At 34.9% G+C, this 72,089-nt stretch overlaps 6 protein-coding genes and 1 pseudogene across 10 annotated transcripts; 4 read left to right on the top strand and 3 right to left on the bottom strand.

The window, feature by feature from the left end:
* Positions 1-5,743: 5,743 nt before the first annotated feature.
* Positions 5,744-14,757, top strand: LOC130961069 (protein CHUP1, chloroplastic-like). 5 transcript variants are annotated; one of them, XM_057886720.1, is made up of 11 exons: positions 5,744-5,808; positions 6,445-6,541; positions 7,155-7,508; positions 11,646-11,756; positions 11,875-12,204; positions 12,301-12,337; positions 12,486-12,600; positions 12,870-13,025; positions 13,261-13,445; positions 13,519-13,629; positions 14,528-14,757. In XM_057886720.1, exons 5-10 carry the CDS (start codon positions 12,180-12,182, stop codon positions 13,619-13,621), a joined length of 621 nt encoding a protein of 206 aa, XP_057742703.1. In that variant the 5' UTR covers positions 5,744-5,808; positions 6,445-6,541; positions 7,155-7,508; positions 11,646-11,756; positions 11,875-12,179; the 3' UTR covers positions 13,622-13,629; positions 14,528-14,757. The 5 variants fall into 5 exon arrangements, 3 of the variants coding, with proteins under 3 accessions (XP_057742703.1, XP_057742705.1, XP_057742704.1); XM_057886722.1 differs by lacking the exon at positions 12,870-13,025; XM_057886721.1 differs by lacking the exons at positions 5,744-5,808; positions 6,445-6,541 and having other exon boundaries at positions 7,057-7,508.
* A 47-nt stretch (positions 14,758-14,804) lies between these two features.
* On the top strand, positions 14,805-16,697 carry LOC130961068 (diacylglycerol O-acyltransferase 3-1-like). Its single transcript, XM_057886719.1, has 2 exons — positions 14,805-15,096; positions 15,642-16,697. The coding sequence occupies exons 1-2, from the start codon at positions 14,806-14,808 to the stop codon at positions 16,374-16,376; spliced, it is 1,026 nt and encodes a 341-aa protein (XP_057742702.1). The 5' UTR covers position 14,805; the 3' UTR covers positions 16,377-16,697.
* A 4,535-nt stretch (positions 16,698-21,232) lies between these two features.
* LOC130962589 (uncharacterized) lies at positions 21,233-22,645 on the bottom strand. The gene has a single exon (XM_057888783.1). It carries the CDS (start codon positions 22,643-22,645, stop codon positions 21,233-21,235), a length of 1,413 nt encoding a protein of 470 aa, XP_057744766.1.
* Positions 22,646-22,828: 183 nt separating this feature from the next.
* On the bottom strand, positions 22,829-23,761 carry LOC130962590 (uncharacterized). Its single transcript, XM_057888784.1, has one exon. It carries the CDS (start codon positions 23,759-23,761, stop codon positions 22,829-22,831), a length of 933 nt encoding a protein of 310 aa, XP_057744767.1.
* A 10,609-nt stretch (positions 23,762-34,370) lies between these two features.
* On the bottom strand, positions 34,371-37,012 carry LOC130962591 (uncharacterized). Its single transcript, XM_057888786.1, has 2 exons — positions 34,765-37,012; positions 34,371-34,558 (listed from the first exon to the last, which is right to left on the bottom strand). The coding sequence occupies exons 1-2, from the start codon at positions 37,010-37,012 to the stop codon at positions 34,371-34,373; spliced, it is 2,436 nt and encodes an 811-aa protein (XP_057744769.1).
* Positions 37,013-54,433: 17,421 nt separating this feature from the next.
* LOC130962592 (uncharacterized) lies at positions 54,434-55,045 on the top strand (annotated as a pseudogene).
* Positions 55,046-56,622: 1,577 nt separating this feature from the next.
* LOC130962593 (replication protein A 70 kDa DNA-binding subunit B-like) lies at positions 56,623-59,088 on the top strand. The gene is made up of 10 exons (XM_057888787.1): positions 56,623-56,799; positions 56,896-57,166; positions 57,264-57,363; positions 57,460-57,669; positions 57,755-57,890; positions 57,974-58,110; positions 58,234-58,348; positions 58,450-58,638; positions 58,729-58,824; positions 58,918-59,088. The coding sequence occupies exons 1-10, from the start codon at positions 56,623-56,625 to the stop codon at positions 59,086-59,088; spliced, it is 1,602 nt and encodes a 533-aa protein (XP_057744770.1).
* The last annotated feature ends 13,001 nt before the right edge of the window (positions 59,089-72,089 follow it).

The raw sequence follows: 72,089 nt of genomic DNA on the forward strand, positions 1-72,089 counted from the left end.
CGGCCAGGTTCTGGTTCGGTCCGACCAACCGATTATTGTCTGGTTCTACGGTTTAAATGGGGTTTTTAATTTGAACGGTTTTTATCGTTAATTGAACCGTATTAGCTTTTGGTTCGCGGTTAAACCGGTCTGACCAACCAGTCCGGTCCGATTTTTAGAACATTGCTTATTACTATTACACATTCGGATAACTCAACAATGCATGTGACTGGTTCAGCAGACCATCCCTGCAACGCCCTGCAGAACCCTGCAAAAAATACCTCACTCCATCAACACTTGTTGTACTGAAGCGTTGCCAACACTTGTCAAAATCTCTCTGTCCACACAAGAGAATTTGCCTTATTTTTATTCATTTCTTACTTGCTTTATTTTTCAGGTAGTGCTACGATGATGAAAGGAATAATTTTCTTTATTTACTAAAGAAACATGGAAAAATAGGCTGGTGAACACGTGTTAAGTGGTTTCCCAAAGAACGACAGTCTTGACTAGAAGCAGAAGCTACAGAGTGTGACAGATAAAGGAGAATTAATCAGATAAGTAATTTTGTGTTAGTAATTATGATTAAATTTTTGGGATTTTTTATTTTGGGCCCAGTAATATTTTTTGCAGTTAAATTATTTTTGCAAAATAAATAGATTGGGATAGTGTTGTAACTCTTCTCCCTCTCTGGGCTTAGTCCCCGTTTAATAATAATAACAACAACAACAACAACAACAACAACTGCTACGTGAAAAGAAGTATTGAAAGAATTAGGATAACCCAGACTCTCTGTCAGTGTTAGGAGGGCGAAGCCTGATGGCAAGAGATGCTGAAAGGCCTGAGAAATCGAAGGGTACGAAGGGAAAGCAACAGAAGCAGGGCTAATTAGTGTTGGTACTATTTACCCAGGTAAGCTTTTCCAACAGAACACATGTATTGAGTTCGGGTATTTTCTATAGGAATACATATAATTGATGAAACAGTATATCTAATAGACTTGGTGTATTTGTGTCATCTTTAGAGACATTGAACAATAATAATAATAATAATAACAGCGTTGGGCTAAGTAACCTCCATACCACGTTTTGCATTACTTTTTTTGTTTTCAAACGATTACAACATCTCTCATGAGTCGTGACCACCTCCATTTGGCTTGAGGCAGTAGAATCCAACTCATGTAACATATTTGGTGGTCCTTTGAATTTGGCTTCGTGACCATGATCATCATTAACACTGTGATGTTTTAACTGACCCTGTTATCTTTGTCTTGTTATTTTAACGGTCCTAAATTTAAGTGGTTCAATGTTTACGAAGCAAACAAAGTGTTTAGGTTGTTAACTGAAATTGGGCAATGGGTTTTATTAATGATAAAAATGGTTGGATCAAATTAAAAATCTAAAATATCATGGATCAATTTTTTTTGTCTCAACGCATTAAATTTTTTTTTGGTCTTGTGTCTCGACGTATTATATCCAATATTAAACTTGTTCATTCATGTGGACCTAAGATGGCCCATAGTGAGTCATATATTTGGCATGACCAAGTGTAGTGAAGAAAAGATAGTGTACCATTTTATTTAGAACATCAGTCTATTGAGAAACATTCATAGTTTGTCATATAATAATATTCTTGTGTGCATACAATAGAGACCACTATTAATAGAGCAAAAAATTTATCACCAGCAACTATGGACACAAAAAATTTTTGCAATCCAAAATTCAGTTGATGCGTTTAACATAAAAAAATGTTAAACCGGCAACTATGGACACAAGACATATCTTCAACTTAGATTGTATGTCATGCATCTCATATAAAAAAAGGAGCACCGAATCTATAAACGCGGGAAATTTCATCATCTCATACTTCAGTTGATGCATTTGAAGAGTGTTCCAACACCAAAAAAATGTTGTTAGTGCACAAGGTTTAAGGACTAAGTGGTCCTGCAGGGCTACGGTTCCTCTTTCTTGGTTTAACTCCTTTCATATATGAACAAATCATGTTCCTGTCCCAAAATTAGACGCCTTCTGTTGAACTTCTTCCGAAATTGGGTTATGGTTACCCATAACCATATCAACAGCAATTGTCATTCTAGTGGTATCGTTGATCTCCTGAAACGGGAACGCACAAGAGTAACAATTATAGGATCCTTGTGATGAAATAAACTTGAACCTAAATCAAGTAGAAGACACAACCTAACCATGAACCATTTTTAAATTGCTAACTTGTAGGTCGTACGATGTCCACAAATCATATTGGATCATCCACTCTACAACTCGAACCCTGTAGTCCATGCTGCAAACACGAACCAATTATAACGATTAAAGTAAGAATGGCAGAATGGTACAAGTCAAGGAAGTAACAACATATGAGTCCTCAGCCTATTGAAAAATGTGTGACTCATGGATCCTGAATTTTGAAATACACTTGGAACACTAGTTTTAGATTCGTACACTGCCATGTCAGATAACAATAAGTCAAGTAAACGAGCCTACATTGTCAAGTGAGATATAATGGTTAGAAACATTTTGTCAGACACAGTGACATAACTTAATGTTACATGATTTAGGGTGATGTCGCAAAAGTTGCAATAGATGTCCAATATCACGTCAAAAATTAGATGAAGAATTACATATTAATGAAACTCATTATGATTTTGGGCTTTTTAGGCTGAAAGTTTCATATTTTTGGTAATGGAGAAATTTGTTTGTTTTTAGTTGGCTGAAAGTGTAAAAAAAATGTAGTAATGGTCTTAGTGAGAATCATGGCACTGGGCTGTGACCGTGTATAAGAAAAATTTGAAGAATTCATAGGTGAAAATTATATGCTAAAAAATCCATCATTGCCATAATGATGATGCATTGGAGAATATGTTTCAACCGGATCATTATCGGAGATTGAGGCATATCCTCAACCAAAACCGCCGAATTATCACCAGGCTTTAAATATTTTATTTTGAGTGTAGAATTTAGTCCAACTCCAAACTCAATTGTTGCCGGTGTGAACGATTTTGATGAAATAGGAATGAAGCTAGGGCCAGACTTCTTCCCAGCTGCAAAAGGAGGGGCAATGACGGTGTCCAACGAGAACTTACGAGGCTTGTCTCTGTCGATGTATTCTCGAAGAGCAGCTGAGACTCTTTTAAGGGATTGGATGTAGGCAATGTGTCCGGTGACAAATGCTTATTGTTTAGGGATTTTCGATTATATTTTTTTAAATTGTTTTTGTTATTTTATTTTATACTTTTATATATATGCTTAAATTATGTGATATATTTTTTAAAATAAAAATGATTTTGTTGGCAGATATTATTTTAAAGAATTCCATTAAATTAAAAATAAAAAAAATATATTATAATTTGACTATTTTTTATTTGATTTTTAATTATATATTTTTATTAATTTTAATTATTTTTTAAGAAAACATTAAGCGGGCTAGCCCGCCAAACTATCAAAAAGCTAAACAAATTAGTATTTAAAATTGACTTTGCTTGGCGTACTGGCGTGCTAGGACAGTCTACGTGCTTTGTCATGCCTAATAATGACTAAAGTAGTAATTAATGAGTTTTTTTTTATTTATGATAAATGACAAATTATATTTTGTTTAGGGGTGTGAACAATAGAATGTTTGTAGTATTGTAAGAATATAAAATTATATGATAAGAATGACAAAATACGATTGTAATTACTTAAATGTTGGTGGTATTATTTGTGTTCAGGATGAAGAGATAATATGTAATACGAATAATCTATTTTTAAATAGTAAATCTGTAATAAAGGATAAAATAATAAAATCAAAAAATTATTCTGTGACACTTTAAAAGTATGTTTGGAGTTTAAAATGATTTACCCGCCACCCAAATTATAGTAATTGACTAGGATTGCCTTAAGAAGAAGGTGATATTGAAGAGAAAATTGTGAACTGAAGAATAAATCAAATAATTGTTCATTATTAAAATAATAAAAACAATTAAATGATGAAAACATTGGTGTAAGAATTTATTTTTGTTATAAAATAAAAAATATTTTATTTCTAAAAAGAAAATAAAAGGATATTGTTTACTGAGATTCATTTTTTTTGTTTTATAACTGCAACTTTTTTCTACACCTCACTTAGTAATTAAACTAATTGTGTGTCTCGTATTCCAATTAGATATATTTTTATACTATTTGAATTCTATTGATATATTTTTATTTTTTGAATTAATTTAATTTTATTCAAGTAATTTAAAATTTTAATTTAGATAGATATACATTAAGTTAATAATTTAATACGAATACATTTACTTAAAATTTTTAATTTAAAAATAATAATAATATGCCTACTTTTTAATTTAAAAAACTTAGTTTATCAAAATTAAATAAAATTGTTAATTTAAATTACAACCATTTAAATTTTAAATCAAATTTTCTATAAATGTAAATTATTTAAATAAAGTTATTAGCTTCATAATTCAATTATTATATTACGACTACCATGCCTTGTTCCTTTTTGTCTTATGCCTTAATTATGCCTTATTCCTTGTGCTTATCTCTCTATTACATTGCAAAAGACAAATATCTCATCCATCTTCCTCTATCATCAGTCCGTCACCCTACTCTTTCTCGTTTATATGATTTTTTTTTTCTGTTAATATGAGAAAATAAAACTTAAAAGATAGATTTGAGTATACATAAGAAAATAATAAAAATTAGTAAAAAAAAAAATTTGTGTACATCTAAAACTTGAAAATTTGTATATATACAGAGTCTAAAAATTGCATATCTAAAATTTATGCTAACTAAATTTTGCATGTTTTTGTACTACATTTTACAGATTTATCCTATTTAAACTATGTCAACTTATTGTATAATTTGTTTTTGTCTTAAAAAAAACGGTAAAAGTGTGAAATAGAAATTTGAAGAAAGTACAAGACATAAAATCACGTGTTATTACTTAAAAAAACTTTTAGCTAAATAAGCCAAATTGAAGATATTTTTCTTTATTTGATCTAATTGATTGATAACGTTAAAATAAATAAAATCGTTTTCACTAATTATTTATCTTATTATTTTTAGAACCTAAATTTAAGGATTCAAGTCTACACATCCAAACTATGTTAAGTTGTAAATAACCAACTTACAAGCCAAAACAGCTAGCCCATTAAGACCTATATTGTTTGTCCATTCAAGCAATTTATTTTGCTCCTTCATGTTGCTTTTTTCTTTCCTTTTATACTAGAAATTCTCCATCTTTATATCTAAATTTTATACCTTTACTAAGCCATACAAATTACAAAGACATAAAGTGTAAGATGCTATGATTCTGAGACCCTTTTGTGTGTATAAGCTTTAATTAATTAATTGAGTATCCGACTTGACACTCTCACTCACTATAAAGCCACAGAAGAACCAATATACTCTTCTCCAAAACTCTTCACTCTTCATTCACACTTTACTCTCTCTATCTCTTTTGCTTCTCAAAATAAATTTTAACAAAAAAATGGAGAAAGAAAAACCAGAAACACAAGCATGGAGCATGTTGCTGAGGCAACCTGAGACACCACAAGACCCTATGGAGTTCTTGTCTCGTTCATGGAGTGCCTCTGCTCTTGAAGTGTGTAAGGTTCTTTCCCCAGCTCAACTTCCAGCACTACCTTCTTCTTATAAGGCCAACTACAACAATGGTGGTTGTTCTAATAATAATAGTAATAATAATCATAATTCTATGCCTATACTTGAGGACATTGCTGGTGAAGCTGCTGAAGAATCTGCCATTGTTTCTGGCAATCCTTTTTCTTTTGCTTCCTCTGAGACCTCTCAGATGATCATGGACCGAATCATGTCACAGTCGGTATGTTCTTTCTTTTGCTTTATTAAGGATGTTAATTCAGTTTCAATTCATTCATGTTTATAACATGTTTTGCTGAAAATAGTAGAATCGCCTCTCAACTTGATTCGTAGGACACAAACCATAATTTGAAAAGAAGTACTAAAAAGATGAAATTATTTTAGAAATTTATAAGCCAAACACAGCCTTAATCTACGCTCATCTTCTACAACAACTCACTTTCCTTGTTTCATGCGACTTTACTTTTGTTTTCACTTTTTACTTTTGTCTCTTTTTGATATTTTCTGTTCTGTTTTCTCTAGTGGTCCAGAAGCTTATTTGCGTTCTGCAGGGTCAGTCTTGTTGTTCAGTTTCTTTCCAAGCTTTCATTTTTCTGCTAATTTTGAATGCAAATCCTCCTCAGTAAGCTTAAAGTTCCATTTTTTCTTATCTGGGTCATCTTGGCAAAAACAGAACCATTCCAATTTTCATTTAGCTTCCATTTTTCTTGTCTTAAACAGCTTATGTTGAGTTATTCTTTAGTGTGTAGACTACGGAGTGTTTAACGTTTCACAATAGTTAGCGAGCACTTTATATGTTGAATTTTAATTTAGAAAAAGAAACTGAAGCAATTGGTGATTGTTGTTTGAGTTTGGTCAGCAGGAGGTGTCTCCAAGAACCTCAGGGAGGCTATCTCACAGCAGTGGCCCTCACAGATAGCCCTCCAGTTTCCCCAACTGAAATTGATGATTTCAAGGTAAGCATCCTTCTCTTCATTTTCATCTTTCTCTTTCTTTTTTAGCCATAGCAATAGCATGAATCCCATATGGCCATATCAACCTAAACAAGACACAGCCATGTTGATTTGTTTTGGCTTTCTTAAGGAAAGAAAAAAAATAAAAGAAATATTTTTTGGGTACAAAGCACGAGCACTGACCAAACTGTACCATGTTAGTTCCAGCTTTCTCTGTAACCACAAACAAACTTTATGACACTCGGAGGACAGTACCCACAGGTTCTCTCTGCATTCTTCACTACTATACTAACACTAACAGACAAACAAAAAGTAGAAATTGAAAATGTTCTAGTTTTGGTTGCTAGTTAAAAAGGCTAACCTGATTCTGGTCCCCTCATAAAGAAAACAAAATAATAAAAATTCCTCACAATTAAACAAGAGCAGAGTGAAACAAAAACACATCTAGTGTAAAGGTTTGTTTATTATTATTTTGAATGGGACATCTAAGCTTAAGTTATCATAATAGAAATCAATCTCTCAATAATTCATAGTAGAAAAAGAAAAGAAGAAAAGTACATTGTGACTCGCGGAAGGAAGACATAAAACCTAATCTTTATTAACATCATATATGCAGTGTAGCCGCTCCAACAACAACATCACCAGCCTGAGTAGTCAATACAGGGCTTCCGCCACCGGTGGCGCCGCCGTGGCAGCAGATGGTGGTGGTGGCAAGACGGTAGGAAGGAGAAGAAGAAGGAGGAAACAAGGGCCCACAACGCTCAGCTGCATGCAGCGGTTTCGGTTGCTGGTGTTGCCGCCGCTGTTGCATCCATTTCCGCCGCCACAGCTGCCTCATCTGGGTCCGGCAAGGACGAGCAGATGGCCAAGACAGACATGGCAGTGGCGTCCGTCGTCCTGCTTGTCACCTGGTCTCGGTCTCCGTCTCCGTAGTGGTTCTGCCTCTCTGCTCCGACTGCTCAGAACAAAGGTAATGGTTTCATTTTTTTTTAATTTTCGTTCTCTGTTCTTCTATCTTTACTCAGAACATTGAATCTTTTTGGGATTCTGTTAATGCCACTCAGATTGAAATTTGAATCTAGCTGTATTATATTCTGTATTCTTGTTTTGGATTGAATCATTGAATGATTAGTTGATTTATTTCGCAGGCAATCTTTGTAAAAATTGTGCTGATTCAGTTGATTTAGTTCACTGATTAACCTTGTTAATCTTCATTAAAATTGTGCTGCTGTCTTTTGTTTTGTGTTTTGTGACTCAATGTGCTTAGATTGTGACGGTGTTGATGACTTAATTGTGTTTAGATTGATTGACTAATTGATTATTGATTAGCTATGGCTGTTTTGCTGTGTTTCTGTTTGTGTTTTGTGATTTTTATATATAGTGATGTGCTGTTGTTTTGTTAGTTAATTTCTGTTAGTAATTTTAATGTGTTGAGTTTGATTTTAGTTAGTTAGTAGAACTTAGATTTAGTTTTCTGTTTGAATGGATTAGGATTATTAGTTGTGGTATGCTGCTGTTAGGTTTAGGGTTATTAGTTGTGTAAGACTGCTGGAAGTGTTTGTGAAATTCTGTTGCTTGGTGGATATTGCTGTTGAACATGGTTGAATGTGGTTAACTATTTGGTTAGTTATGAACTGATTACTGATTGTACTGAAATTGATAGTATGCTGCTGGTTTTTTGTATCATTCTTAGTAAATTTGTATGAATTGAGGTTCAAAGCGTGCTTGTTTTGTGAGAAGTTGTTGAAATTTTGGTTGAATGGCATTCTTTCGAATTAGGTTCTAAATTGATACTTGGTGCATTGATTTTACATGTTTAATACGTATGCATGCCTAGTGTTTGCCAAATTACTTCGAGTTTTTGATTAAAAATTTTGGTCAATTCCCTGAGCTCAATGCTTGTTTTTTACTTGTTATGACTATTTGCATTGATGTGAATGTACTATGCTTATTGACCAAAATTTTTGACACTTTTTTGAATGTTTAAGGTTTTTTGCCCAATAACACAGGATTAAGGAATTGATCCTATGTAACCCCATTATATTAACTTTGTTTGTTTAATTGGGTTTGGGTTATATTAGGCGCGAAATTTTATTTTTTGACACTAACCTTGTGGTATTGGTTGTGAAAGCTTTTTGGTGTTTGAACATGCTATGTGCACTTTAATTGAACATTGCTCTTATTTGTTTCATTTCGTACACCAATTGCTTATGAATGTGCCTCTATGTATATCTTGGATTCCAATTAGCATATTGTAGTTATTATGTAATTGGAACGACGGAATCTTGTTAGGCATGTGATTAAGAATGATATTTAGTTAAATTCTTTTGTTGCTAAAAATCATCAAAGTTGAATTGTTATTGATTATCATAAGTTCATAACTAAACTTTGAATTTATTGATGTCTTGTTCATTTAAATTGAGAAATTATTTTGTAATAGTGACTAATTTACAATCTCTTTTTTGCATCATTATCATTAGTTATGTTTAAAAATTAATACTTGATTTTTATTAATATGTTTATAAAGACATGTATATTAACTTTTAATTTTATTTTTATTTTTATAATTTTATATTTTTATTTAATTATGCTAGGATCAATATCAATGGATCAAATATCAATTGATTAGTAATAAAATTGAACAAAAAAAATAGCTAAGGACACAATCACCATTTGAAATGCGACATTGACTAATGGAAGAGAGTTAAATTATGTGAAGTTTCAAAGGCTGAGACTGAACAAGTTTAAAGATAGATAAAATATTTCAAAAATTTTGACATTGCCGTCAGAATTTTTTTACGAGAATTGATTTATTTTGACGGAAACGATGGAGACAAGGAAATAACGGTCTTTATGTACGAGAATTACAACATGAACTTAGAAAGCATTTAGGCTGAGGATTGGAACAAATTCAAAATGTATATAAAATAATTTTAAAAAGGACGGTCAATATTACAGGAACAGAAAGACATGTGTCATGGCGAAATAGACTTAGACTAAAGATATAATTTTGTGATATCTGAAAACAGGGCTCTTATTATAGGAATAGAGGGAGGATACTTTTCTAACACAGTGCACAAAGATAAAATTATTAAATGTGTATATATTTTATAGATAATATTATAAAGTTTTTACCAGAGTAAGTTAATCTGTTCTTTTAATTGATATATTATTTTATTTGAATGTGTATATATTTTATAGATAATATTTATTACTATTATTTTAGGATTGAATCATGAAAAATGATATTTTGTTATTCTTATCTTTTAAGTTATCAACAGAAATCATATTATTTTATTTAGTTCCACAAATACGGAATGATCATTTGAGTCGAATTAACAAAAATAATAAGATTCTTGATGTCAATAGAAATTAGAAAAGAACTTTTTCGCCATCATATATATCTGACAAATTGGTCAGCTAGAATGATAGATCTGTAAATGATACAAAATTTGAGCGGTGGAACTTATTCTGATTTTTCACTGATCAAAATTTTGATCATTTCTAGATTTATCACTCTAGCTGAACAATTTGACAGATATATATATATATATATATATATATATATATATATATATATATATATATGATGGCGGAAAAGTTCTTTTTAATGTCTATTGACATCAAGCAATTGTATTTTTGTTAATTTGCCTCAAGTGATCATTCAAATATCTGTGAAACTAAACACATAAAATAATACGATTTCTGTTGATAACTTAAAAGATAGGGATGACAAAATATCATTCTCCATAATTCAATTCTGAGATGATAGCAATAAATATTATCTATAAAATATATACAAAATTCAAATAAAATAATATACTAATTAAAAGAACGAATTAATTTATTCCAGTAAAAACTTTAAAAACATGTCAATTTCTGTTGGAGGTGGACCGTGATTCCATGAAGATAATAGAACTTCACGTACACTATTCATCTCATCAATAATAATTTTATCTTTGTACATTGCATTAGAAAAGTATCCTCTTTTTACTCTTGTAATAAGAGCTCTGTTATTAGATATCACAAAATTTTATCTTTAGTCCAAGTTTATTTTCTCATGATGCATATTTTTTTGGTTATATAATGTTGATTGCCCTTTTAAAAATGGTTTTACATGCATCTTGAATTTTATCCAATTTTCAACTCAAATGTCTTCCAAGTCCTTGTTGTAATTCTCATATACGAAGACCGTTGTTTCCTTATCCCATTATTCCTGTCAAAATAAATCAATCCTCTTACAAAAAATTCTGACTGTAATGCCAAAGAATTTTTGAAAGATCTCATCTGTCTTTGAATTTGTTTAGTCTCAGCCTTTGAAACCTCCCATAATTTAACTTCTCTTCCGTTGGTCAATGTCGCATTCCAAATGGTGATTGTGTCATTCGCTATCTTTTTTGTTCAGTTTTGTTACTGATCAATTGATATTGATCCATTGATATTGATTCTAGTTGACTGATCATAATTGAATAAAAATATAAAATTAATTACAAAGTTAAAATACATGTCTTCACAAACATATTAATAAAAATCAAGTATCAATTCTTAAACATAACTAATGATGAAAGAAGAGATAGTAAATTAGTCACTAATACAAAATACTTTTTCAATTTAAATAAACAAGACAACAACAAATTCAAAGTTTAGTGATGATAATCAGTAACAAATTCAACTCTGATGATTTTTAACAACAAAAAAATTTAACTAAATATAATTTTTAATCACATGCCTAACAAGAATGGGTCATTCCAATTACATGGTAGCTACAACGTGCAAATTAGAATCCAAGATATGCATAGAGGCACATTCATAAGCAATTGGTGAATGAAATTATAGTTTTTGATTGCGGATGGCCGCTCATGGCGGTGAGCCAAAAATATGGTGTTGCAAAAAATGGCGAATTATCTAAAAAAAATACACATATGTACAAAAAAAATGCAGAAAAATTGCAAATATAATAAATTATAAAATCTATCTATATAAGCAACTTTTTAGTCATGAAGTATCCGATTAATGGAGCAATTAAACATAACATCGAGCTCAAATCATTTACTCAAGAGTAATAAGGAAGCCATAAAACAAAAACTATAAACCATCTAATTTCTAGCTCTCATCAAATTCATCCAAATTAACACGGATTGATGGAGGTACACCTGCTGCATCAAGGGAACAATTGGTTACAGATTTCCAGGAAAAGGATTCTATCAAGGCAGCTGTGGTATGGTATTCTCTGTTGTGCATTTCTTCCTTGTGTTTCCATTATAAGAATTTTTTCTGTTGTATTGATTAATATTTTTGCTTGAGATAATGATTTGATGTGACATGTTATCATTCAGTTATCCATTAAAAGCTGGAGGAGTTGGATTAACTTTAACTGCTGCAAGCAAAGTTATCTTTGCATAACTATCCTGGACTCCAGGTGACCTAATTCTGGCCGAAGATCGTGCTTCTCACTCTCATGAAGTAGAAAGGAGAGAGCTGTTACTAGTTGCATGGCAACATTAAGAAAACAGATAATATCAAATGAAAAGAACTCACGTCTTACTTTTTTTAGCAAAGGCAACATGCACTGTTATGGTTCTTTGACTAGTTATTTCTTGTTTACAGGTGTCTTCAGTAAATATATACTACTTGCTGGCAAATGATACGGTTGATGACATCATATGGTAGGTGCTGTCATTTCTGCAGTCTGTTGTTGCTTGGTATAGTGTTGACTTAACATTTATTTTGCATTGACGATCTTCTATATTTTTACATCTTAGGGATGTGGTGCAATTCAAACTGGTTAATTTGGGGCAGGTACATCTCTACATCATCTTGGAACTATCATATGTAATGCAAAATGAACATAATGCTTAGTTTCATATGGTAAAATAAACTGGTGGTTCTATTCTGGTTTATATTTATATTTTGTCAAGATTTGAAGTCTGAGGTGGTGGTCTTCAAGGTCGAGTTGGATAAAGGGTTTGAATGTGGAGCTTGAATCCAAGAACAAGAAGCTCAGTGAGGATCTTGCTGCTGCTGAAGCTAAGATGGTAGTAGCTGTTGGTGCCAGTGGCAAGGTATGAGAAGCTTTGATTGGTTTGTTTTCTTTTGATGTGTTTTACCTCAAAGCATGGAATGTGTCATAATTCATTGTTACTTATCTTGTTTTTCTCTTTATGATATAAAGGGTGGTTAATCCATGTCTTAAGAGTCATCAATCACTATCTGAAATAGTTTCTTTATTTCAATGGTTTTAACTTTCAATTCATATGGGGGAACAAAAATGAGATCATATATATATATATATATATATATGTTTTTATAAACTTGTTTTTGCTGAATGAAGGAGGCAATTGGGGAAAGCCAGAGCCCCAAATTCAAAGACATACAGAAACTCATTGCTGACAAATTGGAAAGTTCTAAAGTGAAAAAAGAAGCTACTCCTGAAGCGCTTTTTCATAAAGCTTCTTCAATACCGTCTCCTACGACAATTATTGATCTGGTTGGCCAATGGCTCTTTATATGTTATTTCATTAATCATTTTGAAGTTATTATAATTACTATATGTAAAACCATTGTTTTAATAGATTTTCTGAGAATTTCTGAGAGGGTGAGCCTTGGTGCAAGAGGTTAGCGTCTTGTGATTTCTGACTTGGAAATCAAGGATTGTAATATTTGAAAATGGATAGAATTTTTCTACTTTGCTTCTTACTGGCTTTGTCTTATGTATTCTACAGGTGGATGAGCGTGCTGTCTTGAAACATTTCAAGTGGCCTGAGAAGAAAGCCAATGCGATGCGAGAGGCTGCGGTTGAGTATCAGGAGCTTAAGCTATTAGAACAGGAGATTTCCTCCTACACGGATGACCCCGACATTCCTTGTGGGGCTGCCTTGAAAAAAAAAATGGCCAGCCTCTTAGACAAGTAAGATTTATGTCAAGATAATAGTATTCCTATTTAATAATCTTCTTATGCATTATTTCATCTCTTGTGATAGGTCTGAACTGAGCATACAGAGGCTAATCAAGCTGCAAAATTCTGTCATGCGTTCGTACCAAGCGTACACATTCCAACCACTTGGATGCTCGATTCGGGGATAATGAGCAAGGTAAATTTCTTTTTAACATATTTTTCCTTTGAAGTGAGAACAAAGATTGAAACATGGTAAATGGTTTGCTTTACGGTTATCATTACTCTGGTAGTAGTGGAATAATTATAGTTAGTGATTATCCGAAATTTATCAACATAGAACTTGATCTAGTAGTTGATTCACTGATCTGTTTGTTTTTACACATTATATGCACACGTTTCAATTCTCAAATAACATGTATTTTCCTTTATCTAGAGATATATCATTTCGTCTCTTGGAAGATATTGTTCCTTCAATTATTCCTTCATTTCATCGAGGAAAAATGTTTACTTAGTTTATAGCAGTGATGTTCAATATGTAGTGCTTGTAAAGAACATTTTGAAGCTTTTACTAAGCATGCTCTGGATGAAGTGAAAAACAAAAGAAAAAGGATAATAATAATTCATAATTTCTTTTTATGAAAAATACTAAATATAATATACTGAATATTTGCCACTAAATTAATTTTTATTTATTTTTATATATATTAATTTACATATTTTCCTAATTTAATAATTTGTTATTAAAATAATTAAATATATTATAATAAAATAATTAGATTAATAATTAAAACTAGTTGCAATAATAATTTTTTGAATGAAAAGTTAGATAGTTTTTTTATATATTAGTAATTAAATTTTTTTTGGGTATATGTAATATATTTAATTTTTTTATATAAGAATAATATCATATCTTATCACCTGAATGTTATCCATTTTAGGGATTACTTATCCTAAAAGTCTTGTAAATTTAAAATTTAAAATAGTACTAATAACAAATTAAAAGTAAAATCTAAAAGAGTCAAATATTTTCCTCTTGAAACGTACCGTTTCCAATTGATGCCTTTAGATCCACGTGTACTTTTAAACCGTTACAGGTCATTAAATTTGAACACGTGGATCCACGTGTCGCAACTTGTCATCCATAGTTAGTTCACGATGCATAGGCTCCGTAACCAGCACATGCCAGCACGCGCAATACAAAAATCCATGCCAGGTCACCAAAAGCGAATAATGAATCGCCACGACATTACAAATAGAGAAATCAATTTCTTCATAGCAGGATCAAACAAAGGGAACGAACCCAGTCAAAAGTTCAAAACCACAGAAGAGAGAAAAGGAGAATTCGATTCCTAATTAATTCTCACCGTCAACGATGGAGGTTTCCGGCACCGTTCTAAGGAATATCACGTGCCCTTCCTTTTCCATGCACGTGAGTTCCCGTCGTGGTGGTGGTGGTGGTTGCGTTTCGGTGCCGGTGAGGCTGAGGAAAAAGGCAGTCGTGCGTTGTTGCTGCGGGTTCAGTGATTCGGGGCATGTGCGGTATTACGGGGACGAGAAGAAGAAGAAGGAGGAGAAGGGAACCGCTGTGTTGAGCACCAAGAAGAAGCTCAAGATGCTGAAGAAACGTGTCCTTTTCGATGATCTTCAAGGAAACCTAACTTCGGTAACTTAATTATTTTTACATCTTGTTGCTTTATGTTTGGACTGAAATTTAGCTGCATAGGGTTGAAATCAAATTTAACAGGTTTAGAATAATGCATTTGAACATGCAATACCATTGATTATTTGGTGAATTTGGGTGTGTTTGGTAAACATGTTGGAAGCACAAGAAGCACCTTCAATCTTCTTGAGCGCTGCAATTTTTGTTTGGCTAACTTTTCCCCTCTAAACGTGAAGATGATTCTGGATTTGAACTCCCGTAATAAATGGTAGCTTTTTGCTTTCACTCTATAAATTAAAAAATTAATTAACATTTTATCAATTTTGCCATTCAATCTCATTTACAATAAAAGATAAAAAAAAATAATCATCAAGAGTTCTTGATTTTTTTTTTCCATGGTTATGGTTTACAAACAAATATTTTTTTAATATTATTATTAGTATTCTTTGTTAACTGCATGTTATTGTTGTTGGCCTTTGCGTGATTAACAGAGTCTCAGGTTTTTATTCAATGGCAAATTTAATTATTGTTGTTTTGTTTTTACACAGGATGCTGCTGAGGTTTTGATGAAGCAGCTAGAGCAAGTAAGGGCAGAGGAAAAGGAATTGAAGAGAAAAAGGAAGCAAGAGAAGGAGGCAAAACTCAAAGCCTCTAAGATGAACACCAACCCTGATTGGGAATCATCATCGTCATCATCTGAATCTGAATCAAGTGAGAGTGAATGTGACAATGAGGTGGTTGACATGAAGAAGAACATGAAGGTTGGTGTTGCGGTTGCCGATTCCCCACCAAAGGCAGAAACCATGATATATACACCTCCCTTGTTGCCTGAGGATGTTAGTGCTAATGACCATCATCATAAGGCCATGGAATTATTCTCTAGAAACAATGACATATCAGTTGGAAGCATTAATGGTAGCCTTAAGAATGAGAATACTACGGTTATTACCACTGAATCTATTCCTCAGAAGAGGATTGAGGTATGCATGGGAAACAAGTGCAAGAAATCAGGATCTATTGCATTGTTGCAAGAATTTGAGAGAGTGGTTAGTGCTGAAGGAGGTGCTGATGCTGCTGCTGTTGTTGGATGCAAGTGCATGGGGAAGTGCAAGAGTGCACCTAATGTGAGGATTCAGAACTCTACTGCGGATAAAATAGCTGAGGGGTTCAATGATTCAGTTAAGGTTCCAGCTAACCCTCTTTTCGTTGGGGTTGCATTGGAGGATGTTGAAACCATTGTGGCTAGATTCTTGGGCGAGAATCATGAAAGTACTAATGAATAGTTTGCTGGTATGCTGTTTGGAAAATTGTACATATGTATTGCCAGTACCCTATCAGATTGTTGTTTTATTGTATATAAATATTTTTGTGAGATTCGATTTCCTAATTTATTGGAACTTCCAGAGCCTGATTTGTGTCCATTCGAGCTCGACTCAAACATTTACATGGCCTGCCTCGCAGTCACAGCTAGCCTGAATTCAAATTTGACGGCCCTGTTTGGCATTAATATTAATATATTAATATTTCTTGTTATTCTTTGTTGGTTGTTATCATTTTAGCATTCTGTATTTATTTATTTATCTTCAATTAATTTTTTTTTGGCACATGTATTTTATCCCAAAAGAAAATATTGGCATTGTCCTCTCTTAGGGGTAATAGTAAGTTAGTAACTCACTCAGTGAGATCCCATAAATACAAAATTTGTTCAGACCAATGTGTCAAAATATTCACCTCCCTGATTTTATTTACCATATAGTGTTAAATACATTTTTTTGGTAATGGAGGCCATTGATGTGTTGTGCAGCGTTATGGAATGGTGGGTGTATTTTCTATCAATATAATTTTTTTAAAAAATTAAAACAAGTAGATCGGAGGCTCCCATTTTTTTTATTATTATTTCCAGAGGAATTTGAGTGTCAAAATTTGTTAAGGAGAGAGAAAAATAATAAAATTTGACGGTTAAATTTGGGTGAAGTATTTAGGTCAAATTTGTACATTAAATTTTTTTAAAAAATTAAAATATACAAATATGAGAATTGAGTTTTAAGTATAAATTTGACGGTTTAATTTGTGTTTTTCACACTTTAATTAAACACATTATTTGTGTTTTTCACGAGTTAAAACACATTATTTTTCAACAACGTTACAAACATTATATTCTCTTCAATATTAAAAATAAAAAATTGACAAAAGATTGAGTTTTTTATCAGATTTTAAATTCATACCATATTTTTCAAAGTTTAAGTGATGATATAACCGGTTGAAGTCATTTTTCTTTGGGTAAAAAATCCTAATAAGCCAAGGCAAGAATCGTGTAACGTAAATACGCCAATTTGAAAATCGTTTCAACAATAAGCTAAACGCTATCTTTATGTAATTCGAACCAGGGTGGTTCGAACTAGAGTGGTTCGAACTACATACGTTAGTAAATCGAACCAGGGTGGTTCGAATTGGTGGCAGAGAAAAATTGAACGTAATTCGAACCAAGGTGGTTCGAACTCGAGATGAATATAATTCGAATTGGACAAGTTCGAATTATGCATTGGAAATCAAAGCAAGTAATTCGAACCACCCTGGTTCGAATTACCCTTGGCGTGCTCCTTCATAATTCGAACCAACCTGGTTCGAATTAGTAAGGAGTTCGAAGCACCCTCATTCGAACTATTCTTCCTTCCCCCTACCCCACCAAATCTCAGAGAAAACGACCCAGATCCTCTCCGAGGAAGACCTGAACGGAATACTCTGCAGATGGGAGACGATCCAGTACGTTTGTATCGCTTGGACGGAGTTGCTCATATAGCCGGGGTCATCAACGACGAGGTTAGTACGGAAATATTTCTGATTGTAGCGGTATTTGCGAGTTAGTGGTTTTGCATGTAGGTTAGATCGTGGTTTATGTTGTTGGTTTATGTTAGTGGTTTATGTTAGTGGTTTATGTTAGCGGTTTATGTTAGTGGTTTTAGGGTGTGGTTTAGTGGTTTGTGTTAGTGGTTTATGTTTGTGGTTTATGTTAGCGGTTTTTGTGAGTGGTTTTTACAAGCGGTTTATGTTAGTGGTATATGTTAGTGGTTTTTGTTAGTGGTTTTATGTTGATGGTTTGTGTTAGTTGTTTTATGCTAGCTGTTTTATGTTAACCGTTTTAGGTAAGGTGTTTTATGTTAATGGTTCTGCTGAAGTTGTTTTATCTTAGCGGTTTAGTTGTGCGGTCTATGGATTTGTTTTACATGCGGTTATCTTTCATGTAATTTTATGCGGTTGTCTTTCATGTTATCGTGCTGGTTACGCTTGTTGTTGGTTATTAAGCTGGTTCTAACTGTGCGATGCATTTCATGGACAGCCCCAGCGATGCATTAGGAGCATGCGGCGACAGCAGGGCATGCGACTAGATGACAGATACGTTCCGTACTTGCAGATGGCAAGACTATACCATCTTGCAAGGCTGAACGATAGATGGTTCCGGTTAGACGAGGCCCTTGTCAGTGCATTTGTCGAGCGATGGCGTCCGGAGACGCACACGTTTCACATGCCGTTCGGAGAGTGCACCATCACTCTTCAGGACGTGGCATACCAGTTGGGTTTGCCAGTGGACGGGCGTTACGTGAGCGGCTGCCTGTCAGAGTTCCATTTATACATCCAGGGTGGCCGTCCAGCCTGGGTGTGGTTCCAGGAGCTGCTTGGAGTGGTTCCTCCTCCCAGCCAGGTTCAGAAGTACGCACTGAACTGCAGGTGGTTTCAGGAGACTTTTGGTGAGTGTCCCGATGGAGCAGATGACGAGACTGTGCGGCGATATGCCCGTGCGTATATTATGATGTTGTTGGGCACGCAGCTGTTTGGGGACAAGTCTGGCAACCGCATTCACATTAGATGGCTTCCGTACGTAGCTAGGCTGGAGGAGATGGGTACCTACAGCTGGGCCTCTGCAGCACTGGCATGGTTGTACCGGTGCATGTGCCAAGTGGCGAACAGACATGTCGTCAAGTTAGCAGACCCACTTCAGCTACTTCAGTCTTGGATCTTCTGGCGATTTCCTCGGTTTAGGCCTTCTGGGTTTGACACGATCAGCTGGCCATTGGCCTCGAGGTACTCTACTAAGCCTTCCCTATTACATTTTAGTATAAATATATCCAAGTTCATTATTAATGTATTAGAAACCCTTTAGGCACATTTAACTAGCCATACGACACATGTATTATGCAGGTGGTCAGGATACAACCCTTCTGCTAGTGAAAAGGGTCCTAGAGTGGAGATGTGGAGGCTTAGGATAGACCGGTTACAGGACAGGGAGGTGAGTAAGCTACTTAATGAGTTTCTTTATTTTAGCAGACTTTATGATATGCCCTGAATATGGAGATTTTTCTGTGCAGTTTATCTGGATGCCGTACAGCACTCCCGAGGTACTTCAGGTTGTGCATCCAGAGGTTCTGGAGCCTAGGCATATGGCGTTGTGGCGGGCTGTGACATCGCTGATCTACTTTGCCGTCATAGAGTGGCATCAGATTGATAGGGTTCTTCCGCAGTTCGGAGGGGTGCAGCCCCCGCCGAATCCCGCACTGAACATCGACTTTCTGATGTCGAAGGACGACAGAGGCGGCGATCGTTGGTTCCCGTACGATCTTCGGAGGTGGCATATGCATTGGGAGTCCCGTGCGGATATGGTGCTGAGGTTTGATGTTGTTGCCGATCCTGGACCCTCACAGTTGTTTCTCGAGTGGTGGAGTCAGCATGGTAAGAGGTTCCTGTCTCCGGATATGCAGTTGGGGGATCTGAGAGCCGTTCTTATTCCAGTTGAGGCCTCACAGCGGGGTGCCGGGCGAGTTCCTGACATGGATCGTCCTGAGGACGTGCCTGACAGGCGGAGGGTTGAGAGGAGAGCTCGTGTTGGCACACGACGGAGCCAGCATGAGTGGAGGTGGCTAGATGCGGCTATTGATGATGATGACGATGCTGGTCCTGCTAGAGGCGGACGAGGAGGTCGGCGAGGGAGACAGAGAGGGCGTGGTGCGGCAGACGTCCGTCGTCGTGACCCACATGACGATGACGACGATCATCATGGTCCTGTGGGCGGGGATGGTGCCGAGGGTGTTGCAGTTGCTGGTGTTAGTACCCACGATGGAGGACATGGAGGTGAGTGGTATGGGTCAGGCATGGGTGATGGGGGTGAGCCTGGTGACATTGGACTTGGGTCTGGGCCTATTGGGGATTATTTCGTCGGTGTACCCGCCGATGACCAGCCGCAGCAGGTGGGTACCCCATTAGTTATTACGGGATCACAGTGGTCAGACTTCCTTGGCACAGACACGCTTGATCAGGACTTCGGGAGTCCACAGTTTCTAGCGGATATTAGGGCCATCATGCAGGAGGACGTGCCGGCCAGGAGGCGTGGTGAGACATCCGGCACCCAGGCACCGTTAGATGTTGATCTGAACGAGCCTCCTACGACATCTGTTGGTGATCATTTTACTTTAGGAGGCACCCCACCATCTGCCTACGCTGCGGCCTCAGAGTCTGTTGCTGGGTCGTCTGCTGCCCCCGTCCATTTTGCGCCACCGGCACAGCCAGCCCCCGATGAGGACGCCGATGAGATCGAGGATGAGGAGCCTTTTATCCGCAGAGGTCAGAGGGCACGGGTTCCCCGTCGTTGCTTTACGGGCTTGCATCTGTTTAGATGATTCACTTTTCATGTATTTTTTCCATAGATTTCATTAATGTATAAATTTGTTGTTATTTTGAAGCTGAGTTACTTTGTTCTTGTATTAGAGATGTTTTCCTTTGTTGTTTGTTGATTGATATGTACTTTGAAAAATGATGTTTAGCTGTTTTATCAGTGATATTTGTTTTCATCATCGCAGCATTAAACAGTCTGTTACATACATTTATTTATTAAATTTTGCACTTAGGAGACTATTCAGACGACTCAAAGTGAAACATAATATATTCATTACTTAATGCAGCATGCACGATACATTACATTAGAAAAATCAACATTAAAACTTAACTCAAAGTGAAACATAACATATTCATTACTAACGCTTATAACATGGCTACTAAGGGCCCCCAGTGTGAGACGATCCACCAAGCTGTGGGCAACTCCGTCGTGTGTGTCCGGGTTGGCGACATAAACCACATCTCTTTGGACAGTTCAGATCTGCCTCGTCCATATTTGGTCGTATCCTGGTGGACCTCGGACGACCCTCTCTCGCACGCCTCTTGTCAGGGTCCGGTATGACAGTAGGCCCGTCGTATGGTGGCCAGATACCCTCTGGAATGGAGGGGTAAATCCCATCCGATACACACTGAAGACTGAACTAATCTGGTACACGCTGTGAACATAAGTAGTCCAGTTTACTCGTGAGTAGGCACAACATGCAAGCGCGTGCTGACATGGAAAATGAAGCGCCTGAAAGTAGCTGCAGTCACATGTCCGATAGGCAAGCGATACTCTGTAGCTACCCAATGAGAAGGAACCAGTCGGAGTGGTTTCTGCCACGGTGAACTCCGAGTTATCCCTGTCATACAAAGTCACCGTGAAGCACCTCGCCGTCTTCAGATTTGCCTCAATACACTTTACCAAGTGTTGACTGAATTGTTGTCCGGTTCCCTTCTGGGCCTCAGCCTCTCTCCCCTTGCGAACAAATAGTTCGGCAAGCCTTCCGTATGTTGCCTTGACTAGTGAGGATACATGAAGGTTTCTGACACCCTTGAGGATTGAGTTCACACATTCCGAGATATTCGTCGTCATGTGACCGAATCTCTGACCCTCATCACGATGCTGAGTCCACAATGAATAATCAATCAGGTTCGCCCACTCACACATCGCCGGGTCTTCAGACCGCAGTATATCAAACCAGTAATCAAACTCAACCTCGGTCTTGGCATACGCCGCATTCACAAGAAGCCTCCGTGCATCTTTTCCCTTGAAGGTTAGGGCAAAATTAGCAGCTACGTGTCGAATGTAGAATGCGCGGTATGCAGATGGAGGTAACCAACCTCCATCAGGAGCCTCTAGCGCAACCTTGATGCCGTTATGCCTGTCTGATATAACCAGCAGACCGGGCTGCGGTGTCACGTGCTGACGAAGGTGGGAGAGAAAGAATGTCCAGGACTCAGCATTCTCACCCTCTACTAGTGCGAATGCAACAGGTAGAATGTTGGAGTTCCCGTCCTGTGCAATTGCGATGAGCAACGTTCCCCCGTACTTGCCATACAGATGGGTGCCGTCGATGCTGATTAGCGGCTTGCAATGGCGGAATGCCTCGATGCAAGGTGGAAACGTCCAGAAAAGCCTGTGAAAATAACATTGAGAATCGTCTACCTGCCCTCCAACTCGAACGGGGCTAGTCCTTAGGACTGCAACAGTTCCAGGCATCGTCAACTGGACTCCCAAAACCCACCTAGGCAGCTCATTGTATGACTCATCCCAGTCACCGTAGATAAGGGCAATAGCCTTCTGCTTTGCCATCCAGACCCTCCGGTAAGTCGGCCTAAACCCAAAGTGTGCTGCCGTGGCATTCAGGAGCACCTTGATGCTAACGGATGCATCAGCTCTAACCATTGGCATAATGAACGCCGATATCACATGATAATCCAAACTCCTGTTGTCACTGGATATAGAGGTGGCAAGACAAGTGTGAGGTCCATTGTATCGTTTGACCTCCCAAATTCCCTTGCGCTGTCGCAGACTCAGTCGAATCAACCATGTGCACCCATTCCCAAACTAAGAACACTTGCCCACATATCAACGATAATCAGACTCCACAACCTTATACTGTACCCCTCGCCGGATGCTGTAAGTCTTGACACTTAACAGGGCCTCATCTTTATCCTGAAATTGCTGGCCAACTTGGAACTCTGTCAGACCAGCAATTCCTTCCGCATCTCTAGCTCCGAATCCAACTGAGTGCCCAGAAACCCCCTCCTGCCTCATGGCATCCAAGTCCAGACAGGAAAAATGTGGTGGATACTGCTGTGTGCTAGAGCTAGAACCACCTACCGCCAATGCAGGCTCACTCCATCCAATATCATCACTGCTGTCATCGTCAATCATATCCGGCTCGACGTCATCCTCCTCTGCATCACCCAAAAATCCGTCTCCAACGCCAACCGGTGCAACACCCACTAAAGCGTTCGGCATATTTTCCCTTGCCCATACCTCGTTGCCTACACCGCCATTGAGGTCAGCAGCAAAAGACAGGGAGGCGACAGGTTGGACCACTAGTGGATACACAGGGACGGAGGAAGAAGCAACGGCAGGCTGGGAACTAGAACCTGCTGGAGTGGCTAAATCGGTCGTATTACGGTTCGAACCGCCTGAGCTGGATACCACATCAACCAGCCATGCCAACAACTCTGGTGTCCTCACCTCCGGAAACTGCCGCCGACAAAGAAATATTACTTGCAAGTCCACATCACTACTAATCGTGAAGCAATCATACTTCACGGTATTCTGTAGCACCGTGATTGGAATGCGATAGAAAAACTTCTTAACCCGCTTTGCACCCTCCAGACTGAGCTTCGTCAGTACAGCTCTAACAAGGTCATCATAGCTCGTCGTAGGAGTAACGACAGTACAAAGAGGATTCTTATCTGTGAACTTCACTCCGGAACTAGTTTTCCTCTTAACGGATCCTCTGTGGTGAACCAAAACAACAAAACTCTCCTCACTAGCCATCTTACTCCCTCTAATGAGACTAACTCATGTTTACACCCATATATATAGGCCTCGAGCTCCTACTAATTCGAACCGGCCTGGTTCGAACTAGTATTTGTGTAATTCGAACCGGCCTGGTTCGAATTACCTCCACAAGCATCTCTCTCTATAATTCGAACCGATCTGGTTCGAATTACATTCATTTTGAGTTCGAACCATACTGGTTCGATTTATTAGCAACACACAACAAGTAATTCGAACCAATGAAATTACACACAAACTTAATTCGAACCAACGTGGTTCGAATCATATATATATATATATATATATATATATATATATATATATGATCTGGCTTATTGCTGAAACAATTTTCGGTTTGGCTGATATACGTAAATTTTGGAGAGCATTGGTTTATTATGGTTTTTTTACCCTTTTTCTTTCCCATATGCCATTGCCAAAAAGTGAAATTTCATGCGATTTTGACTTATTTGGACATATTTCATGCTATCCTATCATTTGCTTGGTTAAGTTGCGAATATAGTACCATATCTATAGGTCATCTCTATATTCCTATTTATCTACTGTGAAAAAAAAAATTATTAGCATACAATTGAGCCCTCCAAAGATTATTGATTGAATCAAGTCAGATAGTTAATATCGGTTTCTCCTGAAGTCACACTAATTTGTCAATCTATACGTTTATTCTTGGTATTAGCAGAACCAATAAAGTAAAGTTTTAGTTCCTTTTATAACTTTTTCTCCCAAACAAAAGATTTCTTCCTTTGAACTATTAAAGGAGGACTAGCAAAAGTTCCGCGCATACGCGCGAATAGTAGTAGTGTTTGGCGGTTGTAACTACATTTTAAAACATTTAAATAAATTTGTGATGGACTATTTATTTATTTATCTGTATAATTACTTATGTAAAATACATTGCAAAAAGTATTAATACTTAAAAAATTATTTGAATTGTTGAAGAACGTCATTAAATTTAGAAAAAATTTAACATATTGCCAAAGTTTGTGTTTCTATTAGGCCAAGTGAAATGTATGTGAATTTAAAGAGATGATATAAAAAATTGTGTACTATTAATAGAAAATTGATGAGTTGTTGATTTTAATTATTATAAATCGGATAAACTACATTATAGCTACACATTTCTCTTCAAATGATAAATCATCTTTTAACTCTATAGATTGTAGTGCAAGCACATGAGATGGGTCAGGAAGATATTTGCGCAACAATGATACATGAAATACTGGATGAATCATAAACAACTCAGACGGCAATACCAAGTGTAAACTACTGCACCTATTCTATTTAATATCTCAAATGGACCAATGTAATGAGGACTAAGGTTGCCTCTTTTTTCAAACCTTGTCACTCCCTTCATAGGCGACACTCTAAGAAACACTTAATCACCTACTGAAAACTCTAAGTTACGCCTCTTATTGTTAATATAAGTCTTTTGTCTACTCTAAACTGCTAATAAACGTTCTCTTATTAAGCGAACCTTTTCAACTGCATCTTGTACTAAATTTAGTCCCAAAAGCTTACCCTCACCAATTTCAAACCACCCAATAGGTGACCTACATCTTCTTCCATAAAGAGCCTTAAATGGTGCAATTTGAATGTTGGCTTGCTAACTATTATTATAAGAGAACTCAATCAGAGATAAATAACCATTCCAAATTTCACCAAAGTCTAAAACACAATATCTTAACATGTCTTCCAATGTTTAGATCGTCCTCTCTGATTGTCCATCTGTATAAGGGTGAAAAGTTGTGCTAAGATCCACACAAGTTTCTAGCACTCTTTGAAGGGATTTCCAAAAATGAGAGATGCATTGAGGCCCGCAATTTGAAATAATGGACACGAGAATTCCATGTAACTTAACTATCTCACGACATAAAGTTAAGTATCCCGAGACGCATTGAAAGTTATTTTCACCAAAAGAAAGTAGGATGACTTCATCATTCTATCCATAATTACCCAAATTGAATTAAAACCTTTAAAGACACGAGGTAAACCCATTACAAAATTCATCATAATCCTTTTCCATTTCCATTCAGGTATCTCAATTTGTTGCAATAATCCACCAGGGCTTTGATGTTCAACTTTAACCTGTTGGCAAGTTAAGCAATGAGAAACAAAAACTCTTATGTCTTTTTTCGTGCCTTCCTACAAAAATAATTGTCCTCCCACACTCTTGGGATATAGCGCCCGACACACTCATGGGATATAGTGCCCGATACACTTACAATAGAGAGAAAACTTAAACATACTCACCACTAATCATCCTCATTCATATCTCATTTATCATATTCATTCATTAACTCATATATGCATCTCCAGCATACTCGTAACATTTTCGCACTTCCTCAATTAATCATAATCATTTAATCATCAATCATATTTCAATAACAATTCATCATTTCAATTAATCAGCATCACTTCAGCCTCATACATCTCAAACTCCGTCTTTCACACTTTCTCAGCTCATTCAATATCAACTTAATTCCAAAAAAAAAAACACTTTTCAAATCGCTTCTAATAAATCAAACCAATTCCAACCGCAAAAATCATTTCTTTAATTATTCAAAATCAGTTAATATAATTCTTAAATCTTTTGAAAATTTATTTTGACTCCCAAACTTTTTAGAAATTATACTTTAATCATTAAACTTCTAAAAACTCTGTTTTAACCTCCAAACTTTCTTTTATTTCACTTTCACCCCATCAAAAGTTCATCAATATTACTTAGTTTTTAACTAGTTTTTCAATGGGTTCGATAACCGATTTTTCAGTGAATTTACTTTAATCTCACAACCTTTAAATCTCATCAAATTTATCTCAAATTACCACATCACAACAGCCCCAAAAATCACCAAAACACTCCAGCTGGTCGTTCATACATAGTCGAACCAAAATCTCAAGCAAACAACAATAATTCAATAAAAATTCAACATAAACTTAATCAAATTCAAACAATAATCAATCAAATCAACATTCACTTATCAAATTCATATTTAATTATTAAAGTTACCGAATCCTACCTCTATACGAAATTAAAATACACGAAGTTTTGGAGAAATTTTTTGACCGAATTATCGAAAAAGAAAACGTCAGAAATCGTCTATGTCTCCTAGAACTTTAATTGGCCAAACTCAAAAAGAAGAGGAGCTACATCACCGTTAACTTCTACCGAATAAAAATTATGTCAACATATAGAGAAGAAAAATATGAACACTTTTATCGAATTATATTTTTTATTGAAGTTATGGATCGCAAGAAATTGAAGTCAGAAGCTTGGAGGGTTTCACAGTTTCCTCTCTTTCTATCCCACGGTCATTTTTCTCTCTTTCTTTTCTTTCAATCTTGACTCGATTCTAAGAGAGAAGAATGAAGATTAAATGGTGATGATTAATGAATGGTGGCAAGGTGTCACAATTATCAAGTGAAGGAACGTGTAACCATTATATATATGTATCTATGCATAGCAGTCACGTTTGGCTTTCCTTATCTTTAGTTCTTTACTTCTTTTATGGCTTCGACCATTAATATAATATAATATAGTAATAATAATAATAGAATGAAACTAAGTAATAATAATAATAATAATAATAATAATAATAATAATAATAATAATAATAATAATAATAATTTTTTATTTTTTTAAAATATTTTATTATAATAAAAATTATTTAAAAATTTTAATAAATTTTAAACTCAAAGTATCATAAAAATTAAATTTAATTATTTTTAAAAAATTTTAAAAAATAATTTTTTTAAATAAAATAATAAATTATAAAAAATATATATTTTATATATGACAGCTATGGAAGAAAATAATATATTTTTCGGACTATTATAGTAGGCATCATTGGAAATGCACATGTAGTTTGAATAATGCATGCATACTTTATATAGAACAACTATGAAAAAAAATTGTAGAATAATGAAATATTTATGAGTGTTCAGTTTATGTATTTTTTGGAGTTGCAGATGGATGCGAATGGAGGTGAGGCGATAGGAGAGTGTGGGGGTGGTCTAAGTGACGTGAACGGGGAGATGAATGTGGTAGAGGCTAGTGGTGATGAGATTCAGGAGGAACATTTGCCTGAATGAGGACAAGGGTTTGACTTGAGTGGAGATGATATTTTGAACCAAATTTGGAAAAGAGTGAAAAATGCATAAGAGTTTTATTGAAGGTATGAAAAAGTCAACGTATTTGGGGTACGAAAAGGGGACTCAGGTAAAGATAGCGATAATCTTGTGAGATATCGATTTTTTTGTAACAAGAAAGGAGATTGAGAGAAATTAGGCACTATGACAGGTTTGATAGGTAGCGAGGACACAAACCCAAGACACGGACTAGCTGCAAAGCAATGCTATCAATATATTTGAAGAGTGAGCAGAAGTTAAAAGTTAGGAAGGTAGTGCTGGAGCACAACTATAACCTAGCACCTATTGGGATGTCCTACTTGATTTGGAGTCATCGTAAAATAACGGATGCGACAAAGGCTCACATCAACAAAATGCATGCGTATGGAATTAGGACGTCGAAAATCTTGGGCTACATGGCTAGTATGTCAGGGGATACTCTTTGCTGGCATTTTTGAAAAAGGATGCGTATAACTACGCTGACAAGATAAGGCAGTCAAGCATAGTTGATGATCACATGTGTAACATTAACATGGAACTCTCTTTTATGACCTATTACTCTAAAAGACTGTTAGCAAAATTAAATTATTAAACAAAAATATAAGAATGACCAAATGTTTTTAACCATATTTATAATATATAAGAATGACGACCAAATCTTTTCATAAAGAAAAACATATCCTTAATTATTGTTTCAGTTATTCTCATACTATGTATATTAATAATTTTCATTATTTATTTATTTTCATAATCTTCATATTTTTATTTTAATTTATTTTCATAATTTTTTTATTTCTACTTTTTTTTTCATCATATTCATGTTTTTTATTTTTATTTGTATTTTTATTTACTTATTCATGTTAATTAAAATTATTAAAACTTTAGAAAAATTAAAAATTATAAATATAACGGTAATAAAACTAAATAATAAAATAACTAAAATTATCGTACTCTCTATGTTATGAGTAAATAAAGGTGATTGCTATTGAATATTGATAAATAATTTTTAGAAAATAGTGTCTAATTTTATAAAAAAAAATAAAAATTAATATTCAATCCAAAATTTATAAACGTAAATAAATTTTTAAAAATTAAATTTTGTTTAAAAAAGAGTTGCACAAAAATTAGATACCAATTTATAATAAGCACCATATAATTAACCATAAATAAAAAATCAAAAACCATTACGCAACACCACCTTCGATTCTTAATTTAATGGTATTTTTTCTTATTCCATAAATAATTATATTATTATTTCAGTTATCAAACGTGAATTATATTATCATTATTTTTCATCTTGCCAAAAAATATTGTTACAACTCTAATTATTAAATTACACATTTGTATAGACTTTTTTAATTACATATTCATTTAAAACTTCTCAGAAAAAAACAAAAATCTTTCTAACATCTAAAGCATAGCTACTTTTTTTTTCGACCCAATCCAATCTTGATTTTTTTTTATCTTGCAATCCACTCTTAAGTTATGTACTACAAATAGCTTTTCAATAACACTAAAGATTTTTTGGCTAAGCCCAAAAACATTAGTCCTCTAACTCTATGTTACCCATTTTCAAACAAACCCATCACAGTTTTTGCAATAAATCACAACGGTTCTTACAAAAATACTACTCACTTTAGTTACTGCAAAGATTAAGCCACAGTTATAATTATTAATAGGTGTATAAGCAACAGACAAATACCATTTTTGTGGGATCCATAATCTGCTACTAGAAACTCAATCACTCCATCAATTCCCTTATTTTTTCACTCCACCGCGTGTCGTTCCTACAACATACACATCTGTCTTCAGCACCTAAAGAGAATAGAAGGATTCAGCATAGTAGAATCTCCCATAATATTTTGGTATCTTGTGGTTCTTTTGACTGAATGTTGTTATACACATATCAATTTGTAAAATTATTTTTCACTCTGTTCGTATTTTTAGTAAGTACTCTGAATCCAATATCATGATTTTAGACCATTTTTGTCAATAAAAAAAAACTGATAATAGGAAGTTAATCTCAAAAAGAACATACCCTATTAGCTTCGATTGGATAGTGTTGCATTAGGGATGAAATATTTTTCGCCTTTTTTCTCATATGATTCAATTTTGTTTATATCATATTAAGTTTGTCTTCTCAAGTTTTGACTTAACCATTCTCATGGTGAAAAATCACTGGTCTTGATAATGATGTTGTCTTGATATGTGAGAACATCTGCTCATTATTTTTGAAAGAAAAAATTGATAAAAATTTATCTCATGTTTTTATGTCCAAGTAGTCATATTGAGGATTAAGGAAGGTTAATCATTTTCATCTTATAGCAATTTTATTTGGTTGAATCTGATTGTTTATTTTTAGGCAAGTTCTCCGGTGTAGATAGGAAGATTTCATCTACATATGTAGATTAGTGTTGGCGGTACTTAAATGTGACAAGTGTTGGTGGAGTAAGACATTTTTGTATAGGTTGTTGGGTGTTGTAGTGATGGTGCTTAACTGGTCACGTGCATTGTTGAATTACCTTACTGAGATTAGTAATGTGTAACAATAATTAATAGTTAAGATCATTTTAATTATGTGTTTGGTAATATGGGTTTTTTTTTATGTTTTTGATTGGATGAGAGCAATTAATTTTGGGCCTATTGCAAAAAAAAAAAAGAAAGACATATAGAACTAGTGCTAATTCAAGACCCAAAAAATTAAAGAAAAAAAAACGAAAAGAAAAAAGAATTAGATAGATGCTTCAAGTGTTGAAGATTGGACATCTTAACTTCCATGTGTAGTGAATCAAGTCGAGTGAACAATCTGCAAAACACTTTGATGCCTAAGTTAGCTGGGTCTTTGTATAGTCTAATAAGTAGTGATTTTACCTGTTAAGTGCCTTTTCTCTTTTATTCTTATTTTGAGTCAGTTCCATTTTAGGCATTAAATGCCTTAGCGTTACACTCTTTATGTCAAAAACACGTCTTTGTGGTACGAGTATCCGGATGTTACTCTTAATTTGTAACGTCGGATATGTCATAAGTTTAGAAATTTATGGTATAGATAACCGTTCAGAACAATATTATTTAAGGTGACCAAAATTAATGCTGGTCTTACTACCCTAATAGTTTTTTAATAAAGTTTTTAAGCTGCAAATATACTACTTGATCTTATTTCTTACCTTTTAAATCTTATTAGTTTTTTTTTCACTAATAACATTATATTTCTATAGGTCAAAATATCATATCAAAATTAAGTTGCATTATTAACATTAATGTTGCTAATAATTATATAACTTTTTCTACTATTAATATTATGACTAACAGTATTACAGTTGTTGTCGTGACTACAAATTTTGGATTAGGTGTTCTCATTGCTAAAAATATATCGAAAAATATCAATTATAGGAAGAAGAGTTTTAAAGCAGGAATAAATCTGTTCGGTTGTCGGTTGCCGGACGGGTCGGGTGGTTATTGGAGGGGGTGAGAACGCCTCAATCGCGGTTGTACTGGGTTCGGATTTGCCGTGTAGCCGAGCTCCCGTTGTGAAAGGAAAGAGGGGGTGCCACCTGCAAAGACACTCCGACGCTCTAGTCAGCTAGTGTGCAGGCGGGAAAAATGATAGGTGGAAAAAGTGACGTACCTTGGGGGAAGGGCAGGTCCTTCCCCATTTATACCGTGTCAGAGGTGGGCCCTTCAAGGACAGGCCCACCTTCTTCGAAGCTTCCTTACAGCTGCTGTGGAGAGCTGTCAAGGACGCATGTCCGGGTCGCGTAGTGGATTATACGTGCCCGACCGCTCGGGTCGGGTCCTCAATGGGTCGGGTTGACCCGCGAGTGGCCTGGGCCAGGCCGTAACAGTGCCCCCACGCGTCAGTGGTAGTCGTGGGAGCTATCAATGGCGTGTCGTCTCGCGTTTCGTTTATTCTCGTCAGGTCGGCCGGCCGTGGGAGGAACATGCCCCTAATGCGCGTGTCTCTTGGTTGCATAAGCAACCGTTTCATCGCCTCATTCCTTGCGCCGAGCATTGAATGCTCATAATGGGGTGAAAAAACCCTGTTCGCAAAGACTATTTTGCCCCCAGGTTTTTCGCGCTTCCTGGGAGGCAGTTTTTAAACAGTCAGTTTTATGCTTCTGCATTTCTGCATACTCCCATTTCTTCCATCTTCACGCTACTCTCTCCCCAAAATTTCAGAATGTTGTTGTAGTGCCCTCGCACATCCCCCCTTCATCCTCCTTCTCTTGCAACTTCATCCTCCTTCCCTTACAACCAATTCAGGTAATTCTTGAATCCTTCTCTTTTATGTTTCGTTCTTGCATGCTTGTAGCATGTATTTGCTTAGTTTTTGTTGTTATGTAGCCTTACGATGCTGGTTAGATGTGTTAGGGGAAGGGTACCATTCCAGGGTAGGTTTTCTTGAACCTTTTACGTTTTAATTGTGTTTAGCCTTAGTTGGGGAGTAGTGGGGGTAGCGTCTGTATTCGGCCTGAGCACCCGACCTCTTAGACTGACTGGATGGTCCCTCCATGTAGGTATGGCTCGCACGACCTCCCGGGCTTCCCTTTCTCCCGCGGCGTATGACCCCTACGCCTGGGTCGTTTCCGATGTAAAGGACTCTCCCAACCAAATAGGCGAGGAGGAGCTCACCGAGTTCCGTCAAACCGAGTACTTGTGCGGAGGGACCGACGAGGAGGCTAATTATGACGTCTTCGTCCCGGCTCCTCAGGAGCGCTTGTACGAGCTCAACTTCAATGCTTCCCGGGTTCCCGATTGGATATGGTTCTATAAGTCTATGTTCACCCAGGTTGGGGTCCGTATTTTGTTTTCCGCCTTCCAAATGGCGCTTTTAAGTCGGGTTTCCGTGGTGCCGTCGCAGTTGCATCCGAACAGCTGGGCTTCAATCCGCTGTTTCGAGATGGTTTGTGAATATCTCGAGCTGCCGGTGTCTGTAGATGTCTTTCTTTTCTTTTTCAATCTTACAAACCCTTCGAAGGAGGGGAAACATAAAAAGGGGTTCATGTCCTTCCGGTCTGCCCAAGGTCGGAGGATTTTTGGTTTGTTTGAGGACTCCTATCACGGATTTAAGGATAAATATTTCAAGGTCCGACCTGTCAAAGGTCGTCATCCCTTTTGGTTGTCGTTGGAGGGGGTACGCCTTATCCCGACCTATTGGAGCTTCGGGGCAGGGTCTAATGCCTTCGTTAAGGTATCCTATAAGGGCATGTCTGCGGTGGATAGAAAGATTGTCGATGTGCTGATGGCAGTCTTTGGGAGGAATCATGTGAATCCTCACCTCCTCATGGGTGATCGGGAGGCCGGTCGTAGTTATATTTGTGAGAAGCCTTTACTTGTTTTGTCTCTTAGCTTCTTGCTTTTCTTAACAACTCGTTGCGACTAACCGACTTCTCTTCCTTTTTTACAGTGGGGATGTCTGCCGAGATAACGGGTCTCCCTAACTTGTTCCAAACCTTCCTTTGCGCGAGTGACGATGAGGGAGGTAATGAAAAATCTACTGCTCCTCCGGAAGACAAGGCCAATTCCGAGCAAGGGGTCACGGTCGAGAAGACCGGCACCTCGGCTCAGGATGCCCTGGTTCATGGCGGCACAGCGGTTCATGCTTCCCCGATTCTTGAAGTGGTTGGTACTGGGGGGTTGACGTCCAACCCTGCTGCCGATGAAGATGTGGAGGAGGTTCCAAGCTTGAAGAGGAAGAGGAAGATGTCCAGCAGCCCTGAGGGGGTTCTTACTGTAATGGAGAAGAATTTTGATGCCGGGAGCTTTATCGATTCTCAGCTGATTCCCGGTACTGAGGAGCATTTTCATGAGTCGTCCCTTGCCGGGCAAGTGAGGTGGATGTACCGTACTCTCTTGCGTGGCGCAGTGATAGCTCGGAAAGCCGATTTTGAACTGTCCGGGATGGAGTCCCTTCGCAGGAGGTTGGAATCAGCTGGGAAGGCTAATAATGAGCTTAAGGGTGAAGTTGAGACTCTCCGGGAGCAGCTGACCCAATCAAAAGAGAAGCTCGACGTTGCCGAGAAGAAAGCCACTGCCGCCGAGAAGAAAGCCACTACTGCCGAGAAGAAGTTGGAAGAGTCGGCCGCCACGGTTTCACGACTTGTCGAGCGCGAAATGGCTTTAGAGAGTCAGGTCGGCGCGGCACAAAAACGGGTGGCCGAGATCAAGAAGGAGAAGCAAACCGTGGAGGCTGAACTGGCAACGTTGAAAACAAAGTATAAAGAAGTCGTCAAGCGGGGGAAGGGTGCGATCCTGGTGACCGAGGAGGCCCTTAAAGCTCAGGTCAAAATTGTTGCTCCCGATTTCGACACGTCGGAAATTGGCGTCTTCAAGGTCATCAAAGACGGCAAGATTGTTGACGTTCCCAAGAAATGAATCCTCTTTGTGTAAAACTTTTTGGTTTAGCCGTTTCGTTTTGGCTTTTGTGAACAATTGACTTTTTAGTCGTTTGCCCGCTTTAACGTAGTTAATACTTTCTTATTCGCCTGGTTGTGTTATCGTTTCTATTAACCGTTATTGGTTTATAGCTGTCGTTTATATTAACAGGTCGTGGCCTTTTAGTGTAGTCATTTGCTATTGCGGCAGTTGATGGGCTCCCGGGGTGATCAGTCCCGGGGCCGCGCATCGTTGTCGAGTTGTGATGGAACGGGTTGTCTAGAAAAAAGGGGAACAAAACAAAAGAGAAAAAATTTGCACAAGTATATCTTATTCGTTAATTGCATAAAGGGCCCATAGGTCATAACGAAAAGTTCAAATCCGCGAATTAACTACTTAGCTCGATTGGTCGGCGTGTCGCCTCGTGCGCTAGGAGTAAAATCTTCTCAAGTTGTTCGCGTTCCATGTTCTTGGGACTTCCTTACCATCGAGCCTTTCTAACTTGAAAGCGCCTTTACCCATCACTTTTTTTATTTTATAGGGACCTTCCCAGTTTGCCGCCAGCTTGCCTGCTCCAGGGGTCGGTGGGCCGATGTCGTTTCGCCTTAGGACGAGATCGTTCGGCTCGAATTCCCTTTTGAGCACTTTGGTGTTGTAGCGTAGGGCCATTCTTTGTTTTATCGCTGTCTCCGTCAAATGGACCATTTCTCTGGCTTCATCTATTAGGTCCTTTTCCACGGCTTCCTCCACTCCTTTCAAAAGTAGCCGGGGGCTCGGTTCTCCGATCTCCACGGGTATTACCGCATCTAACCCGTATGTCAGTCGGAAAGGAGTCTCCTTAGTGGAGGACTGTTCGGTTGTTCGGTAAGACCAGAGGACCGAGGCTAGTTCATCGGCCCAAGCACCTTTTTTATTATCCAATCGCTTCTTCAGCCCTAACAGGATAATCTTGTTTGCGGACTCCACCTGTCCGTTTGTCTGGGGGTGCTCTACCGAGGAGAACTTCTGTCTTATACCCAGACCGGTGAGGAATTCCGTGAACTTCTTGTCGGTGAACTGCGTGCCGTTGTCCGATATGATGACTTCTGGAATCCCGAATCGCGTTATCACCTGCCTCCACATGAATTTCTTGCAATTGGATGAGGATATGCTGGCCAGCGGCTCGGCTTCTATCCATTTGGTGTAGTAATCAATGGTGGCTATGAGATACTTGACTTGCCCAGGACCGACTGGGAAGGGTCCCAAGAGGTCGACTCCCCACTGCGAGAATGGCCGAGAGAACGTTAACAGGCTTAACTCGGAGGCCGGTGCCCTGTGGAAATTGGCGTTCTCTTGACACTTCACACATTTTTTGACGAACTCCTTGGAGTCTGCCATCATTGACGGCCAATAGTATCCGGCTCGAATTAATTTTCTTGCTAGGGCTTTGCCTCCTATGTGGTGTCCGCAGCAGCCTTCATGGACTTCCCTGAGGACGTAGTCCGTTTGGTCGGGGTGTAAGCACTTCAGTAGGGGCTGGTTGGACCCTTTCTTGAATAGCTGTCCTTGAATGACTGCGTATTTGGCTGCTTCCCTTCTCAGTTTCACGACGTCCTTTTCGTCGTCAGGGAGTTTGCCATTTTCTAGGAAGCTGGTGATGGGGTCTAGCCATGAAGAGCCCAGCCTTGACAAATGCAAGGTGACCGCCGGTTCCCTCGTCATACCTTGGATGAGAGACCGGTTGCCTTCTCCCGGTTTAGTGCTGGCCAATTTTGATAGGAGGTCTGCCCGTGTGTTCCTTTCTCTGGGCACGTGGTGGACCGTGACCTCCTCAAATTTTTTGCTTAAGTTCTTTACTTTTTTCAAGTACTTTTGTAATAACGAGTCTTTGGCTTGATAGCTCCCGTTTACCTGGGAGGTGACGACCTGGGAATCGCTGCATATTTCCAGTCTTGTTGCTCCGACTTCCGCTGCTAGGGTTAAGCCCCCTATAAGGGCTTCGTATTCTGCCTGGTTGTTCGAAATGGGGAATTCGAACCTGATCGACTGCTCGTATACGACTCCAACCGGGCTTTCCAGGATGATCCCGGTGCCCCCAGACGTCTGGTTTGAGGCTCCGTCCACGTGGAGCTTCCACCGTGTGCTCGTTTCTTCGGTTGGATCCCCCGTTACTTCTACTAGAAAATCTGCCATCGCCTGCGCCTTGATGGCTTGCCGGGGTTCGTATCGTATGTCGTATTGGAAAAGTTCAATAGACCAAGTCATCATCCTTCCCGCCAAGTCGGGTTTTTGAAGTACTTGCCGGATTCCCTGGTCCGTTCTTACGACAACCTGGTGACCTTGGAAGTATTGCTTTAACCTCCGTGAGGAGGTCAAGAGTGCTAGAGCTAGCTTTTCCAGTTTGCTGTACCTTAATTCTGCCCTTTGCAGGGCTCTGCTTACGAAATAGACTGGTTGTTGAGCCCACCCTTCTTCTCGCACCAGAACTACGGCCAGGGCTTCTCCTGTTATGGCGAGGTACAGGTATAATGGCTCCCCGTCCTTTGGCTTCCCGAGCACAGGTGGTGCCGCCAGGATTTCCTTGAAGTGCCGACAGGCTTCCTCACATGCGGGTGTCCACTCGAACGCTATCCCTTTCTTCATGAGGTTAAAGAACGGTAGGGCCTTTGTTGCCGATGCTCCGAGAAACCGGGATAATGAGGTCAGCCGCCCTGCCAACCTTTGGACGTCCTTGATACAACCTGGGCTCTTCATCTGGAGTATCGCTTGGCATTTCTCCGGGTTGGCTTCTACCCCTCTCTGAGTTATCATGAATCCTAGGAACTTTCCAGCTTCCATGGCGAAGGCACATTTGAGGGGATTCAGCCTCATGCCGTATTGTTGGAGAGACGCGAATACATTTGCCAGATCATTCAGGAGGTCGTCGAGTCGCGTTGTTTTCGCGAGGATGTCGTCCACATAGACTTCCACTGTCTTGCCTATGAGGTCGTGGAATATCCTGTTCATCAGCCTTTGGTATGTTGCCCCTGCGTTTTTTAGGCCGAATGGCATCACCTTGTAGCAGAAGGTTCCCCCCGGCGTTATGAACGCCGTCTTGTCTTCGTCTGGACGGTGCATCGGTATCTGTTTGTAACCGGAGTAGGCGTCCATGAAGCTTAGATAACAGTAGCCCGCCGCAGCATCGACGAGTGCGTCTATGTTAGGGAGGGGGAAACAATCCTTAGGGCATGCTTTGTTAAGGTCAGAGTAGTCTACGCACATTCTCCACTTGCCGTTGTGCTTTTTCACTAGAACTACATTCGAGAGCCACGTCGAGTAGTCTACTTCTCGTATGAAACCTGCTTCTATGAGGCTGGCCGTCTGCCTGGCCACCTCCTCCGTCCTCTCCGTCGACATCTTTCTCCTCCGTTGGGCCACCGGGCGTGCTTCCGACTTGATGGCCAGATGGTGTGACATGATTTTTAGGTCTATGCCCGGCATGTCGACCGGTGTCCAGGCGAGCAAATCCCTATTGGCCCTTATCATTTCGACCAAGGGCTCCTTTAACTCATGCGGGAGGTTCTTGTTGATGAACGTGAATTTTTCCTCCGTGTCGCCGATCATGAATTTTTCCAGGTCCCCTTCTGGTTCTGGTCTGGGTTTGTCGTCTACTCTAGCGTCCAGGTCAGCTAGGAACACGCCGGACGCCTCTTTGGATTTCTTTCTTAGGGAGAGGCTGGCATTGTCGCAAGCGACTACCGTCTCAAGATCCCCTCTTATGGACCCTATAGATCCGTCATCGGTAACGAACTTCATGACTAGCAGCTTCGTGTTGATTATCGCTTCAACATCGTTAATCGTCTTCCTTCTCAAGATGATATTATAGGCGGTGGAATTTCGGAGGATCACGAACTCGGCCATCGCCGATCTTCGGCCTTGAGTCTGTCCCACTGAGATTGGCAGGGATATTACTCCATCAGGTTTGATGAAGTGGTCGCCCAATCCAATGACCCCGTGCTGGTGAGTCGTCAGATCGGCGTCCCTTAGTCCCAGTGCGTCAAATACGTTGCGGAACATGATGTTCGAGTCAGCCCCTGTGTCGACAAGGATGCGTTTGACGAGACCGGTTCCCACTTTGGCCGTGATGACCATGGGTGGGTTTTCCGGGGCGTCGTCGAACCATTGGTCTTCCGGGCCGAAAGAAATGGATGGAGGCTTCTTAGAGTTTCGCACCAATGAGGAGGAGACCGCCAAGACCTTAGCATCTTTCTTGTGCGCCGATCGTGACCTTGGCGCGGCGTTTTTGGCCGTCACCACGTTTATCACGGTGAGGCCGTGATCTCTGTCTTCTGGCTCTTGTCGCCGCTTTGCCGAACGGGTTTTGCCTTCTTCTTCTTGGTCGCGATAACGCCTCCTCGGCTCCCTGATAAGATGGGAGAATGCTGCTAGCTTACCTTCCCTTATCGCTTGTTCTAGCGCATCCTTCAGGTCAAAGCAGTCCTGTGTTTGGTGACCGTAACCTTTGTGGTAGTCACAATAGAAGTTCTTGTTTCCTCCCGTACGGTCCTTGAGTGGTCTGGGCTTTGGCAGGATTCCTTTCTCGGCTATTTGTTGATAAACTTCCATGATGGGAAGAGTGAGCGGGGTGTAGTTGGTAAATTTCCCGACCCGGGGGAACGGCCTGGGTGCCTTGCTTGGCGCCTCCTCCCTGGTTTGTTCCTTCAGTCTTTCTCCGTTACCTTGTTGCCGAGGTTGGCTGTAGCCGGACTGCCGTTTATTGGCAGCCACGACTCGGCTGACTTCCTCATCGTTTATATACTCTTTGGCTACCGTTTGGATCTCGTGCATCATCCAAACTGGTTTCGTGGTAAGGTGTTTTCGAAAGTTCTCGTTGAGGAGGCCGTTCGTCAGGCAAAGGCTGGCCACCGAATCGGTTAGGCCGTCGATTTCCAAGCATTCGTCGTTGAACCGATCCAGGTATTTTCTGGTCGGCTCTCCCTGTCTCTGGGTTACCCCCAGAAGGTTGATCGGGTGCTTTGCCTTTGCTATTCGTGTTGTAAACTGGGCCAGGAATGCACGACTGATATCCGAAAACCCATGGATGGACCCTTGCGGGAGGCCGTTAAACCATCTGATCGCGGGTCCCGCTAGGGTTACCGGGAAGGCTCGGCACCTCACCTCGTCCCCTACTCCCTCTAGATTCATCCTTGCTTCGAAGGCCGTGAGGTGTTCTAGAGGGTCCTGAGTTCCGTCGTACCTCATGTCCGTTGGTTTGTCGAAGTGCTTCGGCAACCGGACTTCGAGGATGGATCGGTGGAATGGGGTGGCGCCCATTATCACGGGTTGTCGTGTCCTCTCGGACCTCCCTTCCCCGTGTTCGCGGTCTCGTGCCGTGCGGCGCGTTTCCCTACCTCGGAAGTAGATGATCGTGTCATTTCGTCTTCTCGGGATCGGGGACTCTTCACGGGTGCTCTCCGCTTCCGTTCGGGATGCGGAGGCGCGTCGTAGACGGCTTCGGTGGGAGTCTTTCTCTTGGCTTTCAGGGGATGGGGTGTAGTTGGGATCGGTGGTTCGTCCGTCACGCTCCTGGTTGGCCAGTTGTCGTTCCAGATTCTGGACCCTGTGACGTAGCTCCTGCATTATTATGGTGCTGTCGCCGCCCGTTCCCCCGAAGGGTCGCGTCCTTGTGTGCGGTTCAGTGTGTTGTCGGGGGGACCTTTGCCGTCCTCTTAGTGAGGCGACAGAGGCCGCCCCTTCCGCTCCGGCTCCTCGGCCTTGGTCTCCGAGACCCGGCACAACGTCCATTAAGGCAGTGCCCACAGACGGCGCCAATGTTCGGTTGTCGGTTGCCGGACGGGTCGGGTGGTTATTGGAGGGGTGAGAACGCCTCAATCGCGGTCGTACTGGGTTCGGATTTGCCGTGTAGCCAAGCTCCCGTTGTGAAAGGAAAGAGGGGGTGCCACCTGCAAAGACACTCCGACGCTCTAGTCAGCTAGTGTGCAGGCGGGGAAAATGATAGGTGAAAAAGTGACGTACCTTGGGGGAAGGGCAGGTCCTTCCCCATTTATACCGTGTCAGAGGTGGGCCCTTCAAGGACAGGCCCACCTTCTTCGAAGCTTCCTTACAGCTGCTGTGGAGAGCTGTCAAGGACGCGTGTCCGGGTCGCGTAGTGGATTATACGTGCCCAACCGCTCGGGTCGGGTCCTCAATGGGTCGGGTTGACCCGCGAGTAGCCTGGGCCAGGCCGTAACAAAATCTATGTATTAGAGTATAGGGACAACTACTCCAACTACACATGTAAATATTTTTGGAGTAGTATATAACAATAATAATTATTTTTTTCATTAAAATATTTAATTTGAGAGCATTAGAATTTTTTTTACTTCATTTTTACCACTAGATAGTTAACTTGAGCATATCATTTTAGATATAAGCTTTTGTGACCAATTCTTGAACTTAAATAAAATTAGTGTTTTTTTTTTAAATTGATTAACATTTAAAAGCATATTTTATCTATGAATATTTTCTTTTTTAAAGTAAGCTTGAATTTTTTTGTAACAACTACATCGGTCGAAAGAATTTTTTTAGTTATAAATATTTTAAACAGTCGATTTCGTAATCGTAAGAAAAATAAATTTTCAAATGATTATTTTATAACATATATATAAAGAGAGATATTTAATTATATTCATACTTTAAAAATTATGCATTTTTTTAAATATGAAACTTAAAATAATCGAATTCTAAAGTATATATCGTTATTTATATTATTAGTTTAATATTTTAATTTATTAGCTAAATAATTTTAAAACTAATCATATTTTATAATACCATAATATAATTAGAAGAATTAGGTTTAATTTTTTATTAGTCTTTATAATTTTATTAAATTTTTATTTAAGTCCTTATAATTTAAAATTTTATTATGTTAATTTTTTATATTAGATAAAAAATTCTCAATTAGGATCTTTTTAACTTTTTTTTAATATTTGTTTTTATATTCAATGTACGATGATTTATGAAATTTTTTAAGCAAAATATTTAAAGATTAATGTATACTTTTTCAAAGATAACTACTAAGGATCTAATTAAACAATTTTTTTACCTAATATAATGATCCGGTTATAAACTCTTAAACTATAAGAACCTAACTAAAAAATTATTAAATTATAAGAACTAACAAGTACTTAAACCAATAAATTATTAATATCTTTTATATATTTTATCTTAATTGTCAAAATTTCTGAATTTGTCATTATTTTAAAATCTCATGGTAAAAACGAATAAAGTGAAAATTTTATGTTGTGGGATAAATATATACCACGTGACAATAATAAAAATTTATTTATAAACATATGAAAATCTGTTGAATTAAATAACGTCAAAATATTAATTATTGAATAATTTTTCATCTATTTATTAATTATATATATATATATATATATATATATTATTAATAGCTACTAATGTGACTATTAATTTTTTTTATAACTTAAATACATAGTAAATGTAAAACTAATCAACATGGTAAAGAGATTATCTTTTAACCAAGATGTTTTTTGTTACGCTTTCGAAATAGGAAGCATATTTTTTATAAATTATATATGTTTCTAAAATTCTAGAAAAAAAAATTATACACTAAACTCTTAATATTCCAATTATATAGTTCTTTTTAATTTTTTAATTAGTCTTTATAATTTTATTAATTTTTAATTAAATTCTTATAGCTTACAAGTTTGTAATTAAATTTCCTAGATCAAAATTTTTAATTAGATATTTTTTTAATTATAATTTCTTTTTTAAAATACACTTTTCTTTTTTTTTTTCTTGGTTAATGGAAGGGGCCTAAACCCAACAAAAACACAAAAAAGTCCATATTACCAACATATAATTAAAATCATCATAATTACTTATTACTATTATTACACATTAGGATAATTTAACAATGCATGTGATTGGTTCAACTTCAACAGACCATTCCTGTAATGTCCTGCAGAATCCTGCAAAAAATATCCCCCTCCATCAATACTTGTTGTACTAAGGCGTTGCTAACACTTGTCTACACAAGTAGATAAAATTTTTCTGTCTACATAAGAGAATTTACCTTATTTTTATTTATTTTTTACTTACTTTATTTTTCAGGTAGTGTTACGATGATGAAATTAAAGGAATAATTTTTTTATTTGCTAAAGAAACGTGGAAAAATAGATTGATAAACACGTGTTAAGTGATTTTTCAAAGAACAACAGTCTTGACTAAAAACAGAAGCTACAGAATGTGATAGATAAAGAAGAATTAATCAGATAAGTATTATTTTATGTTAATGATTATGATTAAATTTTTGGGTTTTTTCATTTCAGATTCAGTAATATTTTTTGTAATTAAATTATTTTTGCAAAATAAATAGATTAGAATAGGGTTGTAACTCTTCTTTCTTTATGGGTTTAGTCTCCGTTTAATAATAATAATAATAACAACAACTACTGTATGAAAAGAAGTATTGAAAGATTTAGAATAACTCAGACTCTCTATCGGTGTTAGGAGGGCAAAGGCTGACGGCAGGAGACGCTGAAAGGCCTGAAAAATTGAAGAATACGAAGGAAAAGCAACAGAAGCAGAGCTAATTAATGTCAGTACTATTTACCCAGGTAAGCTTTTCCAACAAAACACATTGATTGAGTCCGAATATTTTCTATAGGAATACATATAATTGATGAAGAAGTATACCTAATAGACTTGGTGTATTTGTGTCATCTTTGGAGACATAAAGCAACAGAAGCAGAGCTAATAATGTCAGTACTATTTACCCAGGTAAGCTTTTCCAACAAAACACATTGATTGAGTCCGAATATTTTCTATAGGAATACATATAATTGATGAAGAAGTATACCTAATAGACTTGGTGTATTTGTGTCATCTTTGGAGACATTGAACAATAATAATAATAATAATAATGAAAACAATAATAACAATAATAATAATGATAATAATAGTGTTGGGCTAAGTAACCTCCATACCACGTTCTGCATTATTTTTTTGTTTTCAAATGATTGCAATATCTCTCGTGAGTCGTGACCACCTCCATTTGGTTTGAGGCAGTAGAATCCAACTCATGTAACATATTTGGTAATATTTTGAATTTGGCTTTGTGACCATGATCATCATTAACACTGATGTTTTAACCGATCCTGTTATCTTTGCCTTGTTGTTTTTATAATGTTAAATTTAAGTGGTTCAATATTTATGAAGCACACATAGTGTTTAGGTTGTTAACTGAAACTGGGCAATGAGTTTTATTAATGGTAAAATGGTTGGATCAAATTAAAAATCTAGAATATCATGGATCATTTTTTTTGTCTCAGCGTATTATATCTAATATTAAACTTGTTCATTCATGTGGACCTAAGATGGTCCATAGTGAGTCATATATTTGGCATGACCAAGTGTAGTGAAGAAAAGATAGTGTAACATTTTATTTAAAACATCAATCTATTGAGGAACATTCACAGTCTGTCATATAACAATATTTTTGTGTGCATACAACAAAGACCACTATTAATAGAGCAAAAAATTTATCACCAGCAACTATGGACACAAAAAATTCCTGCAATCCAAAATTCAGTTGATGCGTTTAACGTAAAAAAAATGTTAATCGGCAACTATGGACACAAGACATATCTTCAACCCAGATTGTATGTCATGCATCTCGTACCAAAAATGGAGCACCGAATCTATAAACGCGAGAAATTTCATTATCCCATACTTCAGTTGATGCATTTGAAGAATGTTCCAACACCAAAAAAATGTTGTTAGTGCACAAGGTTTAAGGATTAAGTGGTCTCGTAGGGCTACGATTCCTCTTTTTTAGTTTAACTTCTTTCATGTATGAACAAATCATGTTCCTTCCCAAAATTGGACGATCTTCTGTTGAACTTTTTCTGAAATTGGGTTATGGTTACCCATAACCAGATCAACAACAATTGTCATTTTAGTGGTGTCGTTGATCTCCTAAAACGGGAATGCACAAGGGTAACAATTATAGCATCCTTGTTATGAAATAAACTTGAACTTAAATCAAATAGAAGACACAACCTAACCATAAACCATTTAAGTTGCTAACTTGTAAGTCGTAAGATGCCCATAAATCATATTAGATCATCCACTCTGCAACTCAAACCCCGCAGTCCATGCTGCAAACACGAACCAATTATAACGATTAAAGTAAAAATGGCAGAATGATACAAGTCAAGGAAGTAACAACATACGAGTCCTCAGCCTACTGAAAAATGTGTGGCTCATGGATCATGAATTTTGAAATACACTTCGCAATACTAGTTTTATATTCGTATACTGTTTTGTCAGATAACAATAAGTCAAGTAAACGAGTCTACATTGTCAAGTGAGATATAATGGTCAGAAACATATTTTTAGACACAGTGACATAACTTGATGTTACATGATTTAGGGTGATGTCACAAAAGTTGCAACAAGTATCCAACATCACGTCAAAAATTACATGAGAAATTACATGTTAATGAAACTCATTATGATTTTGGACTTTTTAGGCTGAAAGTTCCATATTTTTTATAATGGAGGAATTTGTTTATTTTTAGTTGGCTGAAAGAATAAAAAAAATATAATAATGGTCTTACTGAGAATCATGGCACTGGGCCGTGATTGTGTATAAGGAAAATTTGAAGGATTCACAAGTGAAAATTGCATGTCAAAAAATCCATCATTGCCATAATGATGGTGCATTGGAGAATATGTTTTAACCGGATCATTACTGGAAATCGAGGCCTATCCTCAACCAAAACTGTCGGATTATCACCAGGCTTTAAATAATTTACTTTGAGTATAGAATTTGGTCCAATTCCAAACTCAATTGTTACCAATGTGAACGGTTTTGATGAAACAAGAATGAAGCCAGGGCCAATCTTCTTCCCAGCTACAAAAGGAGGGGCAATGACGGTGTCCAACGAGAACTCACGAGGCTTGTCTCCGTCAATGTGTTCTAGAAGAGCGGCCGAGACTCTTTTAAGGGATTGGATGTAAGCGATGTGTCCGGTGACGAATGAGTATTGTTTAGGAATTTTTTATTACATTTTTTTCAAATTTTTTATTAATTAACTTTTGTTATTTTATTTTAGATTTATATATATATACTTAAATTATGTGACTTGATTTTTAAAATAAAGATAATTTTGTTGGCAGATATTATTTTGAACAATTCTATTAAATTAAAAATTTAGAAAAAAAGTAAAAAAAAAATATTGTAGTTTGACTATTTTTTATTTTTATTTGGTTTTTAATTATCTATTTTATTAATTTTAATTATTTTTTTAAAAAGCATTAAGCGGGCTAGCCCGCCAAACTGCCATAAAACTGAACGGGCTAGTATTTAAAATTGACTTTGCTTGGTGTCCTAGCGTGATAAGACGGTCTACCTGCTCTGTCATGCCTAATAATGACTAAAGTAGTAATTAATGAGTTTTTTTATTTATAATAAATGATAGATTATATTTTGTTTAGGGTTGTAAACAATGGAATGCTTGTGGTATTGTAAGAATATAAAATTATATGATAAGAATGACAAAATACCATTGTAATTACTCAAATATTAGTGGTATTATTTGTGTTCAGGATGAAGAGATAATATGTAATACGAATAATTTTTAAATAGTAAATCTGTAATAAAGAATAAAATCAAAAAATCAAAAAATATTTCTGTAACACTTTAAAAATATGTTTAGAATTTAAAATGATTTATCACCCACCCAAATTATAATAATTGATTAGGGTCGTCTTAAAAAGAAGATAATGTTAAAGAGAAAGTTGTGAATGGAAGAGTAAATCAAATAATTATTTATTATTAAAATAATAAATACAATTAGATGATGAAAATATTGGTGCAAGAATTTATTTTTATTATAAAATAAAAAGATATTGTTTACTGAGATTTACTTTTTTTATTTCATGCAACTTTTTTTTACACTTAGCTTAGTAATTAAATGAATTGTGTGTCTCATATCTCAATTAGATATATTTTTGTACTATTTGAATTCTATTGATATATTTTTATTTTTTGAATTAATCTAATTTTATTTAAGTAATTTGAAATTTTTAATTTAGATAGATATACATTAAGTTAATAATTTAATACGAATACGTTATTTAAATTTTTTAATTAAAAAAAATAATATGCTTATTTTTTAATTTAAAAACTTAGTTTATCAAAATAAAATAAAATTGTTAATTTAAATTACAACCATTTAAATTTTAAATCAAATTTTCTATAAATGTAAATTATTTAAATAAAGTTAGATTAATTAAAAAATAAAAACAACAATGATTATCATCCGTTACATCCAACTCAATTCACTGACCTCATACCCTAGTACGCACTTGCTGCGGGTGCTTTTTGTGTTATTGTTATTATTATTTTGTAGATCCATATCATATTTTTTTCACCTCCATATCATGTTTTTGTGTTATTATTATTATTATTATTATTATTATTATTATTATTATTATTATTAAACAGGAACTAAGTTCAGAGAGAAAGAAGAGTTACAATACTATTTCAATCCATTTATTTTGTAAAAATAATTCAGCTGCAATAAATATTACTGGACTCAAAATAAAAAGATAAAAAATTTAATTATAATCATTAACATAAAATAATAGTTATCTGATTAATTTAATTTATTTGTCACATTCTGCAGCTTTTGCTTCTAATTAGGATTGTCGTTTTTTGAAAAACTAGTTAACATGTGTTCATCAGCCTACTTCTTCATGTTTTTTCAGCAAATAAAAAAAAAATCATTCTTTTTATTACCGTAGCGCTATCTTTATTATTTAGCATTTCAGTTTTTGATATTAAAGTTTTATAAAATATCTTTTTCTTTTTTTTTTCTTAAAAAGGGAGAAAAATTAAAAAAGAACAATGAATTTGGTATATAAGAATTTTGGAACAAATGTGAAAATTGAAAAATAATGAGAATTATGGAATGATTTTACATAGTTTTCGTGATTTAAAAAAAATAAAAATCAAGTTTATTATTGTAATGCAAATTGGATTGTAGTTGACTTGATTTCTTAGTATATGTGTTGATTCATAAACTTTTTGTATGGGACTTTAATATTAGATTATTTTATTTACAACTTTATTATATAATTATACTATAATATACTTATTATAGTTAAATCACATTTTTTATTTTATTTTATATACTCTTGCATTATTCTAAAAAATAAAATCACATATCTTTATTTTTATGATGTAATTTAATATAAAAGGTCTATAATAAGTTCTTAATTTAATAATATTTTAATATTAAATATTTTTCGTTAAACTTATCATATCTGTGCATCTGCATCGCATGGCGCACTTCACTAGTATTGAACTAAATTAAATTATTGTATGTGTGTTAAATTGAGCAAAATGACTTTATTTAATTTAATATTTGTAATTTTTATGTCAAAAAATATTTATAATTTTATGTATATAATATTTATTCAAAAAATAATTAATAAATATAAACAAAAGCAAAAAAAAAAGTTATGACTACCTTTAATCTCCAAATTTTAGTCCTAAATATTTTCGTATATAGTTAACAATGTATAGGATGAACTAATAAGAAGGAAGAAAATCTTAAGATAAGTGAATGGTCTCGTGAAAACATAAAATGAACAAATATAATTTTAATTTTTTTTTTAATCAAAGATAAGGAACTCAAATTTGCAATCTTTTAAGTGAGTATAAAAATATTATGCCATTTGAATTATAATTTATTGATCATTTTGTATCTTACTAAATTCTGAATAAGACTTTTTAATTAAGAGCTCTTGCTTATAGGCATTTTGTGTAAAAAAGTATAAACTTTTAAAATTACAAATAAATGCATTTAAAAAAAAAATATAGCGGCCATGAACAAGTTACACACATTTTAAAGAATATAAGTTAACAGAGATATTTTTTATTAGAATTAACTTGAAGTTGTAAAATAGCATTGAGCATTACTCTTTCTTTTCTTTTTTTTTCCTTTTTAATTTTGTTTGAAGGAATCTGTAATTCCAAGGAAATTATGGCATTCATTAACATAAACAACTGTCCTGGTAAATAATATACTATGAACACATAAAAAAACTCATACTGATAAAGGACGTGTCTTTTTTTATATTAATTGATAAATATAATAAATAAATAAATTGAAGACAAATTGTAAGGACAAAAAATGACAAATTATTTTATTATTTGAATTATTAGATGTACAACCAAATCATCATACTCATCATGAAGGTCATCCACATATACAAGTGAATACAAAAATATAAAATTAATAAACACCATAAATATTGAGAGAAACAAAAAAAAACGCAACTCGTCGATAAAAAAAAAGCTTAGAGAGAATAAATCAAACAGAGCCGTACGTCCAAAAAAAATCTAATCAACAGTGAAAACAAATTTCTACTACGAAGATCATAGGCTCATAGCTATAATATCTGGCATATGGAGCTGAATCTACATTGGAATGAAAATATTAGAAATATTATGGGTGCCCTTAATAAGCCCAATTAAAATATACTGAACAGTGAAATTGTACAGCTTTAATTGTCTTTAGTACTTTCGGATTCAATTTTCTGAATTTTTAATATTTTTAAATGAGGGATTTTAATCGGGTTTTTTTTTTCAGTCATGAATATTTTTTTTTTTAGATTTTTTTAAAGGTTTTTAGGATAACAAACCCAATTTGCTCAAATAAATATTGCGGGTCTGTTTTTTAATGTGGTCAGGTGAGAGCAATTTAACATGGAGCTAAAAAATGGTCAGTTACATACACAAATTTTAAAGGACTGCTACAACCCTGTCCAAAAAAAATGGACCACTACAAGTTACATATGTTTACATGAAAAAAAGCCGGATAAAACCTATAAACGGTGTTAGACCGTAGGAGTCTCATGGGATGATGGGAAGGCTATTTTGCCACGAAAGCTGAAAAAAAGAAAAGAGAAAACGGCTAGGCTGACTAGGAGTGTACTGCGTATATGGCCGGGTGAAGACGGATTTATTTTGACTTGGATCCGATCTTAAATAATGATCGGATCTATTTTTGAGATCTTTATTCGATCATAAATTTAATAAAGTTTTATTACTTTTAGATCACATTAAAATCAGACCAAAACTAATAAAGTTCGGATTTTGATAAATTTTATGTCAAAAAATTATGATATACTTATTTATAAAAAAGAAAAAACTATATTTGTTATTTAGAAGTTGATATCCATATTTAAATTTAAATTTGTCTATAAATTCTAATTTCATGCTCTTGTTTTTATCTATTTTCTAATTCAACAAGTGTGATTAAAAACAAAACAATAAACTTATAATTAATATAAACATAATATTGAAATTAATTTAAAACATATATAATTTTTTTAGTCTCCTTAGAATGTACATGGGTCAGGTAAAGGCAGGTTCTCCTTGACCCGGATCCGGCCGAGTCTATTTTTGAGATCTTTATTCGACTCCAAACCCGATGAAATCACACCAAATTAGTCCTAAAGTGTTTGGATTTGGGCTAAATCTTTAGGTCGGGTCGGACTGAACCATGTACACCCCTAAGGCTGACTATAGAGAAAAAGAAAAAGAAAGAAGGGATTTTTTGGCATGATACGGGCCAAAAAACCATACCCACACCGAAAATCCAATAATTAAGGTTATAAAAATCGGACCGATCATTGAATCGCTCTAGTTACAATAAAGCCTAATTTATTATTGAGGTAATTTAATATGTTACAATAAACCATAAATCCATTTTTCCATGGATTAGAATTAGAACAATCATTAATTTATCTACTATGATTTCTCATTTCAAAGAAGAGGAAAGGTCAATATAAAGCAGAGGTCTGCAGTAATAATTTTTATTGCTGCATCTTTTGAAATTTATCATCAAACAGTAGTAGTAGTATAATTGTTGTAGTAATAGTAAAGGTCAATATAGTAGTAGTTTTTATGCTGCATGTTTAAGATGGTAGAAATGAAGGCGAAGATGATCCCAATTTAGTGAATCTATAGCAAGTTTTACAAATTTTAATGATTGATAACAAATTTTTATGTTGACATTTCATATTTTGATATTTTCTTTTGTTATTTGACTTTTGAGTTTGTATTTTGATAAGATCATAAGACTTTGGTTGATGTAGTGCTTTAAATTTAGATGACATTTTAAGATTTATATTAGATTATGATTATATTTTAATGTGTTTATTTATATTTTATTTATTATTTTATTATAAAACGACTTATTGGACCAGTAAACTAGTCATTAAAGCGGTTTGATAATTAATCTGGTTTTCAAAACCTTAGTTGTTGGATTTTCAATATGCATCGGGTTCGTCCGGCCTGTGGCATGCCAAAAAAAGATCCCTTCTTTCTTTCTCCGTTTTTCTATAATCGGCCTAGCCCTAAGTATATATTATATAATAATATAAAATATATAATAAAAGTGCTATTTGTACACCAAAATCAGCCACTAAAATCAGCCAAAAATTTATTAGTGTATAAATACATGTGTGATTTAATTTATTTTCAATATATATTTTTATTTCAACATATATTTTATACTGGTGGTTGACTTTAGTGATTAATTTTAGTATACACATATCATAGTCCATATATAATATAGATATACGAAATTTAATAAATATTAATAATATATAAATAACATTTCTAAACTAGTTTTAGAATTTCACTCTAAATCCATAATCTTCCTCTAGAGTGAAATGGTGAGAGGTTGAGAGCATAGAGTACTAAGAGTAGAGCTTCTTTTCCAAGACTCCAACGCCTGAATTAACTCGCCTGCCGCCGTCAACAGGGCTTCTCCGTGTGAGTCAGTGAGACGGTGAGACTAGAGACCAGAGCATCAGAGCTTCTTCTTCTCCAACGCTTGAACTTACCCGTTGTCCTCCTGTTATCGTCACAGCTTCCACTGACAACATCACATCTTCCGTTGACCGTGTCGCAACTTCTTCTTCTTTTACGTGTAGTTTCCTCTATTTCTCTTTCTCCCTCCCCCTCTCTCTCTCTCTCTCTCTCTCTTTCTCTCTCTCTCTCTCTTGTTGTCTCTCTTTCTCTATCAAGATTAAGGTTCAGAAAAATCGGATTGTACCGGCCGGTCGAAGCAGTTCGACTGAAAACTAGATGCCTTTGCAGTTTGATTGAAATAGAAAAACCACAATAATAAAAGCCGTTGTTGGAGCGTTGAACCGGCCAGAAATTGACCGACTGGACCGAACCGGGACCTAAGAGGTTTACATAAAGTGATGTCGATTTTGAAATTAAAAAAAGGAAAACGGTAAGTTGAGAACGCATTCTCCCTTCTCCACTTCTCCCCAAAACAAAAAGAAAGCTAAAGCTTGAAAGTGAGAAACCCTAGCTTCTCCACCACTGCCGCAAGGGCTGCCACTGTCCATGCTCCCAGGCACTATTGTCGCATGGACTGCTGCAAGGACTGCCACCATCTCGTTCGTCGCAGTTTCTTCCTCGAGCTCGGTGTCAATACCTGGTGCTCCGTTGCACTCCTGCCGTCGTCCATCACTCTCCTGCCGTTGTCTATCGTGCTCAAGTGCCATCGTCTTTGCCTGGTCATGGTGCTCGAAGACCCCAACTCACTAATCGCAGCTTCTTCCTCAAGCTCAGCCTCTTCGAGTCTGCTCTTCGTTTGCTCAGCCGCAGGACTGCCACTGTTCGTCATCGTTCTCGTCGTCTGGCTTCCGTCTCCGTCGCACTTCTGCCCTTCAGCTCAGACTGCTTAGAAGTTAGAACAAGGGTTTAGGATTCTGCAACTCAGATTGGTTGCTTCGTTTTTTTTTCATTCTTTATTCTTTGTTCTTCGGTTTAGGATTCTGCTACTCAGATTGGTTTTTTCTTTTTTTTTTTTCATTCTTCATTCTTTATTTTTCGGTTTAGAATTTTGCTATTGCTACTCAGATTTAATTGTTAAATGATTAGCTTTGCTCACCATGGTTCTAAAACTAGAGCGGACTGGCCGGTCTGACTAGTTCAACCTTGAGCCGACAGCTTAAACGGTTTGATTTGCCAAGCAAAACCACTATCTAAAAATCGGACTCGAACCGTTGAATTGGCCGGTCAGACCGGATTATGACCGGGCCGGTTCTCATGAAACGATGTCATTTTACTTTAAACCAAAGTTTTGAGAACTGGACCGGTCATCGAATCGCTCTAGTCACTAGTTTACTGGTTTATTAGTCTAACTGGTCTAACCGTGATTCAACCGAAAAAACTGTTTTAAAAATAAAATAATAAAAACTATAAATATACATCATAAAATATAATTACAGCTTTTGGTGAAAATTTTCCTACCAATCTAGTTCAGACAACAAACACCAAACTAATAAGATGTAAAATTGATTTCACTCCAAAATGGCTTCTGCTTCTAAAATAACATCAAGTACCAAACTAACATAAAGTGAAATGGCTTCTACTTCGCGTTTGCCCAATCCAAAAAGTGATAAATGGATATCACAAAAAGAACATCTCATGAAAACATAATTCTCGAATACTAGATGGGTCGAATTAAATTACAGCTATCTTTCTGATTTTAAGAGACAAAGCGACGAATTCCAATTATGATATATGTATACTCTACTTCACATGTGAATTGTTTGGGGAAAAAACCACAATAATTCTGAACCTAAGGAATGAAGCAGCAATAACAATTATAATATAGTTTATACAAGCAATAAACCAATACCACGTTGCAAAATTTTAGTTGCAGCAGCAACAATACACGTATATAGCTAGGGATGTCAAAAATCTCCAGGCGGGGATTTCGTAGAGACCGATCCGAATGGAATTTCGATGGCAGAAATTTTTTTTTACAGAGACAGAGAATTAAATAGTCATAACTTTTTGAAAAGTACCAAATTGCTCCTGAATTTACAAATCTGAATTTTCTTCGCCTGTTAATTCAATATTGTGCTGACAAAGTGTTAGCTTGACATTAAGGTGACATATCTAAGATTTCAATATGATCAATTGGGTGCCTAAATTCATTTAGTTAATTGATTTTATATTAGAGGAGAGGCTAAAATGAGTCCAATTAACCAATTTAAGACGACTATTTAATTCGAAGTCTTAACCATGTCACCTTACTATTAGGAATGTCAAGCTAACACTTTAGTGCTCCATGTCAACAGTCAGCACCGTGTTAACGATATTTGAATTAAGGGCGAAAGATATTCGCAATTTGTAATTTCAGGGACCAATTTTATCATTTTAAAAAATCAGGACTAATTTGACGAGCATTAGAAATTTCAGGGACCAAATAGACGTTATATCTTTGTTGATTTGTTAAGTTGTTAATCACTTAATTGATGTTGTGTTAAGTGTTATTAAATTTTTTGCTATGTTGTTATTGACTTATGTTAATTGCTGTTGCCTAGTTGTTTTTGTTATTGGATTTTGTTGGTCATTAGATTAATTTGTGTATTTTTAAGATTTACTGGAATATATTTTTGTGTCTTTATTTATAATTTTATATATTATTTTATTATAATTATGTTTTTGTAGCATTTTAAAATATTTTGGTATTTTTATCATTAACAAAGTTGAAATAACTTTGTCAGCCATTTAATGATCTAGGGAGTACTATTTACAGATTACTTTAAAATCCTGTTATAATCTCTTTATCTCATTCTCCTCTTTCCAAAACCATCAATCCAACCATAGCCCCAGGTTAAACCCCCTCATCACTCATCAGTTTTTATTTGTGCTAAACCAGTGCTGCTGTTGGTCCTTCATTCCCATTCCCAAATGGTAGTAATTTTCAAAGCTCTGATACCCAACTTGTGAATCCATCAATTCGGTCCATAATGTTTTCACCTTGACGAGTAAAGATTAGAGCTTGCTCCATCATCAGTTAGTTGCCTCTGTTTCCTTATTTGGTTTTCCTTCTATGAGAAAAGTTCACGCTTTTATTTAATTTCAAGTTGGTAACATTCATTAGTGTTTTATGTTCAAAACTCATGTATGAATTTTTGGACCGAGTTAAATGCAGTAAGTTTAAATTGTAGTTACATCCAAATAATTCAATGTGCATTATTGGTTTTTTTCCCTTTCATGAATTACAGATAATTGTTCCTTGTGATTTTGTTGAAAGATTCTTGAGGACTTTTAAGATGCTGGCAATTGATCCTGCAAAAAAATTATCTTTCAATCGATTGATTAGCAATGGTGATTTGGTTATAGTTTATGAAAGGCATGACAACCTGTGTCTGAAAGTGCTATACTGCAGAATCGATTCGGTGTCTTTAAGCATTCAGAATGGATAGGAAAGCCATTTGGGTCTAAAGTATTCAGCAATAAGGGTGGTTTTGTATATTTGTTAGCTCCAACACCGGAGTTATGGACTCTAGTTTTAAGCCACAGGACTCAGATTCTCTATATTTCGGATATTAGCTTTGTTATCATGTACTTGGAGGTTGTTCCTGGTTGCTAGGTTCTTGAATCTGGCACTGGAAGTGGATCTTTAATCTCAAACTGCAGCTACCTGTATTAGACTGACGTAATTCCTAAATAAATTTTGCTTCTTTAAAGAAGGGAAAATGGAAAACCTTAATGGAGACAACAATGGTTCTAATGGTTCTCTCCCTTGCAAGAGGAGGCAACGTTCCAATGGAAGCTATGCGCCGGACAGTATTGTTTCTTCCGTTATGGCTAGACCTTGTGGCGAAGCTAGAGGTCACACAGGCTATTTGACATTTGCCAGACTTAAATGGCTCTGATGAAGAGTGCTACCTACCATGTCCATCCATTTTTGTAGCAAGGAAAATAGGTCAATCTTAGTGCCTCCATTCAATTTGGCTATGTGCAGAGACAAGGATAACGTGGAGCATTAATCTATTGTGGAAGTGCGGGTTTTCAATGGGCTTGACTGCTATTGACCGATTTAAATGCATAATTGATCTAGTTAGGCCCGTATTACTAGTTTTTGACCGATCCGGTCTAGTAGTTTTGATACTATGTATTTTTTTTTTTCAGTAGGAATCGGATATTTTCTTCTTTGATTTGTCTTAATTATTATATTTAGTTATAAGGTAGATTATTCAATTTTTTGTTCTTTCTTGAACGTGTCATATATTTATTCGAAAATGTCACATTACATGAGAAACAAACAATATTGAATTATCAATATAAATAATAATAGGTTTTATAATAAGATTTTTGCCTTTGTTTTATAACATGATGCTCTTATTTTATAAAGGAGCAACAAAAAAAGATCTGCATCCATTTTTTCTCATCTCAGCAATCGATTATAAAAGCTGTGATAGAACATCTAATCATTTATAGATGTGCTTGCATGCATTCCGGACAAGGAATACTTGATAAAGTTTCATTCTTCTTCACATTAGGTGTTTGTAAAAAATTTTTTAAAGGGCATTTTAAGATTTTTTACTCTTCACACTTTCACATAACAATACTACCCCATTTTTTTCATTAGATTGCTACCCTGAGAAATGATTACTTTGTGAGATCTGCTATGTAAACCTGTGAAAACAGGGCCATGGGCTCATGATCAATTGTTTTGTGAAGAGAAAAGCATAACAAATTAGTGGCTAGCTGTTGTTGCAATAGATATGAGTTGGTCATACAAAAAAAATGACCATTTTATATTTATCGGGATAGAAAAATAAGTTTTGAAGACCATTTTACTCATTTCACCTTCCATCAATTTATAATTATAAAGATGGCTAGCAAAATAGTGAAATTACATCCACAAGCTTCCTTGGTCGAACACGTGTCCTCAATGTAATTACATTCCTGCCCTACATATACATCTTTATTTACAACTTCTGTCCTTTTTTATCTTTCTTTTAACCTATTTGAAGCTGAAAAGTTGAGGACACTACTTATCTCTCAAACTCTCTCTCCTGCAATGTTGTGATCTGTTTCAAGGTCCCTATTTATCTACTGGATCGAAGGCAGTGGTGGCTTCAGCAATCCCCAAATCACTCTTTTGAGTTCAAATGCTGCTTTGTGATTGGTTTTGTGGTATAAACATGGGATTGGCGAGTAATTATTTCCCAGGTAATTGTTCTAATCTTTGGTTAATAGGATTATGGGAAAGTTCCAGCAATTTTGGGCGGGATCTCTAAAAAATTTTCAAATTTCAATCCTTTTGGTAAGATTAGATAGTAAGGTGTAAATAATTCTTTCGTTTTGCCGCGCATGCGTGGTTTGGAATCAAGGATATAAATAGAGCATGTCGGTTATGCAATGAACTCACCAATTTCAAATAGTGTATATCTTTTACTCACATAAGCGGTTTGGAATCAGAGGCTTCTAGGTTTTTAAATCGCAGATGTCTATGAGTCAACATAGGGGTAGCATGAATCAAATTGTTGATCGTGTTGCAGATATCAATCCAACAAAGTTAGGTTGGAATTTAGTGGTTGGTGTTGTCCGTTTATACGAGTTATGCAGCCAATCCAATCCTGCTGATGTTTATAGCTTAGAGATGGTGCTGCAAGATGAACAGGTATTTTATTTCTATGCTGATTGTAATTTATTGGCATTGTGGTTATATAGTTGGTTGGCATTTGTGGTCTTATTAGTTATTTTTTTCTATTTTCAGGGTGATCGGATACATTGTTCAATCCCAAAAGGAAATATTGTGGTATTCAAGACCTTGATACGTGAGAATGGAATATACTCGATGAGAAATTTCATTGTTAAAGGAAATAACAATTTCGTGAAGACAACGGGGCACAAATATAAATTGAATTTTTACATGAAGACATGTGTTTCACGTCTTCCCAGTGATACGTTTCATTTAAATCCTTTTAGTTACGTTCCATTCCCTGAAATTGAGGCAATGGTTGGAATGAATCGCATTCACCTGTTAGGTAAATTTCTATAATATGTAGTGTTCGGTCCATTTGTTTCTGTTGGTTTCATAATTTGGTTTTAATTGTGGTTTCCTTTTTTTTTGTCATTTTACAGATTTCATCGGTCAGGTGGTGGGTAAGGAAAATGCTCAAGATATGGTTACGAAATCCGGCCAGCAGAGTAAATGCATTGCACTTTACCTGGAGGATTTAGAGTTAGTTTTTTTGTGTTATTAATGGGTTTGTTTATATATAATGTGCTCTGCCGAAATTCCTTTATCATTGTGAATAATCGTTATGTCATTGTTTAGGCAGAATAGGATGAAGTGCACCCTCTATGGTGAATCTGTAGATAAAGTAATTAGTTTCATGGATAAACCAGAAAACGAGCCAGTCATCTTGGTGGCACAGTTGTTTAAGCCACATTTCTACTTGAATGAAGTCAGTGTTCAAAACAGTCTTTATGCTTCTCGGGTTTTTTTCAATCCAGATATTCCTGATGTTGTATCATTTAAGAATAGGTAATTATAGTATGTATTAGAACTGTTATTTATTTTGGTGAAGATTTATTAAAGGATATGCATTCTGATGTATTATTCGCTTTAGCTTAATGAAACAGGGTGAGAGAGCGTCACAGCCTATTAGTCACATTGATATGCAACCTCAATACTCTGTTAGTCATGAGCTTTCAGCCGGGGCATTTCCAGTAAAGACAATTGAGGAGATTCTTAACATGACAACTGTGTGTTTTTTTATTCCTGTTAGTCCGTATTAGTTAAATGATTTAAATCATTTTCTTTACGTTTTTTTATTTACGTGTTGTAGGAAACATTGTGCTGGGTTGTTGGAACAATTGTCTCCATTGAGGTTGGTGCTACAGATTGGTTTTATGCTTCGTGTAAGACTTGCCCGAGAAAAGTTAAGGAGAACAAAGATCGATATTTTGCGAGTACTGTGGAAAAGTGGGGTTTAATCCTCCGTTGAGGTTGTGGAATTGATTTATAAGTAGTTATGATAATGTGAACAAAGTCTGAATAATAGAAAAGCTTGTGTTGCCTAAATGTGTTGACATTATTGCTTTGTAGGTATCGGCTTAATGTTGTCATCACTGATGGAACTGGATGTGTTAATGTTATAATATGGAATCAAGAAGCCAAATTGATTATGGGAAAGCCTGCAGGTGACATGAGAGACCTGAGTGTAAGATAATATTTTCATTCTTTTCTTTCATATAAGATCATGCTATACAGTTTAAAAGTGTTTTGTGTCTTACATATTAGCTTGATACCTTGAATTAGCAGAAATCTGAAAGCACTAATTCCTACCCAAAAGCTTTTGACTCACTGCTTGAGAGGAAGTTCCTTTTTAAAATATCCGTTGGAAAGAAAAATATTAGTACTCTTGACCAGGTATATAATGTAATTAAGATAAGTGATGATGTCTCACTTATTGGAATGTATAGCTCCCAAGCTTCCTCTGCAGAAATTGAGGTCTGTTTTCAACCATTGTCAAAAATTTAGGTTCTTATACATAAGTTTTTTTTATCCTATTTTTCATTGCTTTGGTATGTTTTGGCTTAGGGTGCGGATCCAAGTGTTTCAAATTTGTTGGCTATAAGTGGACAAACTGATAATGAGTCGGACGGAATTGGTGTAGCAGTTGTTTCTTTATCAAAGGTCAGTAATAGATTCTTATAATTTCCTTATATAAAAACTTATTTAACAATCCATTAAAAATCCTGAATTTGAGAAATTTGTTGGATTGTGCAGGACTCTGTAATGGAAAGTAATTCTGATATAGGGTTGGAAACTCCTGCCAAATCTACGGGTGTTGAATTTGTTTCAAATTCTACAATAATGGTTGGGATGGATAGTCCAGATGTGCAAGGTTCCAGCAACAAGACCACGAGACGTGGAGCTGGCAAACGAAAGATTGAGTGAAGATCTATTATAGTTATTGTTGTTTATAGTTTTAGATGTAGTTGGTCGTAGGCTGAAGTATAGAGAAGTATGTCTTTTGCTAATGTTTCCAATTTACATGTCTTAGTGCTGTTTATTTACGGATGAAGTAATGTGGTTGACCATCTAAGTTTCGGTATCAATCTGTGTTGTTAAGTGTAACCCTTTATGGTTAAATGTTATTGAAGTTAACATATTATGTGCAAATATTATTTCTTATTTAAAGAGTACCTTCTTTTAATATCAATTTATATATTCAATAGGTTAATCCAGAGGCAGGTGTGTAATGAAAACTTACCAATCTTAAACATGTCCGTAAATTTACTTCGAACTTACATTCATAAACTCTATGTGTGGAACATGTTGCTTTGACTTTATTTTAGTTGAAAGCCAAAGTTGAAAATTAATTTAAAATAGAATTGTTATCATGCTAAAGGAAAAGGAAGTTGTAGCCTAATAATAAGTTATGCGACTGCCTACCAAAAAGATTTATAGACTACTTTTTATACAACCTTATCAGTGAATATATATATTTGTGTGGTTGAATAAAATTACAATAGGAGATTAATTGGAAAATATTTTACAAGGTAGTATAAAATTATTAGCTTTTTTGGTTACCATTAGCTATTACAACCTTATATAAATAGTTGTGGAATAAAAACTCAGAATTCCATAGGAGATTAATTGAAAAATATTTTACAAGGTAGTATAAAATTATTAGCTAATAGAAAAAATATCCATGTAAACAAATTTTGTTTAGATTCAACAATAAGATATGACATGTATTCAACTAATGTTAACCAAATTAACTTTATTAACATTTTTTGAGGTAGGCTATTGAGTTATAAAATAAACATCACCTATACTATCTAGAATAACCATCTGAGTACTAGGGATAATAAACATCTCAGGTCAATTTTCGAGATCACCAAAGATCGAACTCTTGACCTTTCAGACTTAGAGTTCTTATACCATGTAATAATACCACTCATTCCAAAAGTTTCAATTGATGTGAAAAGGTAACATTACTGATTATATCTCTAATACTTCTTAAATCTCTATTGTACACATTGTACAAACATTCCATTAGCTCCCTATACTTTCTCAAAAAATATAACATTAGAAACCACATCTATAAAAATTTATGTAATCTCTTCACTAATTAATAAAGGGTCCTTATGGTTAGATCAGACTTTATGTTATCTCCAACTCTAAATGATTATTTTAACTCATATGTAATAGAGAATACATGAATACATGAATATATATGTTTTTAAATGAGAAGATAAAAAATCTGTGTCTCTCCTGACATAAGGAATAAATTTTTTTAAGGGAAAGATGGTAGAAACAAAAGAAAAAATGATAGCTAAAATAAACGGTCTGTGTCAATATTAATGGAAAATCTAAGGAGAGATTATGCCGCTTAAAGATATACAATTGCCACAGAGAGTCTGCACTCGATTAATTGCATTAATGGCGTTCATTTGTTAATGTCGACATAAACTCTCCCTTAACTTTATTAGCTTTCAAATCTTTGCAATGATCCCCATCAATCAATCAGAATTTGGATATTCATTTATAGATCATGTAAAATATACTGAAATAAACAATTTTATTCGATGGTAACCCTTTGAAGCAAAATGTTGATAAGCCGTCATTATTGAAAGTAAGACTAGACTAACTCATTTAATTGACTAGAAAGAAATGACTGATCTTAAAGGACGGTATCAAGAAATGTGAAGTATTTGCTATACAAAGCCTGGTATATTAGCTATCATTATTTAGTGCTGAGAAATTAGCATTTTATCATAAAATGATTATTCAAAATTTGTGAGTCCCTACAAGCATGAAAATAGTCAACTTAATTTTTATGATTTCATACCTTAATAGGGAAACACTTCACTATAAAATGGCCTCAACTGAGCTACCATTTCATATTCAAAAAATAAACAAGTAACTAACACTTATAACTATCAATAGACTTTTTCTATCATTGTCTTTGCCTTACTTCTCAGTTACAAAAATGAGTGACATTCCCCCTAAGGGAGTCATCCTGCCAGACCTTCCTAATGAGATCATGCTTGGGATATTTCATCGTTGTGATGCAAGAACGCTTTTAAGTGTTCGATCAACATGCCGCTATTGGAGAAACAAACTTAACTCCTATGAGTTCATAACAGAAATGGGAACAAGATGGAAAAGCAATGGTTGCTCCCTCTTTGCACATTTCGGATTCTCATCTAGGTGGGCTACTCCCCTAGATTGGATGATGAAAATTAATGCATGGAGTGGTCAAACCTCTGCATTCCAATTTCCATTTTTGTTAACACAAGAGGGATGGTTTCACATTATTGGTGTTCAGAATGGTATATTTTGTATACGTTATTGTTCTATGGGGAAAAGAACCTTTATACTTACTTGGAACCCAACAACTAGGAAGTCTAGCATCATGAATGATCCTGGAAAACATTATTGTGATGATTGTGCTTTTTTCTTCTCATTTGTTTACTATCCCAGGTCCGTTAATTATGCAGTTGTCCACCTATTCAAGGAAAAGCCCGAAAGTCCTGGATGGACATTAACAATGTCTACAAATTTAGTCAGGGGTTGGAATGTGTCGCTCACATGTCCACCCTACGTTGATAGACTGGATCCTGATTACGTTTCCTTGATGGTGTTATTTATTGGGTAAGTTGCTTACTTCATGAGGAGGATGTTGACCCTCCATGTATTGTATCATTCTCTGTAGTAACATTTACTTTTCATAAATATTCCCTTCCAACTGAAGCTCATGCCCATTGCCTTAATCTGTTGATCCGAAATGATAAGCTCTGTCTGGCTACAAATAATCATGATGATCAGTCATATAGCTCTACCATTTGGCAAGCTGATGCTATCAATGATGATATTATTTGGAGCAAGCTATATACGTTTAATGGTATTGGGGTTCCTTACATACCAGCACTATTTGTTGATGATAACCTTTTACACATCATGGAAAGGCATCTACCAATGCTGGATATGGATGGTATGAAGTCGACTTATTTCCATATTCTCAAGTACAACGAAACAAATCACACAAGGAAAACAGTTCGGTGGATCCAATATGACAACTACGTGAAAATGAAATCAATCCATAAGTTCAACGAAAGTTTCTTCCCAGTCTAATTTACAATTTTAATGTCTTCTTTGTTATATTTGGTGTGCTGGTAGTATCTGTCTGTTTTTAGTTTTCTATCATTTTATTTAAATCTTTTTTGCTGTATTAGTTGTTAGCAGTTGTATTAGTTTAGCGTTAGTTTGAACGGGAAAGATTGCTCACGAAAATAGTTGTCATATGCCCATATCTACTTTTAAATTAATAGTAACATCTCACTTTTTCTTAGTGATGACTTGGTATTATGTATTCATTTTACCTGTGCAATCTTCATGGCTATTAAATTGTGAAGGGTTTGAATTTATATATTACTTTAAATTCATAAGTTTATATGTTTATTGCAGTTTCACTGTAAAATGTAGTAAGATTATATCAATAGTGGATCATACAATGTTTCAATCATAACTTACTATTGAGTTATACCTAACTGGATCCAATATACACAGTCCATACTAAGATTTATTTTTAATTTACATAAATATATGGACATATTCCTTATAACTTATTTTTTACAAAAAAAAATTATTTTCACTTCTTCAATTTTAACCGAATGTTCTTATTTAAATTAGTACATAACTGTACAAAAATGTACCAGATATTATACAATATAAATATAAACAAAAAAATATACAATAAAAAACAAACTCTTGATTCAATCGGATAACTAGCTTTGTTAAGTTTATCACTAAAATTTTTTTGTGTAAAGAAAAAAAAACAAGATAGATTTAAAAAAAATTAGCATACATAAGTCAAAGAAATAATATGTAAATTACATACATAATCACATAAAATTTTTCAGAAATTTATAATTATAATATGCATTAAAGTCAAAAGATATATGCAATTAAAGGTATTCAATTACCTAAATTATTTTTTTGATATTTTAATGTTAAAGGTAATTAATTATAGTCAGTTAGAGTACATAAAGAGTACATATAGTTAATCACAATACTTTTTTTGTTTTCTTTCCTTATTTATTTAAAATTTTTAAAATGAATACGTGACAATTTTTTTCATTTTGGTTCTAAAATTAAGCTATTACGGATATATCCTATGCAAATTGAAAACTGTAAAGAAAGGATAGAAACAAAATAAAATGTAGGGAGGGTTTTGAAATTTTTAAAAAAATTTAAAGCCAAAAAATTTACTTTACTTGATCTATAATTCTTAGTTAAAAACTTACATCCTAATTAATTATATTAGTTACAGGTATTATTATTGTATCTGATTTTTTTTTAAAGAGAAAATTTCAATCCCCTCCCTGCGAGATGCGAAAATGACGCTCCCCTCCTCTCTGTTTATAAAATGTATTTTCCTCCCTTATAACCTTTAAAAAAAACCTCCTCTTTAATCCAGTTTAAAATTTTTATGTTAACTTTATATATTTTTCAAGAAAAAATAAATTATTTTTTACAAAAAGATCCTTTAACGTAAATTTATTTTTTTAATGGGATTTTGCTTGCGAAAGTACCTTTTAATAAATTAGTTTTTTATTGACAAAATTAAATTTTGACCAAAATAATTTTAAAAAAATTCAATAATTAAAATATTGTTTTCTAAGATTCTCTTCAATAATTTTTTGATTATTAAATTATGATTTTAATAAATTTTTTGTTTACAATTTTTTTTATTATACTATTAATTTTTCGATATCAATGTATATTATTTAAACTTTAAATAAAAAAATGTTACAATTGTTAATGTGTATAACAATTAATATATATTGATTTTGAAAAATAATCTTACTAATATATTTTTTAATATTAAAATAATTTATATTGATATCAAAAAATTAATAGTAAAATATAAAAATTGTTAGAAAAAATTTTGGTCAAATCATAATTTAATAATTAAAAAATTGTTAAAGGGTATCTTAGAAAAAATTAATTTTATTATTAAACTTTTCTAAAAATATTTTTGGTCCAAATATAATTTAAGCAATAAAAAATAATTTATTAAAAGGTATTTTGGCAAGCAAAATTTAATCAAAATAAATTAAATTTTTTGTTAAAGAAAATTTTTTTAAAAAAAATTATTTTACGTTGAAAAATGGATATAATTAACACAAAATATTTAAAATGTATTAAAGAATAGGTTTTTTAAAAGTTATAAGGGACGAGAATATACGTTTTAAAAACAGAAGAGAGAAAAGTGTCATTTTAGCATCTCATGGGAGAGGAGAGTGAAATTTTCTCTTTTTAAAAAAATCCTGATATGAAATTTTAATAACTTGAAAACATACCTGAACAAGTTTTGTTTTAAATTTATTTAATACAACAACAGAATTGACACGCAAGATTGATAGGCAACTTTTGGAAACTTTGGAATAGGAATAAATTACAAAATGTAGCCATGCTATTTAAAATGTGAAACATAATTCAAAGCCAAAAAACTTACTTTACTCAATATAGAATTATTAGTTAAAAACTTATATCTTAATAAATTATATTAGTTATAATTATATCTGATAATTTTTTATAATTGCTGATATAAAATAGTTAAAGTCAGTAGAAAAGACTGCCATTAAAAAAATGCCATAGAATATTTTATGTTATTCATGAGTGATATTGACAAAATATTAAAATGATGCTCTAAATTTTCTGCTATTTGACCCAAATGTTAAAAATTCAAATAGTACACAACTAAACAAGTTTTTAAATTTAGTGAGCACCGATGAAATGTAAAAAATAAGGACAACTTTCTCCCCAGGTTAATATATTTACCTTTTAGGATTTTCTATTAAAAGCACAGTTTATGTTATAGAAACTATAATTTGTAGGTTTCCAATTCATCGGGGAGATTTTGTTCTCTATAGCCTACACAAATGACAGTATATAGTATCGACAATTAGTCCTGTATCAACAATCTATCATATCAAGGTATCTGAAATAGTATTACTTTAGCAACACAGTAAACAATGCATTGACTTTTATTAAAAAAACTTAATATTTTATACTCAAAGAATGACTACACACTGACAAAACTAAAAATGACTTTGAAGAGACATTTTTTCTTTATATAATCAGGGAACCAAACTCTTTTTTCCAATTATTAAAGAAATGGATCACGTGCTTTTAACTAGCATAAATATATAATATTAACTTCAGTAATGGAAACTTATACTCACAAATGGCTATAAATTTCTAACCTTTACAAAACCCCCTTTTCAACATTCCCAAAAAATGAATAAACACTATACACCACCAAAAAATGATAAAATCCCTCCCAAAAGAGTTAATCATTGAGATTTTATGCCGAACTGATCCTCTTACTATTGGGAGATGCAGACTCCTGTCAACAGAGTGGATGAAAACACTATCAACTTTTGAATTCTTATCCCAACATTATATGTTTCATTCAAAGAATCAATGCTCAATTCTAATTCAAGCTTCCTTTCTCAATGGCCAGGTCAGAAAAATTCGATCATTAGGGTCAACCCAGATAAAGGTAATAGATTGTATTCATTCTTGCCACCAATATTAAGTCAGTCTCTATCCTTTAAAATCATCGGAGTTGAAAATGGTAATATTTGTTTTTCATATCAGACGAACGAACATACACATTTTCTGTTGGTATTCAATATATTAACTCGAAAAACCAAAGAGATTACTACTTACAACAAATTTGATTCCATAATCTCAATGAATAATATCTTAGCTTTTGTATATCTTCCAAGAGAGACTCAGTATTGTATTTTCCATGGTTTTAAAAAATCCTCAAATGATAAACATATTCTATATAAGATATATTCTTCCAAAACTCGACAATGGACAAGAATGTATGGTTGTCATGGTGTTATAGGAAAAATTAGTCCTGAGTATGTCTCACTTGATGGTCATTTGTATTGGATCAATTGTTCAGCTGACCAGTCCTCAGTACCAGAGTCAATTGTGATTTTCTCGATTATAACGAGAGAAATCAATATTTTGCCTATACCAGTACAATTTCGATCACATTGTCATAAGATCTTAAGTTATCAGGAAAAGGTTTGCTTCATTTCTTACCCTGGAAGTGTAGATAATTGTCGTGTATCCATGTGGAGCATTGAACGAAGAAGGAATGATTCTTTCTCATGGAAGGGAAGACTCAAGTTACAAGGTGTAAAGATATACGACCATCCTAGATTATTTATAGACAAAGATCTCATTACATTAACGGATGAGAGTATACATACAGGAAGACCTTCCAATGAAATTGTACTGTCAAGATTCAAATATTCTGAAGGATATTTAAGACACCATCTTCAATGTGGAGCATGGTGGCATCCCACGGAAGTCAATTTTATTAACCAACTTTGTCTAGGGTTATTCCCAGTTGAGTAGGATTGTAAAAAACAAAATCTTTTGTATTATTCTTTTCTACAGAACATGAGTCAATCAAGTTGAATGCTTTTTTTCAAGAAAAATTTCAAGAAAAGTTATTATCGATGACCAAATTCCGTGTAATTTAATTTGTATAAGTCAATAAAAATAGCATTTCACCTTATAGGAATAAAATATTCAGGAAAACAATTCTTATCATACCAGAAATGATAAGTATAAATATATCAATTAGAGAATTATGAGTAAAAAGATCGTGAATACAACATTTGTTTTAATCAATAAGAAGTTTTTTTAAACTAAAAATAGTAAGATATATAATTTTTTGAACAAAAAACAAAAACAAAAACAAAAAGAACTACATAAAATACATTACGCCAGTGGCATTGAGATATCTTAAAGAAAACAAACAGAAATAAATTAAACTAACAATAAATAAATAAGTAAAGAAAACAAAGGTTATGAGTTTCTCTTTATACAATAGTAAATAATATAATAAAAAAATTCAGCCCCATCCCATCAACATCGGAAATAACTGGAAAAAATTAAAATAATAACAAAAGTTTCTTGGGAAAGACAGTACATAACTAATTTTATCCTTGGATTTCTAAGACATTTAGAAAAAAAAATCTTAAATTTAGGTATGGCCAAAATAAACATATTATCAAAATATTAGCGTTAGCTAAATTTACTAATTAAATAATTTTCATGCTTGATTATTTTTAAACGTTGAAATAGCACAAATCACAATAATAAAATAAAAGAAGAAAAAAACAAAAAATCATAACGCATGCATTTGTACCAAATGCCAGTTTCACACATTCCCATGAGTACATAGCCATTAACCACGTTCCTAATTTTTTTTTCCTATGATGAAAAAAAAGAGGCACAATATTATAGAAAATTAGACATTCACGGAACCAATATATGGGAACAATAAACAAATAGTACAAGACAAATTGTACTTATAAAGGCAAATGGAGAACATGCATAGTCTATTAGATAATGCACACATCAAGTCACTCTGAGTGTGATTCTATTTTAACATTATCAGGAAAGTATTTTACTCCCAAGAATATTAATAATAAACCTAAATCTGAGTTGTAGGTTGGTTCTCCATGTAGAATATATAGAAAGAGTACACAATTATCTAACCAAGAACAAGGATAAGTAGGTCACAACAAACCTTTTTTAATGTGTCTTAGACTTCCACAAAACTTTTTGTTTTAACACCTGCATCTTCATAAATAAAAACTTCCAATTCACAACTTTTAATAGAGATCGTTCCCTCTGTAATAGTTTGTACTTTTCCTCTCCGTAATAGTTTGTAGTTTTCCTTTGTAAAAGAGGTAAATGAAACACATACAAGGCTTATTTTCACAAACTAAGCCTCCATCGCTACAGTTCCTTCTGTAGCCTTATTTCCTCAACAATTTTGCTGAAGATTTCCAGGGATGAATTCAGATAAAGCAAAACATGCAAGAAAACAGAGATATGCTATTGTTGTGGGGAAGAAGCAAAAATTATATCACAGAACACATGAAGGTTATATCATTTGTTTATCTTTACTATTAATTTCTTCAATCTGAGTATGACATTATACTCTTCTTATTCGAATGTTACACTTTTTTGTTAGTTTCTACTTGCATATTTTCCCTTTTCTTATTACATGTAAAATACATAAAGTGTTGGACATTACATTGCAGAGAATCAAAGACCAGATTCCTCACAGTGTCACACATTCAAAGAAGATTATTCTGTTGGTAGACGACCTCTTGCTGAAATACAATCAGGCAAGTTGACCTTTAATGTCTAAGCAAATAAGTCAATTATATTTAAGAAAAAAATTTACACAAAAAGAATTAAAATTTTAAGCACAAAATCTGTCTATATTTTCCTGTAAGCTTAACATCGTTAAGCAAGAGCATGACAGAGATTAGTAAACATCCATATGTCTCTTTGTTTTTATTTATCTAACAAGATTCTAGATATCATTCCTGGTAATAAGTCTAATGAGTAATGTAGTTATTCATCCTATTAATTTGACTGTAAGGAATCCATCAAACTAAAAGGTAATACTTATATCTATGCATGCCTTTTATGACAGACAACTAAAACTTATAACAAATATAATTTCATGAAATCAGTTTCCCGTGCATCTCATTTGTGCCAAACATTGTGCAAGTCTAAAAACTATTTGTTTCAAGGATGTACTGCACGAGAGAGTATTGTTACGGAAATAAAGAATAGTTCCCAAATTCAGAGAAAGTCTACAAGAAATCGTGATACTTCCCGACGAATAGATGTAACAACACAACATGCAACTCTATCAGGAGAACATCTTGGGAAGACTTCCTCTCATATTCAACCAGGTATCTTCTTATTTTGGATTAAATTTAGTTACCCAACTATCTCAGGTGTATATAATTAGGTTACTATAAAAATTTCTGTAAACAATGAGGATTTTTGAAGATTTGAGTTTTAGCAATATCATTATTCTATGACATATGTCAAAAATTGAAACTATTAGCTACTTATTATACACAAGGTTGTGTTAGAAAAAATAAGATCACTTAAATTACAAATACGGTAGTTGAGAATGAGATAGGTTCAAACAGATTCATTGTTCAACAAAGTATTAGTAATGTTATGCATAATATCGATATAATCATAAAATGCAATAACATTTGACTTGAAAATAACTAGATATTTCACATAGATCATGACAGTAGGTTTTCTAAGTTTGTGAAAATCCAACCGGTAAGTGACTGATTCAATTGTTAGTGTCACTGTGCTTTAACCGGAGTTCAACAGTTTTATTTAAATATAAACTAAAATTATTCAAAGGTGAATATGTAATTTCAAATTTTTAGTTAAATTATTTCTAAATTAGTAAAATTAATATCTCACAATTTCACAAAATAACTTGACTATAATTTAGCAATAAAAGATCACAGACAACTCCAAACATCTAGAAAACGTTAACAAATTTCCAACCAAACCCACAAATTATGACAAATCATCAAGAACATATTACATACAGCAAAATAAAATGTCACGCATACAAATACACATTCAAATTCCTTAGAAGTTATTATGAAAAAATTTTCTTTAAAAAAAGGCTTCATTTGGTTATTGGCATCAATGTCGAATTGGATTTTCATGATCAACAAAATTATTCCAAAAAATTTCTGAAATTTTCATCTACAGTCAACAAAACTATTCCAAAATTAAAAGAACAAAAGCAACAAAACAAGCAGCAACCGTATTCTATTTTGTTAATCAACAGAGTTAATCAAAACAAAATTATCACTACTATTGGCAATTACAACTACCAGAATCCAGAATCTTAAAACACCAATTCAGGATCATATAATTAACCAAATAAAAAAAAAGAATGAGCTACGGAAGAAGTAAAGAAAGAGAGAGAATAACATAATCAAACCGTATAATTTTGGACGGCAGCAGAGACATATGGCGATAGTCCACGGCGGTAGAAGTCTCCACGGCGGCAGAGTAAAACACGATGGCACTTGGCTGTGAGCTCAATAAAGAGAGGGATCAATGTCAGAGACGGGCGAAGACAACGATGACAGCCACCAGTACAGCACGGCCGCTGAAGACGACTGCAGACGTGGGCTTGACAACACCAGGAGGACACAAACCACTATGGCAACAACAGCTCCGAGCAAACCATTTGGCGATGCGAGGCTAACGGATCCAGGCTAAGAGGTGCCGGCTGACAACGATAACGAAAGTTCTAGCCTTGACGACACAACAAGGGCAGAGAACTCAACACCATTACTACTAGCGGCGCTGGAACTCAGACAGATAGAAAGGGTATGCAGTTAGGGTTTTCCTTCTTGAGAGAGTCAGAGAGGGGATGGGGGTATTCATTAAATTGACTTTTTTTTTACATTGGTTAGTTATTTAGGTTCCTATAATGCTTGCGTTTTTTATTGGTTTTATAACGGCCACTGATTGATAAAATACAAAATCAATTGAACAAAAAAAAAGCTGTAATGCCACAAATTTTGTTATCAAGTGTATTTTTATTATTACCTTATCTAAATTCAATGCTTACTGCCATTGTTTAAAAAGTTTTCTAATTGGTTAGTTCCTGAATGAAATATGCTAAATGATCATTGACATTATTCACTCAATCTTTAATTTTAATTGATAAATGAACCTCTAATTTAGTGTATCTATATTGAAGAAAATCTTTTATTTTAACAGTTCACCAATAAGTATTAAATGACTGGAAGGCTAGAAGAGAGTTATAAAATCTCTCTATACACTTTTCTATCAATTGGCATACAGACCAATAGATGTCTTTATTCATTAAGTTGACTTTTTTTTAAGTGGTAAGTTATTCAGGTATCTATAATAATGCTGTATTTTAGTAGTTTTATAATGCCCGTGATAAAATATAAAATCAATTGAACAAACAAATTCGAAAGCCACAAATTTTGTTATTACGTGTATTCTTGAAAATTACATCATATAAATTCAATACTCAGTGCCATTTTTAAAATATTTTCTAATTCATTACTTTCTGGAAAAATATTAAATAATCATTTACATATGTACTCAGTATTAATTTTACTTGATAAATGCTACTTCTATTGTAGTGTACCTGTAATTAAGGGATTTTCCAATGTTAATAGCTTACGAATCACTATTGAATGGCAAGCAGGCTAAAAGAAAGAATATAATCTCTCTATACAATTTTAACTCCAATTGGCATGTAGAATAATAGATGTCTTCAGTAATTAAGTTGACTATTTTTAAGTGATTTTATAATGCATGTGAATTAATTAAATACAAAATTAATTGAACCAAAAAATTCTAATGCTACAAATTTTGTTATTAGATGTATTTCTTAAAAGAACATTATCCAAATTCAATGTTCAATGTCACTTTGTAAAAAAAAATGCTGACTGTTAGCTCCTAAATAAATTTAGTTAAATGATCATTTACATTATGTACTCAGTCTTTAATTATAATTTATAAGTGCAATCTCTCTCATTCATATCTGAATTTAACGAATTCTCCAATTTTAACAGCTTATGAATTACTATTGAATGGCAGGCACGGTGGAAGAGGACAATTCTATTTGTGACGATCACGATGAAACACATGAAGACCATGGTATGTTGTTCATTTCATATAACCAAATTAATATCTAAAGAAGCATGCAAATGTTAATTTTCTAATAGGAAAGTCATCTAATTAACGAATAACACTATGTTTGGTTTGATGGAAAATAAATGAAAAAAATCAATGGAAAGAAAATAGATGGAAAATGATTTTTTTTCTTTGTTTGGTTATCAAAGAAAATAAGAAGGAAAGAAAATTCCTGTGTGGGTCTCACTAATGAAATTTTCTTTCCATCACAAGCATGAAAACAAGAAGAAAAGTACTATAATTTTGTATTTTCAATACTAAACTTAGTTATTTTTTTATTGAAAATATTAATATAAATTTGGTTTAATATATTATTATAA

The sequence above is a fragment of the Arachis stenosperma genome, chromosome 2 (genome assembly GCF_014773155.1).
Source record: "Arachis stenosperma cultivar V10309 chromosome 2, arast.V10309.gnm1.PFL2, whole genome shotgun sequence".
NCBI lineage: Eukaryota > Viridiplantae > Streptophyta > Magnoliopsida > Fabales > Fabaceae > Arachis > Arachis stenosperma.

Bases quoted from the DNA above. Each gene is read 5' to 3' on its own strand.
- LOC130961069 (XM_057886720.1), top strand. From the start codon at position 12,180: ATGATACGGTTGATGACATCATATG. The intron at 12,205-12,300 runs GTAGGTGCTGTC...TTTACATCTTAG, and splicing joins ACGGTTGATGACATCATATG to GGATGTGGTGCAATTCAAAC. The intron at 13,446-13,518 runs GTAAGATTTATG...CTCTTGTGATAG, and splicing joins ATGGCCAGCCTCTTAGACAA to GTCTGAACTGAGCATACAGA.
- LOC130961068 (XM_057886719.1), top strand. From the start codon at position 14,806: ATGGAGGTTTCCGGCACCGTTCTAAGGAATATCACGTGCCCTTCCTTT. The intron at 15,097-15,641 runs GTAACTTAATTA...GTTTTTACACAG, and splicing joins TTCAAGGAAACCTAACTTCG to GATGCTGCTGAGGTTTTGAT.
- LOC130962589 (XM_057888783.1), bottom strand. From the start codon at position 22,645: ATGGTTAGAGCTGATGCATCCGTTAGCATCAAGGTGCTCCTGAATGCC.
- LOC130962590 (XM_057888784.1), bottom strand. From the start codon at position 23,761: ATGGCTAGTGAGGAGAGTTTTGTTGTTTTGGTTCACCACAGAGGATCC.
- LOC130962591 (XM_057888786.1), bottom strand. From the start codon at position 37,012: ATGAAGAGCCCAGGTTGTATCAAGGACGTCCAAAGGTTGGCAGGGCGG. The intron at 34,559-34,764 runs GTAAGGAAGTCC...CCTTTTTTCTAG, and splicing joins CAAGTTAGAAAGGCTCGATG to ACAACCCGTTCCATCACAAC.
- LOC130962593 (XM_057888787.1), top strand. From the start codon at position 56,623: ATGTCTATGAGTCAACATAGGGGTAGCATGAATCAAATTGTTGATCGT. The intron at 57,670-57,754 runs GTAATTATAGTA...TATTCGCTTTAG, and splicing joins GTTGTATCATTTAAGAATAG to CTTAATGAAACAGGGTGAGA. The intron at 58,111-58,233 runs GTGGGGTTTAAT...ATTGCTTTGTAG, and splicing joins TTTGCGAGTACTGTGGAAAA to GTATCGGCTTAATGTTGTCA.